The sequence below is a fragment of the Pelophylax lessonae genome (genome assembly GCF_965119305.1).
Source record: "Pelophylax lessonae genome assembly, chromosome: 4".
In the NCBI taxonomy this organism is placed as follows: domain Eukaryota; kingdom Metazoa; phylum Chordata; class Amphibia; order Anura; family Ranidae; genus Pelophylax; species Pelophylax lessonae.
The window spans coordinates 650052938-650125026 of record NC_138771.1 but is presented as its reverse complement, the minus strand read 5'-3'; the positions used below and the strand labels follow the sequence as shown (position 1 = coordinate 650125026).

The following is a 72089-nucleotide window of genomic DNA, read 5'->3' as shown; positions in this document are numbered from 1 at the left end:
TGTGTGTTCCACACTCCTGACCCCTGCACTCTGTGTGTTTTGTACCCCTGACCCGTGCAATTATGCACTCCTGACCCCATGCACTATGTGAATTCTGCAGTCCTGACCCCTGCACTCTGTTGTGTTCCACACTCCTGATCCCTGCCTCTTATTCCAAACAGTCAGTCTGTGACCAATCATTTTAGTGCATGTTAAAATGGGGGGGGGGATTCATTTTGTGGGTGTGGCAACAAAAACAAGATATGATTTTTGCGAGTGTTGTTCAAAGTGGGCGTGGTCAGTAGGGTGTGTCCAGATATCATTTGGAAGTCGGGGGATATATTTCATTTGTGTCCAATTTCAGCTTTTGCCTGGAGTTCCTCTTTAAACAGATCTCGCAAGATCTTTTCCTGAAGTGGAAATGTGATGACATCACAGGGAGGTATTTTACCCGCCAGCGTTATGAGAAGACGAAAAAAATCTTCAGGCTAAAAGCAAGAAACAAAAAAAAAAAGACGTTTTATGGGGGTAATAAAAAAAATACGCAAGTTTTATTGCCGTAATAATTAGTAATCAGAATGATCCTTTTCATTAAGTGCAACAAGATGGCGAAGCGCGCACCTCTGTGCTCGGAGGCGCATAGCTGGCCGCCTCCTGTGGGGGGGTCGTGGAAGATCTGCGATTTGGGAGTTGTTCCATAGAATAGATTCGTCATAGGTCATTCCTCAGCATGTCTATACAAGGCCTGGAGAATGTCAGGACCGGCTGCCAGCAACTAAAAGGAAACTTTACTTTTATCTGCAAAACCGCAGAACGAGTCCAAAATTCCTCCTGTGACTGCGTACCATCCGACTGTCAATAGTCCCTGCTTTCCAGGACTACAGCCAGAGTGCCTCCATGATGATATCTGCATGGAGTCTGCATGTGGCCCCTGCATTCATACTAAGATTGTCACCTGGCTGGTAATAATGGGACCCAGAGGCGTAACTAGAACCTTCAGGGCCCCAGTGCAAGAAACCATGAAGGGCCCCCTGGCCGGGGCATTTACCTTCAAGCCTGGGGCTCTTCCCACTGATCCTGGGGCCCTTTACTCTCGTTGCGGGAACCTTTCACAAGTTCTGCAGTGGGCCCCCTTTCCTGCCATCTTGGGGGCTCCCCACGGTGGTGGAATGCCAGGGCCCGGTCACAAGTGTGACCTTTGCGATCCTGGAAATTCACCCACTGGTGTCAGTAGTTGTTATTTTTTGGTATTTTAATTGTATTATTTTTTATCATTTTATTTTATTTTTTTACAATGTCACTGACTATGACTCTGTCCATTCAGAAAAGGAAGGAGCAGGTAAATTACATATTTACCGACCCGTTCCTGGTTCTCTATTGTGACACAGCCCGTGCAGCAACCAGCAGGAGAGGGAAGGGAGCACAGTGGGGGGGGGGGGGGGGGGCAGCACAAAAAGGGGGGGGGGACCAGGGGAGCACACAGGGGCCCAGAGACAGCAGAAGACAAGTGATTTGGATAGGAGGAGTGACGGGGGGCAGCATACAGAGGAACCAATCTTCTCCATTTTCCTCCTGCAGCTACAGGAGGAAAAAGGAGGACAGTGATTTCTCTACATGCTGCCCCCCGTCACCCCTCCTATGCAGGTATACAGGGGAGCTGCACAGGCCCCCTGGAGCATGGGGCCCGGTTGAAATTGCAACACCTGTAGTTACGCCTCTGATGGGACCTGTTGCCATTGCAAGATACAGGAAAGAGATCATGACGACGGTAAATTTTTGCTGGATGGACACTTTAAGAGTATCTTTCGCACCAGGTGTGGAAGAATAGTGCCCCATCATTACTGTCAGTGGGAGAAATGATGCCCCATTGTAAATATCAGTTGGTAGAATAGTGTCTCGTTCCAATGGGAGAAATAGGGCCCATCATTGGTATCAGTGGGAGGAATAGTGCCCCATCATTGGTATCAGTGGGAGGAATTGAATGCCATCCTTCATAGTGCCCTATCATTGGTGTCAGTGGAAGAATAGTACCCCATCATTGGTATCATAAGGAGGAATAGTGCCCCATTATTAGTGTCAGTGGGAGAAATGATGCCCCATTGTTAATATCAGTTGGTAAAATAGTGGCTCGTATCAGTGTGAGAAATAGTGCCCCATCATTGGTGTCAGTAAAAGGAATAGTACCCTATCATTGGTATCAGTGGGAGGAATAGTGCCCCATCATTGGTGTCAGTGGGAGGAATAGTGCCCCATCATTGGTGTCAGTGCAAGGAATAGTGCCCCATCATTGGTGTCAGTAGAGGGAATAGTGCCCCATCATTGGTGTCAGTGAAAGGGATAGTGCCCCATCATTGGTGTCAGTAGAAGGAATAGTGCCCCATCATTGGTATCAGTAGGAGGAATAGTGCCCCATCATTGGTGTCAGTGGGAGGAATAGTGCCCCATCATTGGTGTCAGTGGGAGGAATAGTGCCCCATCATTGGTGTCAGTGGGAGGAATAGTGTCCCATCATTGGTGTCAGTGGGAGGAATAGTACCCCATCATTGGTATCAGTGGGAGGAATAGTACCCCATCATTGGTGTCAGTGGGAGGAATAGTGTCCCATCATTAGTATCAGTGGGAGGAATAGTGCCCCATCACTGGTGTCAGTGGGAGGAATTGTACCCCATCATTGGTATAAGTGGGAGGAATAGTGCCCCATCATTGGTGTCAGTGGAACAAATAGTGCCCGATCATTAGTGTCAGTGGGAGGAATAGTGCCCCATCATTGGTATCAGTGGAAGGAATAGTGCCCCATCATTGGTGTCAGTGGGAGGAATAGTGCCCCATCATTGTTGTCAGTGCGAGGAATAGTGCCCCATCATTGGTGTCAGTAGGAGGAATAGTGCCCCATCATTGGTGTCAGTGGAACAAATAGTGCCCGATCATTAGTGTCAGTGGGAGGAATAGTGCCCCATCACTGGTGTCAGTGGGAGAAATAGTGCCCCATCATTGGTGTCAGTGGAACAAATAGTGCCCGATCATTAGTGTCAGTGGGAGGAATAGTGCCCCATCACTGGTGTCAGTGGGAGAAATAGTGCCCCATCATTGGTGTCAGTGGAACAAATAGTGCCCGATCATTAGTGTCAGTGGGAGGAATAGTGCCCCATCACTGGTGTCAGTGGGAGAAATAGTGCCCCATCATTGGTGTCAGTGGAACAAATAGTGCCCGATCATTAGTGTCAGTGGGAGGAATAGTGCCCCATCACTGGTGTCAGTGGGAGAAATAGTGCCCCATCATTGGTGTCAGTGGAACAAATAGTGCCCGATCATTAGTGTCAGTGGGATCACTGGTGTCAGTGGGAGAAATGATGCCCCATTGTTGGTGTCCGTTGGCAGAATAGTGTCTTGTATCAATGGGAAGAATAGTGCCCCAAAGGACCAGATAAAGGCAAGCAAAGGGCCCCAGTCTGCAGACCACTGCTGTAGAATTATTGCTGTCACAGAGGCATGTGCGGCGATACCTAATATCTGTGGGAACAATCGTCACACTCGATGTGCGCATTTATGTTTACATGTGCGTGTAAATGTGGTGTGCACTGGGGGCATCACACCCCTTACTTTTCTTTTTTTGTTAGAACTTTATTGAAATGTCACAATTTAAACATTTTTTGCTATTGTTTTAATTACATTTTTTGTTAACTTTACATTTTTATACTTTATTGCTATCACAAAGGGGGTTGATAAGCCTGATGCAAATGACAGGTTCTCTTTCTGGAGACATCAGGGGTCTATTAAACCTCTAATATCACCTCTGCATTCCTTTGAAGCTAGCGGAGCACAGACTGTGCACACATGTTACTGTACATGTGGAAGTGATCGGGAAGCCGCACATGTCTTACCTCGGTGCCGAAGGATAAGTCCACGTTTTGCAAATATGGAATACAGTAACATGCAGCAACACTGATCTTATAATCAATGTGCATTTAAAAATTTTTTGCATCGAAGGCTTCAGAGCATTGCATCCATGATCAGTGTGTCCTGAGTGCAATGCACAGGCTCTATCAACATTCGCTCTTAGTCTCAGCTCCTTATGGAGGAATACGGAAACCTGGATGGAGGACCACAAGGAGGGAGGGAGGAGGGGTTGTTGGCGTGGCGTTGTGCAGTCATGCTGTGGCAGGTAGGACATATAGTAATATACTATGATGGATACAGCACATAAGTGGGCAGAGCCACAGAACAGCACTGAATAAAAAATATATATCAATTCATATATATATATATATATACAGTATCTCACAAAAGTGAGTACACCCCTCACATTTTTGTAAATATTTTATTCTATCTTTTCATGTGACAACACTGATGAAATGACACTTTGCTACAATGTAAAGTAGTGAGTGTACAGCTTGTATAACAGTGTAAATTTGCTGTCCCCGCAAAATAACTCAACACACAGCCATTAATGTCTAAACCACTGGCAACAAAAGTGAGTACACCCCTAAGTGAACAGTAGAATAGTGTCTTGTATCATTAGGAGACATGGTGCCCCATCATTGGTATCAGTGGGAGGAATAGTGCCCATCATTGGTGTCAGTGGGAGGAATAGTGCCCCATCATTGGTGTCAGTGGGAGGAATAGTGTCCCATCATTGGTGTCAGTGGGAGGAATAGTGCCCATCATTGGTGTCAGTGGGAGGAATAGTGCCCCATCATTGGTATCAGTGGGAGGAATATTGCCCCATTTTTGGTGTCAGTGGAAGAATAGTGCCTCGTCATTGGTGTCAGTTGAAGGAATAGTGCCCCATCATTGGTGTCAGTGGAAGAATAGTGCCCCATCATTGGTGTCAGTAGGAGGAATAGTGCCCCATCATTGGTGTCAGTAGGAGGAATAGTGCCCCATCATTGGTGTCAGTAGGAGGAATAGTGCCCCATCATTGGTGTCAGTGGGAGGAATAGTGCCCCATCATTGGTGTTAGTGGGAGGAATAGTGCCCCATCATTGGTGTCAGTGGGAGGAATAGTGCCCCATCATTGGTATCAGTGGGAGGAATAGTGCCCCATCATTGGTATCAGTGGAAGGAATAGTGCCCCATCATCGGTGTTAGTGGGAGGAATAGTGCCCCATCATTGGTGTCAGTGGAAGAATAGTGCCCCATCATTGGTGTCAGTAGGAGGATTAGTGCCCCATCATTGGTGTCAGTGGGAGGAATAGTGCCCCATCATTGGTGTCAGTGGAAGGAATAGTGCCCCATCATTGGTGTCAGTGGAAGAATAGTGCCCCATCATTGGTATCATAAGGAGGATTAGTGCCCCATCATTGGTGTCAGTGGGAGGAATAGTGCCCCATCATTGGTGTCAGTGGAAGAATAGTGCCCCATCATTGGTGTCAGTGGAAGAATAGTGCCCCATCATTGGTGTCAGTTGAAGGAATAGTGCCCCATCATTGGTGTCAGTGGAAGAATAGTGCCCCATCATTGGTGTCAGTAGGAGGAATAGTGCCCCATCATTGGTGTCAGTAGGAGGAATAGTGCCCCATCATTGGTGTCAGTGGGAGGAATAGTGCCCCATCATTGGTGTCAATGGAAGGAATAGTGCCCCATCATTGGTGTCAGTGGGAGGAATAGTGTCCCATCATTGGTGTCAGTGGAAGGAATAGTGCTCCATCATTGGTATCATAAGGAGGAATAGTGGCCCATTATTGGTGTCAGTGGGAGAAATGATGCCCCATTGCTAAAAACAGTTGGTGTAAATTTGCTGTCCCCTCAAAATAACTCCACACACAGCCATTAATGTCTAAACAGCTGGCAACAATAGTGAGTACACCCCAAAGTGAAATTGTCCAAAATCGGCCCAATTAGCCATTTTCCCTCCCCGGTGTCATGTGACTCCTTAGTTACAAGGTCTCAGGTGTGAATGGGGAGCAGGTGTGTTGTAAATTTGGTGTTATCGCTCTCACTCTCTCATACTGGTCACTGGAAGTTCAACATGGCACCTCATGGCAAAGAACTCTCTGAGAATCTGAAAAAAAAGAATTGTTGCTCTATATAAAGATGGCCTAGGCTATAAGAAGATTGCCAAGACCCTGAAACTGAGCTGCATCATTTTGGACAAGACCATACAGCGGTTTAACAGGACAGGTTCCACTCAGAACAGGCCTCGCCATGGTCGACCAAAGAAGTTGGGTTCACATGCTCAGCGTCATATCCAGAGGTTGTCTTTGGGAAATAGATGTATGAGTGCTGCCAGCATTGCTGCAGAGGTTGAAGAGGTGGGGGGTCAGCCTGTCAGTGCTCAGACCATACGCCGCACACTGCATGAAATTGGTCTGCATGGCTGTCATCCCAGAAGGAAGCCTCTTCTAAAGATGATGCACAAGAAAGCCCAAAAACAGTTTGCTGAAGACAAGCAGACTAAGGACATGAATTATTATTATTATTAATATTATCAGCAGCTGATAATCATCAGTATCCTCTGCTATTCACCCTTTTATACACTATTATTACCACTAATATTATTACTGGAAATAATATTATTGTTTGTTAATAAGAGGGCTTATTAGGAACAGGAACTCAACCATCACAACCCAAACACCAAACACACACACACCCACCCTCAAAGCTTCATCAAATAGTGGCTGTGGTCCTAAAAGGGCACAAAATACCAGGAGTGCATTACATACAGAGTGCAGAGTTCAGGGGTTTGCTGCATACATACATACTGGAACCATGTCCTTGCTAAAGAAGCTGAGGGTAAAGGTGATGGACTGGCCAAGCATGTCTCCAGACCTAAACCCTATTGAGCATCTGTGGGGCATCCTCAAACAGAAGGTGGAGGAGCGCAAGGTCTCTAACATCCATCAGCTCTGTGATGTCATCATGGAGGAGTGGAAGAGGACTCCAGTGACAACCTGTGAAACTCTGGTGAGCTCCATGCTCAAGAGGGTTAAGGCAGTGCTGGACAATAATGGTGGCAACACAAAATTTTGACACTTTGGGCCCAATTTGGACATTTTCACTTAGGGGTGTACTCACTTTTGTTGCCAGTGGTTTAGACATTAATGGCTGTGTGTTGAGTTATTTTGAGGGGACAGTAAATTTACACTGTTATACAAGCTGTACACTCACTACTTTACATTGTAGCAAAGTGTCATTTCTTCAGTGTTGTCACATGAAAAGATAGAATAAAATATTTACTAAAATGTGAGGGGCGTACTCACTTTTGTGAGATATTGTGTACAGTGGTGTATTTAGGTTTTGTGCTGCCCTAGACCTGACTAAATTTGTGCACCCCCTAATTTAAATATGACCCACCCCTTCCTGTTTATGACCCACCCTGTCCTCTGTAAACCACAGACCACAACCACAGTCTATCAGTGCAGCCTCATCAGTTCCCATAAGTTCAGCCTCATCAGTGCCCATCAGTGCAGCCTCATCAGTGCAGCATATCAGTGCTGCCTTATCAGTGCAGCCTCATTAGTGCCCATCAGTGCAGTTTATCATTACCCACCATTGCTGCCTCATCAGTGGCCATCAGAGCAGCATATTAGTGCCCATCAGTGCAGCATATGAGTGCCCATCAGTGCCTAGGGGTAGAGGAGAGTAGGCGGAGCATTTGGCTCCAGTGCCACACTTATTAGCATTGGCGGCCGTCGGGCCAGTTGTATTAAGTGTGGTCGGCAGCCTGCGGTCTGTCTGAATGTCCTCCCCGACTGGTATTATTATACTGGTAGGTAGCAGTGTGACCGCTTTATGGGGGTACCAGACTGATTTGCCTCCTGGACCCTGCCCTCGGGCCCAATTCACCACATAAGACTGGAACTATACAAAACGTGCAGCGCAAGCCGGTGGGGACCCTTTTTGTGCCGGGAGGAGGCTGTTTTTTTTTTCATGCAGGGTGCAGCTTTTTGCTTCCCCCCCCCCCCTGCAAAGTGCTGCCCTAGGCCTGGGCCTTGTTGGCCTAGGCCAAGATACAGCACTGATTGTGTATATATATATATATATATATATATATACAGTGTATATATATATATATATATATATATATATATACAGTGTATATATATATATATATATATATATATATATATATATATATATATATATATACTGCATATATAAAGTATATGCTGAAGCACCCCGCAATTCAGGGGAAGGGGGTCGGGGTGGCTTTGAGGGCTTATATGTATGTGACCATCTTACACCTTAAATATGGGTGTAACATGAAACATGCTCCAATACCTGGATCCAAAAAAGGTTATATAGGGATTTGAAAGGAGGAGCAGAGGAGCTGGGCCAGCATAGGCAGTCATTTGACACTCCCTAAGAGGAGGAGGCCTCTGCCAGGAGGGAAGGGGCATTGACTTATATTTTCCAGTAAGCTCCAAGCTGCACGTCAATAACAAATAACTAAAGAAAAGGGGAAATGTTGCAAGTAAGCATCTATAGTCAGACATCTATTCACCCAGGCTTATAGCAACACCGGACTAATCCTTCTCCGCAATGATCCCAACACCAATATGATGATAAGTGCTTTGTGCCCCCGGGGGGGGGGGAAACAATAGAAATGTTATTATTAATAATATTATCAGCAGCTGATAATCTTCAGTATCCTCTACTATTCACCCTTTTATACACTATTATTACCACAAATATTATTACTGGAAATAATAATATTGTTTAATAATATTATTGTTACTAATTTTATTATTAATAATAATAATAATCATAATAATAATATTTGTTATCAGTTGATATCTGAAGTATCCTCTGCTAATCCACACACATTAATATATAATAATATAAAATATACACACACATATATATATATATATATATATATATATATATATAATATATATAGCAGTATTCTCTGCTATGCCACCCTCCCATACACTACACCCTTAGATGTATTATTATTATAATAATTATTATTAACTGCTATTTCACCAATAAACATATAATTAGAATCATCATTATTATAAATATTATTAATATTATTATTAGCTGCAGATTCCTTTGCTTTGCCACCCTTAGATACACAGTTATTATTATTATTGGTATTATTATTATTATTAACAGCTGTTATATGCAATATCAGCTGCAATTTCACCCTTATATATTATTATTATTATCATCATATACAGTATTTTTTATATATATTGTTATTATCATCAACTAATATCTGCAGTATCCTCTGCTTTGCCAACCTTATATAGTATATTTTTATTATTATCATCATCATCAGCTGCAGGGTCCTCTGCTATGCCACCCCTAGATACACTACACCCTTAGATACACTATTATCATCATCATCATTATTATTATTATTAACAGCTGTTATATCCAATATCCTCTGCAATGCCACCCATATATATATATATATATTTTTTTTTTTTTATTGTTATTATTATCAACTAATATCTGCAGTATTCTCTGCTATGCCATCCTTATATGGTATATTGGTATTATTAGTACACTAAGTCGGATGTTTGTAACCCAGGAACCGCCTGTTATATTATATATTATTACATATTTTTAGTTACATAATTATTGTTTTTATTATTATTTGTATTATCTGCTAATATCTGCAGTATCCTCTGCTATGCCACCCTTAGTGCCGGTTCACATATGTGCGGCTGCGGCGATCGCATGTAATTCTGAGCGCACTGCTCCTTCATTACATGCGATCTCCTGTGCGGATGCGAGTTTAGCCATACACTTTGTATGGCTGAATTCGCACTGTATCCGCACCAAAGACGCACAGGACCCTTTTTTTCAGCCGCATCAGGATCGGATCGCACAGTGGTTCACACTTCCGATCCTGTGCGAACTGTCAGATCGCACTGCGATATGCGATCAAACTGGGGGTGTCGTTAACATTTCATTGACACCCCCTGCGTATCGCATATGGCAGTGTGAACTGCCAGAGGTGCGGATGCGATGCGGGAACAGGCTGCGAATTCGCAGCCTTCCGGCATTGCACAAGTGTGACCCGGCACTTATATGGTATATTATTATAATTATATGTTTTTTGTTACATTATTATAATTATCTGCTAGTATATGCAGTATCCTCTTCTATGCCTTCCCTATATACACTATATACACTATTATTACTAATATGATTCTTGTTAATAGCATTATTGTTTGATATAGAATAATAATAATAATAATAGTGAATTTACAATATATATATATGAATATGTATATAAAGCTCTGTGTAATTTGTCAGTGCTGCTGTATATAAATAAATAATTAATATTATCAGCTAATATCTGGAGTATTCTTCGACTTGCCACGACTATGTACACTATTCTACTTTTTTTTTATTACTAATATTATTATTGTTAATAGTAATATTGTGTGTTATTATTATTTTTTTTTTAAATACTATTATTACTTTTACTCATTTAAATTACTTAATCCTTCTTAGCTTTTTCCAGCTGGTGACGGGGTCTATTTTAACATGCATTTAGAATGCGCGCCATTGCAGGCGCCTCTACCTATTCTAATGCTTATGGTTCATAATGCCTGTTCATGCACATATGAAAAATATCATGTTTTTGTTTTTTTTGTGTGTGTTTTTAACCTAGCCTTACGTAAACCTAGTAAACATCTAACAAGAAAGGGTTTCCACGCGGCAGATGTGTGCGTTCTTCAGCAGGAGCGTTCCCAGATGTGACCGGACCCGGGAATAACACATTTCACAATTATTATAGTGACTCTGATTTTCAGTAAAGCTGATTTTGATGATGATGAGATACAGAAGTGTGATGTTTACACACAGACCTACCCACACACACAACCTCCTCCGCCCCGTAAAATGATGAGTGTCATTCCTGGAATTCCAGGACCCCATGCAGAGTGCAGGACCCAACAAGAACTGACATTATGTCAAGAATGCAAAATCTCTATCAGGGCTTTCATCTCCAACCTTGTGTCCCCGAAAAATGACCTCCTCCCTCCCCTCATCACAGACCCCTGAGGGTCCCCCACCCTTCTGATATCTGTAGAAGATCAGGAATCCACCCCAGCCAAGATCTCCGTACAACCCGCAGCATGTGTTACTACTTGAATGGGCAATCTCCTTCTATTGTTGTGTCAGGGCTGACCTGACTACATAGAGACTGAGTGGACCGGTCACGTAGGACTTCGGATTATATGGTTTTTATTAAATCTAAAGAAGATTTATGAGCGATTGTACAATCAGGTTGATGCTGTGATCAGGTCCACATAAGCTCATGGCCATGTCATTGGTTGCTAGGATGCTGGCAGCTGGCCTACACAGCATCATTGGTTGCTAGAACTTCGGCATCCAGTCTGCAGCATTATTGGTTGCTAGGACTCCGGCATCCAGTCTGCAGCATTATTGGTTGCTAGGACTCCGGCATCCGGTCTGTGCAGCATCCTTGGTTGCTAGGACTCTGGCATCCAGTCTGTTCAGCATTCTTGGTTGCTAGTACTCCGGCATCCAGTCTATGCAGCATCAATCTAAAAGCCAGCTTGTGAAGCATTAATGGCTTTTAGGACACTGGCAGCTGGCCCACACAGCATTATTGGTTGCTAGGACACTGGCAGCCAGACTGCACATCATCATTGGTTGCTACAATGCTGGCAGCCGTTCTGCACAGCATCATTGGTTGCTAGGATGCTGGAAGCTGGCTTGCACAAGATAATTGATAACTAGGACAGTGGCAGCCAGCCCACACAGCATCATTGGTTTCTAGGGCGCTAGCAGACAGCTTACATAACACTATTGGTTGCTAGGATGCTGACAGCAAGCCTGCACAGCATTATGGTTGTTATGACGCTAGCAGCCAGCCTGCACAGTATCACTGGTTGCTACAACGCTGGCTGCCAGCCTGCACAGTATCACTGGTTGCTACAACGCTGGCTTCCAGCCTACACAGTATCACCAGTTGCTACAATGCTAGCAGCCGGCATGCACAGTATCAGTGGTTGCTAGGACGTTGGCAGCTGGCCTGCACAGTATCACTGGTTGCCACAAGGCTGGCAGCCAGCAGAGCAGCATCACTGGTTGCTAGGAAATTGGCGACCAGCCTGCACAGTATCACTAGTTGCTAGAATACTGACTGCCAGCCTGCATAGCATTATTGGTTGCTATGACGCTAGCAGCAAGCCTGCACAGCATCACTGGTTGCTACAATGCTGGCTGCCAGCCTGCACACTATCACTGGTTGCTACAATGCTAGCAGCCAGCCTGCATAGTATCAGTGGTTTCTACAACGCTGGCAGCCAGCAGAGCAGCATCATTGGTTGCCTGCCTGCACAGCATCACTAGTTGCTAGAACACTGGCTGCCAGCCTGCATAGCGATATTGGTTGCTATGCCGCTAGCAGCCGGCCTGCATAGTATCACTGATTGCTACAATGCTGGCAGTCAGCAGAGCAGCATCATTGGTTGCTAGGATGTTGGCAGCTGGCCTGCACAGTATCACTAGTTGCTTCAACGCTGGAGGCCAGCAGAGAAGCATCATTGGTTGCTAGGACGTTGGCTGCCAGCCTGCACAGCATTATTGGTTCCTATGGTGCTAGCAGCCAGCCTGCACAGTATCACTGGTTGCTACAATCCTAGCAGCCAGCCTGCATAGTATCATTGCTACAATGCTGGCCGACAGCAGAGCAGCATCATTGGTTGCTAGGACATTGGCAGCTGGCTTGCACAGTATCACTGGTTGCTACAGTGCTGGCAGCCAGCAGAGCAGCACCATTGGTTGCTAGAACGTTAGCAGCCGGCTTGCAGAGCATCACTAGTTGCTAGAACACTGGCTGCCAGCCTGCATAGCATTATTGGTTGCTATGATGTTAGCAGCCAGCCTGCACAGTATCACTGGTTGCTACAACGCTGGCAGCCAGCAGAGCAGCATCATTGGTTGCTAGGATAGTGGCAGCAGGCCAGAACAGCTGTTTTGCTCCTACACAGATTAAGTTCAGTAAGTGTTGTCAGCCCAGGACAGGATGACTGTAGGGATCACCAGGAGAAAAGAAAAGAAAGGCAAATAAATAAAATGAATGCAGCCACCACATCTAAGGACTGTAATATATTATATTTTCCTTCTTGCATTTAGATAGACTTTAACCATGTAACAGTATTGGTTGGCCAGATGGAAGATTTGGCTTCAGCTCGCTGGAAATGTTCTCTGACTATTACATAGGCCCATGTCTGATCTGAGGATGACACATTTCCTGCACACAGCACCATGCAGGAAATGAGAGGTCAGGCACTGCTGCTATACCCTAATAAAAAATGATACAGGTTAGAGAAGGGGCACGCCCTGTACCCGCAGACCTGACACATCCATGCAAGTCACCGGGACTGAGACCCAGCCCATAATAACCACTTTCCCTATCCGTCCCTCCTGTCTTCATATAAATGATCTATGAAGAACTACACCCAGTGTCTGCCCCAAGACTGGATCATTCAATGTACTATGCTGCACAGCTGACACTCTAATATACAGAGAGGATACAGTATATAGAGGGATGTGTGTCCTGCAGAGCTGACACTCTAATATACAGAGAGGATACAGATACAGTATATAGAGAGATGTGTGTCCTGCAGAGCTGACACTCTAATATACAGAGGGGATACAGTATATAGAGGGATGTGTGTCCTGCAGAGCTGACACTCTAATATACAGAGAGGATACTGATACAGTATATGGAGAGATGTGTGTCCTGCAGAGCTGACACTCTAATATACAGAGAGGATAAAGATACAGTATATAGAGAGATGTGTGTCCTGCAGAGCTGACACTCTAATATATAGAAAGGAGACAGTATATAGAGGGACGTGTGCCCTGCAGAGCTGACACTCTAATACACAGAGAGGATACAGATACAGTATATAGAGAGATGTGTGTCCTGCAGAGCTGACACTCTAATATATAGAAAGGATACAGTATATAGAGGGATGTGTGTCCTGCAGAGCTGACACTCTAATATACAGAGAGGATACAGATACAGTATATAGATAGATGTGTGTCCTGCAGAGCTGACACTCAAATACACAGGGAGGATACAGATACAGTATATAGAGAGATGCATGTCCGGCAGAGCTGACACTCTAATAGACAGAGATGATACAGATACAGTATATAGAGAGATGTGTGTCCTGCAGAGCTGACACTCTAATATACAGAGAGAGGTTACAGTTTATAGAGAGATGTGTGTCTTGCAGAGCTGACACTCTAATATACTGAGAGGGGACACAGGTACAGTATATAGAGAGAGGTGTGTCCTTCAGAGCTGACACTCTAATATACAGACACATATATAACAATGTATATTATGACAGGTCCCCATGGTTCTGTGGTGTGAATACAGGGTGGAAACTGTCAGCACAAAGGCGATAAGTTGTGAAAAGTGCTATGAGGGGGGGAAATGAGACCGCGGAGGTTCCGGTATACACCAGCGCAGAGCACCATATAAGGCTGGATGGTGGCTGGGGCCATAACGTCGCTTTTCAGGGGAAGGAAGTGACGGCTGGAGAAATACAGAAGTGTCAAAATTAGAGTTCTGTATATGTGTACTTCTTTTTTAGCCGAAGGGAAAAATGCAAGCGAATGAAACTTCTGCTGTGTGAAAGTTGACACAACCTATGTGCTACAAAGGCCACAGAAATGGATGGTGGAGAGTTGCCCCTCCTGGCTGTCTCTTCTATGTCTCTGGGTCTCTGATTGTGACATCTCTGAGCTGAAGTGCTGGGCCCATTGCAAAGGGGTCTCATCTGCTATGTCAAAGTCCTCATTTTATTTATATTATGAGAATAGATAGATAGATAGATAGATAGATAGATAGATAGATAGATAGATAGATAGATAGATAGATAGATAGATAGATAGATAGATAGATAGATAGATAGATAGATAGATAGATAGATAGATAGATAGATAGATAGGTAGGTAGATAGATAGATAGATAGATAGATAGATAGATAGATAGATAGATAGATAGATAGATAGATAGATAGATAGACAGATAGATAGATAGTCCTGTGGAGGGCAACTAAACTAATTAGGGGATTGGAGGACCTTAATTAATTATGAAGAACGTCTGCAATCGCTTGATTTATTCTCCCTGGAGAAGAGACGCCTGAGAGGGGACAGGATAGCAATTTATAAATACCTCAATGGTGATCTCAGCATAGAAAAACAGCTATTCAGTTGAAGGGATTGCATGAGGATTCGAGGGCATACAATGCGATTAGAGGAGAAGCGTTTTAACCTCAGGTAACGCAGGGGGTTCTTTACTGTTAGGGCTACAAGATTGTGGAATTCTCTACCACAAGAGGTGGTTTCTGCGGGTAGTATGGTGGCTTTCAAAAGACTCTTGGACTTACATCTCAAGGATCAGAACATTCAGGGGTATGAGAGATGATTACGGCCACACACACCTACACAGGTTGAACTGGATGGACAATTGTCTTTATTCAACCTCACCTACTATGTAACTATGTAAGATGCAAAATGAGGAGTGGGAAGAACATGCAAACATTGTTGTGGTGGGTGAACTGGCCATCTTCTTCGCCCATTCGCAGAACTCGTATACAACCCGAAGTTCATCCCTACGTAGGAAGAGCCTCCTCGAAGATTTTCACCGTTCCTTTCCGCTCTGATATGTTCCTTTGACATTTACGAGGTTATTACTTGTTCTATTATAGAAACCAATTTGTAGTTCACAATCCCTTTGCAATAAACCTTTGATGTGGTTTAAGGAAAAGACAACACTGATAGAACAGGCTGGGCAGGAGCCTAATGAAAGTGTCAGCTAAGCACAACAGAAAGAGAACAATATATGCACTATATGGCTATATACTATGGTAGGTGTGATGGTCAGGTGTCCACACACTTTTGGCCCTATAGGTAGGTGTGATGATCAGGTGCTCACATACTTTTGGTCCTATAGGTAGGTGTGATGGCCATGTGTCCACATAGTTTTGTCTACGTAGGTAGGTTTGATGAACAGGTCTGAACATACCTTTTGACCATATTGGTAAATGTGATGGTCAAGTGTCCATATACATTCGGCCATATACTAAGTGTGATGGTTGGGTGTCCACATAGTTTTGTCCATGTAGGTAGGTTTGATGGTCAGGTTCCCACATACTTTTGAAGGTATGCTTTTGGCCATATACTAGGTTTGATGATCAGATGTCCACATAGTTTTGGCCATATAGTCAGGTGTCCATATACAAGGTGTGATGGTCAGTTGTCCACATAGTTTTGGCCATATAGTTAGGTGTGATGGTCCAAGGTTCCTATACTTGGAGTAATAGTTAGGTGTCCATTTACTTTTGGCCATATATGTAGGTGTGATGGTCAGGTGTCCACATCCTTTTGGCCATATAGTAGGTGGGATGGTGGGTTGCCCACATATTTTTTGCCATTTAGCAAGTGTTATGTTCAGGGGTCCACATACTTTTGGCCATAAACAAGGTGTGATGGTCAGGTGTCCACATACTTTTGTCTATATAGGTAGGTGTGATGGTCAGGTGTCTACATACTTTTGGCCATATACTAGGTGTGATGGTCAGGTGTCCACATACTTTTGTCTATATAGGTAGGTGTGATGGTCAGGGGTCCACATACTTTTGGCCATAAACAAGGTGTGATGGTCAGGTGTCCACATACTTTTGTCTATATAGGTAGGTGTGATGGTCAGGGGTCCACATACTTTTGGCCATAAACAAGGTGTGATGGTCAGGTGTCCACATACTTTTGTCTATATAGGTAGGTGTGATGGTCAGGGGTCCACATACTTTTGGCCATATACTAGGTGTGATGGTCAGGTGTCCACATACTTCTGGCCATATAGTAGCTGTAATAGTCAGGTTTATTAAAACATTGAACATTGAATTTGCCCAAAAACAAACAAAACTGCTCCCTCGCCCGCATCCTCAGAACCCCAAACCTGCTATTGATCCAGAGGAGGGGTAGAAGTCCTTATGCAGGGTGATCTAATTGCTCCAACAGTGGGAATCTTTTCCTTCCTCATCTCTGAATGCAATAAAATCAGCCTTGGATCCACATTGTACAATGTAACTTCTAATCGTAAAGATTTGTTTCATTTGTATCGTGTGCCTTCCAACCTACCCTGTACTCATTCTCCTGGGGGAGGTATCTAGGGGGCCCCTTATTCTAAATGGGGGCTTCCAGATTATGAGAAGCCCTCCCCCTCGCAGACATCAACATCCCTTTTGCACACATGGTAAAAAGCACATTTTAGGCCTGAAGATTAGTTAAAATCCCCCAAATAATCATATACACTATATTGTCAAAAGTATTGGGACGCCTGCCTTTACACGGACATGAACTTTAATGGCATCCCAGTCTTAGTCTGTAGGGTTCAATATTGAGTTGGCCCACCCTTTGCAGCTATAACAGCTTCAACTCTTCTGGGAAGGCCGTCCACAAGGTTTAGGAGTGTATCTATGGGAATGTTTGACCATTCTTCCAGAAGAGCATTCGTGAGGTCAGGCACTGATGTTGGATGAGGAGGCCTGGCTTGCAGTCTCTGTTCTAATACATCCCAAAGGTGTTCTGTTGGGTTGAGGTCAGGACTCTGTGCAGGCCAGTCAAGTTCCTCCACCCCAAACTCATTCATCCATGTCTTTATAGACCTTGCTTTGTGCACTGGTGCGCAGTCATGTTGGAACAGGAAGGGGCCGTCCCCAAACTGTTCCCACAAAGTTGGGGGCATGAAATTGTCCAAAATGTCTTGGTATGCTGACACCTTAAGAGTTCCCTTCACTGGAACTAAGGGGCCAAGCCCAACCCTTGAAAAACAACCCCACACCATAATCCCCCCTCCACCAAATGATTTGGACCAGTGCACAAAGCAAGGTCCATAAAGACATGGATGAGCGAGGTTGGGGTGGAGAATCTTAACTGGCCTGCAAAGAGTCCTGACCTCAACCCGATAGAACACCTTTAGGATAAATTAGAGCGGAGACTGCGAGCTATGCCTTCTCGTCCAACATTTTGTGATGTTACAGCCTTATTCCAAAATGGATTAAATTCATTATTTTCCTCAAAATTCTACAAACAATCCCCCATAAAGACAATGTGAAAGAAAAAATCCCATGTACATAAGTATTCACAGCCTTTGTCATGATGCTCAAAAATGAGCTCAAGTGCATCCTGTTTCCACTGATCATCCTTGAGATATTTCTACAAATTGATTGGAGTCCACCTGTGATAAATGTTTATTGGACATGATTTGAAAAGACACACACCTGTCTATATAAGGTCCCACAGTTAACAGTGCATGTCAGAGCACAAACCAAGCCATGAAGATCAAGGAATTGTCTGTAGACCTCCAGGACAGGATTGTATGGAGGCACAGATCTGGGCAAGGGTTCAGAAAAATGTCTGCAGCTTCGAAGGTCCCAATGAGCACAATGACCTCCATCATCCGTAAATAGTTGAAGTTTGGAACCACCAGGACTCTTCCTAGAGCGGGCCTCCCAGCCAAACTGAGTGATCGGGGAGAAGGGCCTAAGTCAGGGAAGTGACCAAGAATTGATGGTCACTCTGGCAGAGCTCCAGCATTTCTCTGTGGAGAGAGGAGATCCTTCCAAAAGAACAACCATCTCTGCAGCACTCCACCTATCAGGCCTGTATGGTAGAGTGGCCAGACAGAAGCCACTCCTTAGTTAACCACTTCCCGCCCGCCCTATAGGCAAATGACGGCGGGAATGTGGTTGAGTTATCCTGACCGGACGTCATATGACGGCGGCAGGATAACAGAGCTCTGGGCGCCCCCCGGGGGCGCGCAGAGCGGCGATCGGTGATGCGAGGTGTCAGTCTGACACCCTGCATCTCCGATCTCGGTAAAGAGCCTCTGACGGAGGCTCTTTACCATGTGATCAGCCGTGTCCAATCACGGCTGGTCACATAGTAAATAGGAACAGCCGTTGATCGGCTTTCCTTAGTTCGTGCCTGACAGGCACGAGTAAAGGAGCGCCGATAGGCGGCTCCCCTGACAGGGGGGGGGTCGGCACTGGTAATCAGATCATTGATTACCAGTGCAGACCCTCGGGGGGGGGGGATGCCACTAGATCCACCAGGGATGCCCACTATGACCCCAGGGATGCCCACTATGACCCCAGGGATGCCCACTATGGCCACCAGGGATGGCAATCAGGGCTCAGGGAGCCCCCCATTGCCCACCCCATCAGTGCTGCCCACCAGTGCCCTCCCTATCAGTGCTGCCCACAAGTGCCCATCATTGCCATCCTTAAGTGTCGCCCACCAGTGCCCATTATTGCCCACCGGTGCCGCCTATCAGTGCCCATTAGTGCCCATCAGTGCCGCCCGTCAGTGCCGATCAGTGCCGCCCATCAGTGCCCATCAGTGCCCACCAGTGCCGCCTATCAGTGCCCATTAGTGCCCGTCAGTGCCACCTATCAGTGCCCGTCAGTGCCACCTATCAGTGCCCATCAATGCCGCCTATCAGTGCCCAGCAGTGCCGCCTATCAGTGCCCACCAATGCTGCATATCAGTGCTACCTATCAGTGCCACATATCAGTGCCTATCAGTGCCGCATATCAGTGCCGCCTATCAGTGCCGCCTATCAGTGCCACCCCATCAGTGCCACCCCATCAGTGCCACCCCATCAGTGCCTCCTCATCAGTACCTGTCAGTGCAGTCTCATCAGTGCTCATCAGTGCAGGAAAAAAATTATTTATTTACAAAATTGTATAACATAAACAAAAAAATTTTTTTTTTTTTTTAAACTTTTCGGTCTTTTTTTATTTGTTTAGCAAAAAGTAAAAATCGCACAGATGATCAAATACCACCGAAAGAAAGCTCTATTTGTGGGGGGAAAATGACATAAATTTGGTGTAGGTACAGTGTTGCATGACCGCGCAATTGTCATTCAAAATGCAACAGCGCTAAAAGGGGAAAATTGGCCTGGGCGGGAAGGGAGGGAAGTGCCCTGTATTGAAGTGGTTAAAGGCACATGACAGCCCACCTGGAGTTTTCCAAAAGGCACCTGAAGGACTCTCAGAATATGAGAAACAAAATTCTCTGGTCTGATAAAACAAAGATTGAACTCTTTGGCCTGAATGGCAAGTGTCATGTCTGGAGGAATCCAGGCAACAATCATCACCTGGCCAATACCATCCCTACAGTGAAGCATGGTGGTGGCAGCATCATGCTGTGGGGATGTTTCTCAATGGTAGGAACTGGGAGACTAGTCAGGATCGAGGGAAAGATGAATGCAGCAATGTACAGAGACATCCTTGATGAAAACCTGATCCAGAGAGCTCTGGACCTCAGACTGGGGTGAAGGTTCATCTTCCAACAGAACAACGACCCTAAGCACACAGCCAAGATAACAAAGGAGTGGCAACTCTGTGAATGTCCTTGAGTGGCCCAGCCAGAGGCTTGCACATTGATCATGTGTATGTATGCTTATCCTCTAGAGCAGTGGTCCTCAACCTTGGCCTACAGGGCCCACTAACAGGCCAGATTTTCAAGATAACTGAAATACATCCCAGGTGATATAATTTGCTGCTCAGTGATTGCAGTACTCTAGTCTGCATCTCCCCAAGGTAATACCTAAAATCTGGCCTGTTAGTGGGCCCTGTAGGCCAGGGTTGAGGACCACTGCTCTAGAGTTGTGTTTGCTGTTATGTATATCTATAAATATTTTAAAAAATCTAATTAAAGTGGACTGTATAAAGGTCCTTGTGCAATGATGTCCCTATATGAACCCCCTATTCCCTGAGGAAGTGGACATTGATTCAAGAAATGCGTAGCCTACAACCCTCTCTACCTCTTCTGTTGGATATTTGAACCTCTACCTATCTATCCATCTATTTATAATTTTAAATACAGTATCTTACAGAAGTGAGTACACCCCTCACATTTTTGTAAATATCTTATTCTATCTTTTCATGTGACAACACTGAAGAAATGACACTTTGCTACAATGTAAAGTAGTGAGTGTACAGCTTGTATAACAGTGTAAATTTGCTGTCCCCTCAAAATAACTCAACACACAGCCATTAATGTCTAAACTGCTGGCAACAAAAGTGAGTACACCCCTAAGTGAAAATGTCCAACTTGGGTCCAAAGTGTCAATATTTTGTGTGGCCACCATTATTTTCCAGTACTGCCTTAACCCTCTTGGGCATGGAATTCACCAGAGCTTCACAGGTTGCCACTGGAGTCCTCTTCCACTCCTCCATGATGACATTACGTAGATGGTGGATGTTAGAGACCTTGTGCTCCTCCACCTTCTGTTTGATGATATCCCACAGATTTTTGATAAGGTTTAGGTCTGGAGACATGCTTGGCCAGTCCATCACCTTTACTGTCAGATTCCTTAGCAAGGCAGTGGTCATCTTGCAGGAGTGTTTAGGGTCGTTAGCTACCCTGTGGCCCAGTCTCCGAAGAGAGGGGATCATGCTCTGCTTCAGTATGTCACAGTACATGTTGGCATTCATGGTCCCTTCAATGAACTGTAGCTTATTAGTGCCGGCAGCACTCATGCAGCCCCAGACCATGATACTCCCACCACCATGCTTGACTGTAGGCAAGACACACTTGTCTTTGTACTCCTCACCTGGGGACCGCCACACACACTTGACACCATCTGAACCAAATAAGTTTATCTTGGTCTCATCAGACCACAGGAGATGGTTCCAGTAATCCATGTCCTTAGTCTGCTTGTCTTCAGCAAACTGTTTGCGGGCTTTCTTGTGCATCATCTTTAGAAGAGGCTTCCTTCTGGGATGACAGCCATGCAGATCAATTTCATGCAGTGTGCGGCGTATGGTCTGAGCACTGACAGGCTGACCCCCTACGCCTTCAATCTCTGCAGCAATGCTGGCAGCAATCATACTTCTATTTCCCAAAGACAACCTCTGGATATGATGCTGAGCCGTGCATTCAACTTCTTTGGTCAACTATGGTGAGGCCTGTTCTGAGTGGAACCTGACCTGGTAAACCATTGTATGGTTATGGCCACCATGCTGCAGCTCAGTGTCAGGGTCTTGGCAATCTTCTTATAGTCTAGGCCCTCTTTATGTAGAGCAACAATTCTTTTTTCAGATCTTCAGGGAGTTCTTTGCCATGAGGTGGACATTTTGACTTAGAGGTTTACTTACTTTTATTGCCAGCGGTTTAGACATTAATGGCTGTGTGTTGAGTTATTTTGAGGGGACAGGAAATTTACACTGTTATACAAGCTGTACACTCACTACTTTACATTGTAGCAAAGTGTCATTTCTTCAGTGTTGTCACATGAAAAGATAGAATAAAATAATTACAAAAATGTGAGAGGACCTCCATAGACGTCCTCCCAGAACCCTACCCCTTTGGCATGCATTGGGCACGCTCTGTGACTGCAGTGTCCTTAGGACACAGCTGATCACAGATCTGGGTAAAGGGCCAATTGAAGTGGTCCTTTACCATGTGATCACCCTTGTTTAATCACAGCTGATCACATGTAAACAGACTGGCCAGTTATCAGCCATCCTTTCCTCCCACACTGTGTCTGTGTGAGGAAAGGATTGCTGATAACCAGCAAGCCTGTCAGAACACTGCTTACACTGATTATCATTGCAGCCCCATCAGTGCCAATCAGTGTCGTCTCATCACTGCAGCCACATCAGTGAAGCCTATCAGTGCATATTAGTGCAGCCTATCAGTGCCCATTGGTGCAGCCTATCAGTGCCCATCAGTGCAGCCACACCAGTTTTATTGGTGCAGCCTCATCAGTGCAGCCTAATAATGCCCATCATGCAGCCTATCAGTGCCCCACAGTGCAGCCTATCAGTGCCCCACATTGCAGCCTCATCAGTGCAGCTTATTAGTGCCCATTAGCGCAGCCTGTCAGTGCCCATCAATGCAGCCACATCAGTTTTATCGGTGTAGCCTCATCAGTGCAGCCACATCAGTGCATAACAGTGCATTTCAATGCAGTCTATTAAGGCACATTAAAGCATATCAGTGCACCTTTATCTGTACATATCATTGTAGCCTCTCAGTGCACATCCATGTATATCAGTACAGCCTATCAGTGCCCATTGGTGCAGCCTATCTGTGCAGCCACATCAGTGGAAAATAACAGTGCACATCCGTGCATATCAGTGCAGCCACATCAGTGCAGCCTAACAGTGCACATCCATGCATATCAGTGCAGCCCATCAGGGCGAATTAATGTATATCAGTGCAGCCTCGTCAGTGCATATCAGTGCACATCCATGCATGTCAGTGCAGCCTATCAGTGCCCATTGGTGCAGCCTATCAGTGCAGCCACAGCAGTGGAAAATAACAGTGCACATCCATGCATATCAGTGTAGCCACATCAGTGCAGCGTAACAGTGCACATCCGTGCATATCAGTGCAGCCCATCAGGGCGAATTAATGCATATCAGTGCAGCCTCGTCAGTGCATATCAGTGCATATCTCTATTAGTGCACATCCATGCATATCAGTGCCCATTGGTGCAGTCTATCAGTGCACATCAGTGCAGCCACATCAGTGCACATCCGTATATATCGGTGTAGCCACATCAGTGCAGCCTAACAGTGCACATCTGTGTATATCAGTGCAGCCCATCAGGGCACATTAATGCATATCAGTGCAGCCTCGTCAGTGCATATCAGTGCAGCCTATTAGTGCACATCCATGCATATCAGTGCAGCCTATCAGTGCCCATTGGTGCAGCCTATCAGTACACATCAGTGCAGCCACATCAGTGCACATCCCTGTATATCGGTGTAGCCACATCAGTGCAGCCTAACAGTGCACATCCGTGTATATCAGTGCAGCCCATCAGGGCACATTAATGCATGTCAGTGCAGCCTCATGAGTGCATATCAGTGCACATCCGTGAATATCAGTGCAGCCCACCAGGGCTCATTAATGCATATCAGTGCACATCAGTGCAGCCTATTAGTGCACATCCATGCATATCAGTGCAGCCTATCAGTGCCCATTGGTGCAGCCTATCAGTGCACATCAGTGCAGCCTAACAGTGCACATCTGTGTATATCAGTGCAGCCCATCAGGGCACATTAATGCATATCAGTGCAGCCTCATTAGTACATATCAGTGCAGATCCGTTCAGCCTATCAGTGCAGCCTCATCAGTGACCATTGGTTAATTTTCTGACTTTTTTCATTTGTTCAGCAAAACAAATAGAAAAAAAACCCCAGTGGTGATTAAATACCACCAAATGAAAGCTCTATCTGTCTCAAATATCAAATGATAGAAATGTCATTTGGGTACAGTGTTGCATGACTGAGTAATTGTCAATCAAAGTGCGACAGCACTGAAAATTGTCCTGGGCAGGAAGGGGGGTGGGGTGGAGAAGGATGTCTGCAGATTGGCCTCTATACTGTACTAATAAATAGAGAGAGGCTGAGCATGCGCAGAGCGGGGTGACACAGCCTGGTACTGGACGTTACACAGTATATAGGCCTTTATTTATATAGCTATACCAGTATACTGATCATTATATCCCATCTATGGGCCTGGCATCGTCCTATATACACCTACACTCTGCTTATACAAGGGACTCTACCCCTTGACGCCTTTTACCACCACGCATGCGCCAACCTTTTTTTTTTTTTTTTTTACGTCCGACGTACCCTTCCACGCCTGCGTCATCCACGCGCCACATCCGCCGGCATTTTTTTTTTCTTCCGCGCACGCGCACTTGCCTCTCGGCCGCGCCCTGCCCGACAGCACGCATTGCTCGGCTCGAGCCGTAGACACGCCCCCCTCCTCAACCCCCCCTCTGAAACCGCCTTTTCCTGTTCGCCGGTGTGTTGCAGACGGCGAACCCCGCCCACCCTTCCGTTCGCTCCCCTGTCGGAGGAGGCTCCGCCCCCGCACGCCCCTCCCCCGTGTCAGGGCGCGCTTTATAAAGGGCGGGGCCGGCGGGAGAGGATTCTGCGCGCGCACCCCTCCAAAGAGCACGAGGCGTCTCTCTCTCCCTTCTCCTCTCACACCCGCCCGAAGAACACCCGCAGCCGCCCCGCCAGCCATGTCTTGGATAGACTACGTCAACACCATGGTGGACGGCACCGTGTGCACGGACTGCGCCATCTACGCCCTGGCTCCTCCGCACGGCGTGTGGGCCGCCTACCCCGGAGGGGGCTTCGGTAGTATCTCGGTACGTGGGCGCCTCAGGGCGGGGCACCTCCCTTCTGTCACCGGGGGGTGTATAGACTGTATGTATAGGGTTACAAATGTGGCCCCCGCATGTACAAGGACCCCAGTGTATCTATGGGCTGTGCATGCCCCCCCCCAAAAAAAAGATTGGACCCTTCCTTTATATAGGCCCGCTATGGGAGGAATGGGGTGGTCCACTGTGTGCGGGGGAGGTAAAGACTTGGGACCCTTCCTGTAAGGGGCCACCATTATGTGGGGTGTGTATGTATAGGGTTACTTGTGTGGCCCCCGCATGTACAAGGACCCCAGTGCATTTATGGGCTGTGCATGCCCCCCCCCCAAAAAAAAAGATTGGACCCTTCCTTTATATAGGCCCACTATGGTAGGAATGGGGGCCAATGTGTGCGGGGGGTATAGATTGGGGGCCCTTCCTGTAAGGGGCCACCATTATATGGGGTGTGTATGTATAGGGGCCCCTGTGTGTGGTTACATTGGTGGCCCCTCATGTATGGGTTGGGGGCCAACTCCTATATGACACTATATTATATGGGGTGTGTATGTATAGGGGCCCCTCAATTTTAGGGGTGTATGGATTGGGGCCTTTCCTGTTAGGGGCCACCATTATATGGGGTATGTATAGGGGCCCCTCATGTATGGATTGGGGGCCACTTCCTGTATGAGGACACCATTATATGGGGTGTATGTATAGGGGCCCCTCCATCTTAGGGGTGTATGGATTGGGGCCCTTTCTGTATGAGGACACCATTATATGGGGTCTATGTATAGGGGCCCCTCCATCTTAGGGGTGTATGGATTGGGGCCCTTCCTGTATGAGGACACCTTTATATGGGGTGTATGTATAGGGGCCCCTCCATCTTGGGGGTGTATGGATTGGGGCCCTTCCTGTTAGGGGCCACCATTATATGAGGTGTATGTATAGGGGCCCCTCATGTATGGATTGGGGGCCACTTCCTGTATGAGGACACCATTATTTGGGGTGTAGTGTATGTATAGGGGCCCCTCATTTTTAGGGGAGTATGGATTGGGGCCCTTTCTGTATGAGGACACCATTATTTGGGGTGTATGTATAGGGGCCCATCATGTAGTTTTATGGATTGGGGCCCTTCCTGTATGAGGCCTCCATTATATGAGGTGTGTATGTATAGGGGCCCCTGTGTGGTTACGTTGGTGGCCCCTTAGGTGTATGGGTTGGGGCCCTTCCTGTATGGGGTGTGTATGTAGAGGGGGGGGCCCCCATGTGTGGTTACATTTATTTGTAGCCCATCATGTATAGGGGTGTATGGATTGGGGGCCCCTCATGTACATGGACCCCAGTGCATCTATGGGTTGTGCATGGGGGGGGGGCCCTGTGGTCCCCCCAAAAAAAGATTGGAACCTGTGTATGGAGGGGTGTTCACCTGTATAGGGGTGGGTGGATTGGGGGGCCTTTCCTGTATGGGGCCCCCATTATATGGGGTGTATGTATAGGGGCCCCTGTGTGTGGTTACATTTATTTGTAGCCCCTCATGTATGGATTGATGGCCCTTCCTGTATGGGGCCCCCATTATATGGGGTGTATGTATAGGGGCCCCTGTGTGGTTACGTTTATTTGTCTTCAAACTATGGCCCTCCAGCTGTTCAGGAACTACAATTCCCATCATGCCTAGTCCTGACTGTGAATGGCAGAGTTTTGCAATGCCTCATGGGATGTGTAGTTCTGCAACAGCTGGAGAGCCGTAGTTTGAGGATCCCTGCTGTAGAGGGTTTCTTCTGTAGTGTATGTAATGGGGGGGTCCAAATGTGTCATTCTGCCCCACATGTCCTCTATACTGTCCTGCCACACCCATATACAGGACTGACCTGTCACCTCTCTACATATCACCCCCTCCCCCTCCCTACATCCCATCTGTGTATAAGGAGCGGACTCCCACCCCCCCCCCCATCAATACTACATTCCTCACCCTCCATAGTCCTATATAGTGTATGAGATTACACCGTCCGCTCACTGCCCCTTCACACATTCCTGTGGCTCTAAATGTCTTCTGGCCCCTTGATAGGGGGGGGGGGTAAGGAGTGCCCCCCTGTTCTCCCCCTGCCTGGGGCTTGTAGGGACTCCGCCCCCCTCTAGGCTCACATATCACCTATATTTCCTGTGTAGTTCATGTGGACGGCGGCCTGGCCTGCCACACCCCTATGGGGCTCTCTGTATGGCTCACAGGCAGTGTACACATTCCTATAGTGTCCGGTCATAGCAATTCTCCTCTATACTCTGCATCTCCTATATCATCTCTTCACTAATCACCTCTAGACACCAAATGTCCCATATAGGGTGCTGGGCAGTCACCTCATCCCTACATTGTAGGGCCCCTATACAATATACTATTCCCCCTGCTCTACATTCTCCCCTGTACATTATATAGCCCTTGCCCTACATTGGATGGTCCCCAACATGCTATTGTCTATATAATATACTCTTCATCTTACCTACATTGTGGTACACTATACTACCCACTACTTCCCTCTAGCCCTACATTGTGTGATCCCCTATACACTATACCCCCCCTTCAGCCCTACATTGTGTGATCCCCTATATGCTATACTCCTCTGATCTACATTGTGTGATCCACTATACACTATACTTCCTCTGATCTACATTGTGTGATCCCCTGTACACTATACTAGCCCCCCCTTCAGCCCTACATTGTCCGGTCCCCTGTGCACTATACTTCTCTAGCCCTACATTGTGGTCCCCTATACGCTATACTCTCCCATCCTACACTGGTCCCCTATACGCTATACTTCCTCCTTTAGGCCTACATTGTGGTCCCCTATATGCTATACTTCCCTCTATTGTGTGGTCCCCCATGCACTATACACCCCCCCATGCTCTATACTTCTCCTCTAACCCTGCATTGCGTGGTCCCTATACACCCCTCTAGCACTAATTGTGTGGTCCCCTATATGCTATACTTCCCTCTATTGTGGTCCCCTATACACTATACTCCCCCCCCCCCCCCCCCCATGCCCTATACTTCTCCTCTAACCCTGCATTGCGTGGTCCCTATACACCCCTCTAGCCCTAATTGTGTGGTCCCCTATACGCTATACTTCCTCTGATCTACATTGTGTGGACCCCTATATGCTATACCCCCCTCCCCGCCCTACACTTGTCCCCTATATGCTATACTTCCTCCTCTGGGCCTACATTGTGGTCCCCTATGCTATACTTCCCTCTATTGTGTGGTCCCCATACACTATACCCCCCCCATGCCCTATACTTCTCCTCTAGCCCTGCATTGCGTGGTCCCTATACACCCCTCTAGCACTAATTGTGTGGTCCCCTATATGCTATACTTCCCTCTGCCCTACATTGTGGTCCCCGATATGCCCCTCTAACCTACATTTGTGTGGTCCCTTTTACACTATACTCCAAGCCCCCCAGCTTTACATTGTGTAGTCCTCTATACACTATACCCCCACTAGCCCTGCATTGTGTGGCCCCCTATGCATTATACTCCCCCCCCCCCCCCCCCCCCACATTGTATGGTCTCCTTTGGCTTCTGCCCAGTTTATTACATGTTACCTCTTATACATTGCATATTCCATAGTACAGTTCCCTATAGTCTCATATCTCTCACTATTTCCTATGCAGGTTCTGTTGTGTCCCCTATGCTATATATCTATAATGTATATAGTTTAGGATTCTGCCCTATAGATGACACATGGGTATGTTCATGTTGTATGGCACCTCATATTTACAGGAACTTGTCTTCTATTGTAAATGTCTATAGGTGTCCCTGTAGTTCTGTCCACTAGGATTACATGTCTTTTCTATTCTATAATGCACCAGGTCCATAAAGTTCTTTAGTTTGCCTATATAGCATTGCCCATGCATTCCCTATTCTCAGATTGATAAGTAAAGCCTTCCAATGGCATGCCGGTAGGTGGTTTGCAGAATCTCCAAGCCGGTCCTAGAATCTTTCAGGTCGGTGTCTCCCTCTATCCAGTCTAAATGATTGGGTGGGCCGACCATTGGAGGAGCTGCAGGTATGGGGCGTGTTTGGTTCCCATACGTGGGTAATGTGTACTCTGCTGCCACTGCAGGGGCATGCATAGGAGTCCTTAAGTAATAGTGGTTGGCGCCCCCTACTTGGGAGTTTTGGTAAAGATATCAATGGCCTGTAGGCACGAAGGTATCAATGGCCCGTAGGCACACCAAATAAAAGATGAGCTCAACATCTGAAACCTGAGCAGTGTTTAAGGTACTGGGGACAGCGGGGTGTAAAATCAGCTTTATTGTAAGCTTTTACCCCTTTAGGCCTCGTACACTGGGCATGGAGCTGTGGCATGCAGGTGCACAGGCCAGCTCTGATGCCGGCCCCTAAAGTTGCTGCAGTTGGAGGGTGCCCGGTGCAGTATGTGCCCAGGAATGAATGTTTAACATAGACTGCATGTATTGCAGGCAGTTGTCCCTGGGCACATCTGGCTTGGTGTGCCATCCAGCTGCTGGCATTGGGACTGAACAGACCACCAGTACCTTATACCAGCACCCAGATTCATGATTGGGGGGCTAAACTCTCAGCATGCATGAGGCCTTTAATGGTCCTATGTGACCCCCCCCTATACACTTGGTTCACCTGTATGGATTGCACCAGGTTCAATAGGTTTCCTGTAAAGGGGCCCTGCCTAAGGCTGGTCATACATTATACAATTTTCTGTAAAATTTTCTTGAATTTTACCTTCAACTATGTAGTACAAAGGCCTAACTAATTGGATTCAAGTGGAAGTGTTTAGCTTTGGACCTCATATTGTGTGTTTTGTGGAAAACATGTATGGCCAGCCTTACTGATTGTCCACTGCAGTCTTCGAGCAAATCCCCCCCCCCCCCCCCACCCCAAATTGTATTATGTCCCTCCTTATACACCAAGTCCCTGTATTCTACCCAGTGCCATTGGCTTATATCCTGGCCTTTTTCCTATAGTGCCTCATCCATCTTGTTGCATCCCATACTGCATATTGATTCATGACCCCCGCCCCCCCCATAAACTGCCTATATCGCATACTTATGGGGTTTGTTCCATAGCACCACCACTGGATAGTCCTGTGCCCATGTTTGGTGTCCTGTCAGTGTATAGCACATTGGTTCTCCATTGCTCCTGTATCTGGCCTCCCATACTGCCATGTCTATGTGCCAGTTGAATGGTGAGTGCATTTGAACTCTTCCCTTAGTTTTGGCCTCATAGTGCATAGTTTATTGCTGTAACAATATCTAATACAGGGATCCTCAAACTATGGCCCTCCAGGTGCTGTACTACACATCCCATGAGGCATTGTAAAACTCTAACATTCAGACATGATTAGGCATGATGGGAATTGTAGTTCCCCAACTAGAGGGCCATAGTTTGAAGACCCCCTGATCTAATAGATACCTGTCATATATTGGATTGAGTCCTGATTCCTACTGTATTAACAATGTATTGCATTTGTGCTGTCTACCCTCAAGTTGTAAAGCGCTGAATAAACTGTCGGCGCTATATAAATACTATATAATATATTTCAGTAGCCTGTACAGCTGATTACCCAAAATAGGGAAACTATCCTTTCATGCTTGCAAAATATACAGGTTCATCTCCTGTATAAAATGTTTCTAATTGGTGTATAGGATACAGTAAGTCAGAGCCCACGTCTTTTCGTGGCTGGAGGGACGCTCAGCATCCTCAGGCTCTTTCCTCCCCAGCCTGACTGTCCCTTACCCACCCCTGTTCATTCATTGGATTTGTTTTCCATCATATGTGGGCAATACACATGCAAATGTAGCCTCTTCCTAGGAATACCCATCCAGCAAGGCTCTGATATTTGCAAAACTCCTCCTGTGGGCCGGCCCCCTGCTTTCTACTGCACTCTGCCAGTCTCTCCCCATCTGCCTGCAATGCATTGAGAAGTACAGAGACCCTTGTAAAAAGTTAAACCAAGCTATGGGGGTCTTGCTTTCATGTACAATGTTTAAGAGCCGGTTCACACTACCACGACTTGGTTGCCTGACAAGTGGCGCTCCATGCTGTGCCATGGAACCGTTCTAGTCGGAGTGACTTGCATTGACTTCTATTATGAGAAGTCGTTTGCCAGCTGAGATGTCGTGCTGCACGGGTGACTTTGAGTCGCCTTGATGTGAACCAGCTCTTAAGGCGCTTTTCCACTGCATGGAACTGAACGGTTCGGCTCGCTTTTCCACTGCATGGTACGGTGTTGGAACGGTTCGGTACGGCGGTGCTTTTCCACTACATGGAACCGAATGGTACAACTCGCTTAAACAGTACCACCTCTCTTGTGGTTCCAAGAGGGCTGTACCTATACCATATCCCACAATCCTTTGCATGCAGCCTTGACTGTTTGTCATTACTGGTCACTGATTGGTCAGAGAATTGTTGTTATCCCACCCACTTATTACTTTAGTGGAAAATCAAACCGTACCAAACCATGCAGTAGAAAACCGAGCCAAGTGGAGCCGAGCCGATACTTGCAGTAGAAAAGTGCCATTATTGTGCATATACAGCTTACATTGATCATTGCATTCTCCAATCCAGAGATTGTAACTCAGTTAACCAACTTCCTCTGTTACATGCTGTCTTTAATGTCCCGTGTCTTATAACCTAAAGTACATGCTTCTTGGTGGCTTGGTTTACGCTTCCACTTGTGAGACCTCAGGTTGCTTGACACGTAAAATTCAATGTTTGTCAACGATGCCTGTCTTAGCATTAAAGTCACTGCAACTTTAGAAAAGGTTCCTCTACTACTTGGCTTCTATTAATGTAGTACTCGCCTGCCAACAATTTTCAGGTTGTGGCAGTGTGGCCTGACACTAAGCCCCCATTCACACCAGTGCAACTTGTCATGCAATTGACAATCAAACCCCATTGCTGGCAGTGGCACTGTTCATGTTGCAGCTATATTGAAAAGTTCTTGCTCTACTTTTTAGACCCCGTTCACACTGGGGCGATCCGACTTGCCGGGGCGACCTCACAGGTCACGGTGCGCAGCTTGCACCGCGACCTCGGAGCGGCCGGCACGGACTTCACAACATTGAAGTCAATGCAGGTCGCCCCAAAGAAGCTCCGGACCCTTTTTCTAAGTCGGAGAGACTTGTGTCGCTCCTATTAGAACGGTCCGCAGCTTCTCTATGGCAGGCGACCAGGTCGCCTGACAGGTCGCCCCAGTGTGAACGGGGTCTTGCTTTTATTTATTCATTTTCTTTTGCATAGACTTCTCTTAAACAGTTGCAAAAAAAATCTGTCCGTGTGGCTTTTGAAGTAGTGCAAAATTCAAAGCTCCACCGGGCTGTCATCTATCTCTTTGTATGTTACTGCATTTTGAGTCTCAACAGATTCTTGGCCCTACAGAGGTGGAATAGGTTCTCCTCTGCATTGTGTAACCTGCAGCTTTGGGTTGTGCAGCCAGCAAATCTTCCTGAAACTTTAGTTCCTTCTACAGTTAGCAGGAGATTGCCCAACCCTACCCTAGTTCCTGTGTACTTTGTATTGCCTCTACTTTATAATGATCATATTTCTGTGGTTAGCATAGACCCAGGCACGTACGTTGCTCTATACTGTTCATTTGCTGCATGTTCTGTATAACCCCCCCCCCACATGTGATCTTGCAGCATGGTGAGGTGGCAGTTTCCTACTCTGTGCATTGTCTCAGTTTGCCCTGCATGTACAAAGCCTCAGTCTAGGCTTGAGTCATAATTTAGTCACATGGCTGACCAGGACATTTTAGTAATAACTTGCGGACCCCTCTCACTGGCTGCTGAGCTACTATCTTCTGGAAACTTCCTGAGCAGAAAGATTAATCTGCATGTCGCATTCTTGTGAAGTTTTTTGTTAAACCACTTCCTCTTGCAGTGTGCTGTGTATTCTGAGCCCTGCGTTCTCTAGAGCCTTGACTTCACTGGGTACTGAGAAGTGCAGTGGAGTTTAATGGCGTGCACTTTGGTAGGAATAAAAAGTTCCTGAACAATAAACTTCAGTGACACAGCCCTGCGGCTGTACTCAGGGCGGGGCAGGGAGGACGGAGATGACTGCTGCACATGGCTTATGGTGCAATCTTTCCATACAGTAATTAGAGCTTTTGTGTCCATCCTTTCCTTAGTCTAGGATTCTCTTCTGTACATTCTAGAATTTCAAGCTTTTATTTACTCTTCGGTGTGGGTGAAATGAGGCTCAGAACAGCTGGATAAGCTTTACCTACTAACAGCTTAGTGTTGTAAATTGGTTCAGAATGTGACACTGGGAAGCCAGGTCACCACTGTATAAATGACTCCTTTTCTGACTTAAAGGTTGTAAACCTCAGGAAAAAATTAAAAAGAAAAGGCAAAGGCATAATGAGCTAGTATGCATCACATACAAGCTCATTATGAAATACTTACCTTAGAACAGGGGTGTCCAAACTACGGCCCTCCAGCTGTTCAGGAACTACAATTCCCATGAGGCATTGTAAATCTGACATTCACAGACATAACTAGGCATGATGGGAATTGTAGTTCTTGAACTGGAGGGTCATAGTTTGGACATAGCTGCCTTAGAACGAAGCCCCCGCAATACTGCCCGCTTGCCTGTAATGCAGCATACATTTTCGGCCATCCTGGTTGATGTCCTCCGGCCATCTGATAGCCTGGAAGTGCAATAACGTCACTCCCACGCATGCGCACGGCAGCCGCCGTTCATGGCACAGGGCTCTGAAGGAGCGGCACAGGTGGCCGTTCAGAGCGCATGCGCCGTGACGTCATCAGCTGCATGCAATGTAAATCTCCTAGGTCAGCTGCATGCAATGTAAATCTCCTAGGTCAGCTGCATGCAATGTAAATCTCCTAGGTCAGCTGCATGCAATGTAAATCTCCTAGGTCAGCTGCATGCAATGTAAATCTCCTAAACGGTGCAAGTTTAGGAGATATTTACAGTACCTATAGGCTTACCAGTTTTTAAGGGGGGGGTTACAACCTCTTTAAAACTTTGCTGGCAGTACAAGTCTCTTTGGTATTTCCCATTGGCTAGTGACATGTTCTGTTTTGCATGGCAAAGTTGCATGTATGAAAGTGACTAGGTGTCCCTGGAGCTACACCAAGTTAAGACCTCTGTATCCTAGCGAGTTGCAGTTTCAGCCTGGACCCTTCCAGGCCATGCCCCTAACGCATGTCACTTCACCCACCAGAGCCTAATCGGGGGGGGGGGGGGGGGGAGGCATGAGTGGCTCACACATCCTTGTTTCACAAAGATGCATTGTGGAGTAACTTGCAATAAGGGGAATGTGTGAAAATGGAGTAGATATGCATGGCAACCACTTGACTTCCAGCCTTATTTTCTGAGTGACTGAATACTAAGCACAGCTTCTCCAGTTTTAGTATTCTTCTCCGTGCCTGTTAAATTTACCTTTGCCATCCACCTATCACATGGGGCAAGCCCTTGACACTCATGTGCCCTCGTATGCATAAACAGCTACAGCTACATCTCCTATCAAATTTTAAATGCATTCTGGCTGTCTGCAATTTTTACTTGCCTGAATCATGAATTTCTGGAGGTGACCATTGCTTGTGTGGGCATCTGAAGCTGGTGCCCATATATTTTGTGCAGCTGGCTACCCAGCATCTCCTATTCTCATGCATGCACTGTATTGTGCAGTGCGCAAAAGCAGACTGCCCCGCTGACTCCTGGGATTGAAACCAATATCCCAGGAGTCAACAGGACATTTTGATGTAGCTTGCCACAGCAGAGTAGACAGGAAGGGATGGCAATATCCAGTAAATACCAAGGTGTTGGCAATTGAATCTAACCTGTGGAAATGTGGCCCTTGCACCTTTGTGATGCTAATGTCCATGGTGCCGCTGCCTTTGTATGCCAAGGTCATGCACAATGATCATGTGACCACTGGTTTAAGGATACCGCCTCCTATCTAGAACCCCTTATAGTGCCAGCAGGATGCAGTGGTAAGAGGTTGTGTTTAATGACGCATGGACTGCAACCCGCAGCAGGAACCCAGTTGTAGAACAGAAATGTAGTGTAAACAAGTCATTGACCCTGAGAGTAAATATCCCAGCAGAGTATGTAAGACTGTAGACAGTATGCACTAAGCTACACAATAGCTTCCCTTGCAATCCCTCAAACTAAAGTTTGTTCATGTGTTGTACAAACAGGTTCTGATGTGGTCAGGTTTCCCAGGGCATGCATGACTTCATACACTTCATGCCTTGATTTCCTTCCTATACAGTGAAATTGAAGGTTTTTTAGGTCCCTTGCATGACCCTGGCCAAAATTTTGAATAGCAGTGCCCTCATGTGTCATGGATGGATTTGTTTCCTGGCAAATATATTTCCCTGAGGCAGCTGCCACCTGGAGCATTGCTCACTTCCAGAAGCACAAACGACTTCTCCCATTGTGGACTTGCTGTCTTTCTATGACAATCCTTGGATTGTTCAGTGGTAACTGCCATCTGTTGGCTTAAGACTGATTGGCTGTTATAGTCAGTTTTTTTGCTATGGCTGCATGCTGTCCTAAGAACTGGCCCACTTTTCTATGACATTGAAATTTAAAAAACTGTAGTGTTAAATGTTGGTGAGCTTCTTTAGTTTGCTCCCCGTTGGTCAATATGACCATATAACTAAAGATGGCATTAGGAAACTGGGTTAAGGAACTCTTAACTAAACCAATTTCTCTGCATGAAGTACAAATTCTATTAAGGGGGCAACAAAGTGGCCATGAAACCAAATCCTCCAATGGTCTGGCTAGAAGTCTCTAGTGTTGACCCTAAAGTTGACTTGAGACATGGGTGCCATTTTTTTCCCCCTAGGCTTGGTTCACACTACATCCTGACTTAGGGGGGCGACCTGTGAAGTTGCATGCAGCGCGACCTGCACGGACTTCATACAATGTCTATGCAAGTCGCCCTGAAGTAGTACAGGACCCTTTTTCTAAGTTGGAGCGACTTGTGTCGCTCCTATTAGAACGGTTCCTCAACCCTGGTCCTCGGGGCCCACCAACAGGCCAGGTTTGCAAGATAACTGAAATTCATCCCAGGTGATATAATGTGCTGCTCAGTGATTGCAGTACTCTAGTCTGCATCTCCCCAAGGTAATACTTAAAATCTGGCCTGTTAGTGGGCCCTGAGGACCGGAGTTGATGACCACTGCTGTACTACACTATGGGGCGTGACTTTTCAGGCTGACCAAGTCATCTGACAAGTCGTACCATTGTGAATGGACACTAATGGTTTCTTTGGACTTGGCAGAGATGACATCACCACCCTGCCTCTCCACATCCATTCAGCAATCTGTTCCAATCCCAGAAAGTGATTCTGTGAATGGTGCTTATGCCAAGTGAGTGACCTCTGTATTCACTATGCAGATGCTTTGCATGGGACCTGGAAGACTGCAGTAATCACTAATATTGCTACCAGGAGTTCTCAATTTCCACATGCATACTTCATTCCAAGCTGGACCAATGTAACTATGCTATAAAAACCACACCTGGGTTTCGGCCTTAAAGATGGGGTCCCTTGGACAAAGTGTTTTTTGCCCCCCAATGCTCACATGAAAAATCTTACCCTACCCCTTCCTACTTGGCAGTATTTGATGCCCACAGCCTTGAGGCTGTTGGCATACAAAGTCCTTAAAGCGGTAGTAAATTCAAAGAAAAAAAAAAACCATGCAAGACAAAGGAATGAGCTAGTATGCGTCGCATACTAGCTCATTATGAAACGCCTTAGAACGAAGCCTGGACACCAATGGGGGAGCTGACATGATCCCTCGGCGTCTCTTCCAGGTTCCGTGGCTCCGGCAACTGCGATTGGCCGGAGCCGCGATGACGTCACTCCCTCGCATGCACATGGGAGTCATTTTCCGGCAATTCCCGGCAAGGAACTCTGAAGGTCCGCCGGACCTTCAGAGCGCATGCACCGCACACGCCAGCAGCTGCATGCAAAGCAAATCTCCTAAACCGTGCAGGTTTAGCAGATATTAATTGTACCTACAGGTAAGCTTTATTATAGGCTTACCTGTAGTTAAAGTCAAAAAGCAGTACTACCGCTTTAATCTTCTGGATATGACTGTGCAATATGCCCTATGGGGCCTATGGGGCTTATCTCCTGGCCAGGAGATGGATAAACTAACTTGGTAGAAGTCTATGGGACTGTGCTGGTGCAGCCAGGAGATAGCTCTTGTGTACTTCATAAAATCCAATAACCATCTGTGGTGGGGGAGGGTGGGATGGTTTAGGGGGGGGGGGGGCGTGGATGGACAAAGGGCACTTAAGTTCATAAGCCGTAGTAATGGGGGCTCTGTGGTCATTGGATTCCCTGCTTCACTAGCATAGTGCAGGCCAAAGTGCATGTCTCAGACTTATGGGAATTCTACGTCACTTGTACATTACTGCATAGGCAGCTGTGGGGTAGTAATACTATAGAATGTAAAACCACATCTCATGCTTTGCCTAAGCATGTAAAAGGAACATTTCCCTCCTTGCATAGCACCATCTACTTTCATTCTGTCCTTTGCCACTGTTAACTGGTGAGTGAAGAAAACTCTGTATGGAGGGTCTGTGACTATGCTGGGAATCTGTCCTTGGCACTGAAGCTTTGTGTTGCTGCATGGCTTTGCTTTTGGCCTCATGGCACAGCGGCAGGAGGGGTGCAACTGGGATAGGGAAAGTGAACCCCTTAACCTTCATAGGTAAGTCATGGGTTTATTTTTAAAGGGGTCTGCAAAATCTAAACATGCTAACCTGTAGTCTGATCTGTGTTTAGAACCTCTCTAAACCTTCCAAAACTTGGTAAAACTATCTTTAGAGACTTGTAATACTCCTGAAGTTTCAGAACCCTCTATCATTGCCTGCTACTCTAGTTTACATCATAGTGAGCAGTGAGTGTTTGCTCTTGGTGACTGTGCCAAATCTGTGTACCTTTTTATCCAATGGTTTGCACTGGCCTAGCAGCTGGTCGGAAATGCCCACCAGTTATCAAAGTGGTTGTAAATTCTCAGTTTTCACCTTCATTCCATGCATGAAGGTAAACCTGTGTGCAGCAGCCCCTCCTAATACTTGAGCCCCCATCTGAATTCAGTGATGTGCACAAGAGCAATAGCTCTCCAGGTCTTTTCCTCATTGGCTCCTACTGTCAAACAGTGAACCAATGAGGGTGGGGCCAGGCCACATTCAATTTGTGGATAGAGCAGCAGCTTGGGAGTGAGCCTGCTGGAGGGGCCAGGAGCACAGGGAAGGGGCTTTAGCAGAGGATGGGGCTTCTCTGCTAAACCACTGCAGAGCAGGTAGGGTATAACGCATTTGAAGGCAGTTTTTGTCCCCAAAAATCAATCACTTGAAGCAGTACAGATACAGCCATTGTTGGATGCATAACCTCTGCTGGTATGTACCAAACTTGGCACAGACTTTAAAAGAATGTGGCTTTACTAAGTAGAGGTGGGCTCAGGTGTTTGGGATCCTAGTCCCAACCCAGCTGCCCAAACCCACCAGGAAGTAAACACCGCTAATCATAGGTAGTGAGACATTTCCCCGTCGGAAGCTGCACAGATCAAGAAATGTCTCTTAGTGATTAGATTAGTGATGTGCTGTGTCCATTTCCTAGTGGGATCAGGTAGGTTGGTACTAGGATCCTGAACTCATCTCTATTGGAGGAAGTACATGGAGGTAACTGCAGGCCTTGTCTGCAGATGGTTTCAATAGAAGCCATTTTGAACATAAAATTTCTGACATGACCATAGATCCAGGTATTGTAGACATTGTGAGGGTCTAAATGCTACAGTTGCACTTTTAAAAAATCTTTCCACTGAAAGGGTTAACTCCTATGTTGAACTGAGCAATGTCAAGTCCCTGGTTCAATCCTAATACAGATTTTAGGGGTGACTTGGCTAATCAGACCACTCATGTATTGGATTTATCGCAGGGGTGTCCAAACTATGGCCTTCCAGCTATTCAGGAACTACAATTCCCATCATGCCTAGTTATGTCTGTGAATGTCAGATAATTATAATGCCTCATGGGATGTGTAGTTCTGCAACAGCTGGAGGGCCGTAGTTTGGACACCCCCGGATTAATGAGTGCAGTGACCCCTTTTTTAGATCCGCTTCAACTATACTGACTCTCATGCGGTTTAGCTATGGTATGGCCTCAATACTTTGAGTCACCAGCCTGGAACAGGAACTCATACTTTGCCTTATGTCAACAATCTGATGCATCCAGCATTTGATGGAACCTTGGAAGTCAGGTTTTACATGGTAGACTACCTTCCCCCCCCCCCCCCCCCCCCCGATTTAAAGGTATCCTGCCCTCCATGCAAGAGAATCTGGCAGCTGTGACCTTTATGTTTACATTCTTTAGCCAAGCCTGCCCATTGGAGGTCCTAGACCTTCTATTGTGCCAAGTCTAAGGACCTGGGCAGGCAAAGCATTTCAGCCATGAACTCAAGGCCACAGGTGAGGGATATATAAATTGGGTGGAGTATTATGGCACTTTTCCACTGCGAGTACCGGCTCGGCTTTGCTTTTCACTGCTGGTACCGCATGGTACGGTGTAGGAACCATGCGGTACCGGTAAAGGTACGGTGTAGGAACGGTTCGGTACGGTAAAGGTTTGCTTTTCCACTAAAGTAGTACTAAAGTTAAGTGGGTGGGATAACAATGGGGTGGGTGGGATTCTCTGACCAATCAGTGGCTAGTAGTGACTGCATGCAAAGGATTGTGGGATATGGTACCTGTTGGAACCACAATCGAGTAGGTACTGTTTTTTCAGAGCCGTTCGGTTCCATGCAGTGGAAAAGCGCCGCCGTACCGACACCATACCATGCGGTACCAGCAGTGGAAAAGCACATAAGCGTGCCGAACCGTTCTGTTCCATGCAGTAGAAAAGCGCCATAAGCAAGCAGCACAAAGATACTTTAGGTTCAGGATCTAACTATACATTAGACTAGTACAGTTGTCTGTCTGGCAATTCATATATTGCATTCTGACATTTCATCAGTTGGTGGCTCCAGTTTGCTGTGGATTCCACCTAAACGCTAAAATACAATCATGGGACCAGAGATGGATCTTTGTGGAGTGAGTCGGTTGCCAACTGGTTACTTGGACCATCCAGACTGTGCCTGGAGATCACAATTAGCTGAACTAACTCTGTAGAATATCATTAAAGTTGCTTTGTGGTCATAGCTGTCTAATTCCTGCATTAGACTACTAAAACGTTGCGTGTCATTGTATTGGGATTTGATAAACTGTTAGGAGTGCTATAAGTGTTTCAGGTACGAATAGTGGTATCTGGTGTAAAACATGCAAATGTAGACACTGCCTTCTATCTGCCTTGCAAATGATTTATACTTCAGAATGCCTTCTCATCGCTAGTTACAACAAACATGTAAACACCTAAATGGCAATAAACAGGACTGCAGTACCTGGGCCTCTATTGAGCACTTGTAGCAGTACAACTTGGTTGCCCTTTCCCTTTTACAGGAAGCCTGTTCATCACATGACTGTTTTGGTCACATTGACTGCCCAAGCAAAGGTCACATTTAGGGGTCCATCCACATGGCTCAGTTGCATTACCCTAGCAGTTCCCACGTTAACAAGGATTGTCTTGAGGTGCCACAATGCAGGTTTCATTGGCAAGTCTTGCATGAAGTCTTCAAAAATCAACTAGCATGTGGATAAGCAGGCTCAACCATCAAAGGTTACATCAGATCTGAGGTAGCAACATAGTACAGAAAAGGGGGTGGATGATAGGAGTCCAGCAGCATTGGGTGAGCCTCAGAATGCTAATTGGATCAAAGGTAGATGGTAAATGAACCTCCATGTGTCCCATGATGCTAACAAACTTCTGCTATCAGCGATTGGTCGGTTCTCTGTACCACTCGGTTGTGACATGGTGGCCAACCTTCTATAGATCAAGGCCTGGCCTGCAGAAATGTAGGCCATTTCTGTTATGGGGGATCCTCATGGTTTGGAAAGGGGAGCCACTTCTGGAGGCTACTGCCTGTCATTTTTGGTTGCATGGACTTTAAGTTTTCCCATTTGACCAGCAGCCATTGCTTTGTCCTGTTGCAGCTGGCACCATGTGGTGACAGTGCTTGGATTTAATTTGGCCGCTAGACCTGAGCACTCCTTTTTGGAGGCCATTCTTGAAGCTCTTGGAATGAATCACTTAAGGCTCCATTCACACCTGGGCGTTGAGTTTTTCAGCTCCAAAAATGCTCAAAAAAAGTTCCCAAACGCCCAACAAGTAAAACCCCATTCATTTAAATGGCCCCTGTTCACATCTGAGCGTTTTGCAAAACGCCTGTAGCTGAAAGTACATGAGCTTCTTTTGGGGCGGATTACCAGCGTTTTTGATGTCAATGCCTGCCTCAAAAAACACCTGAAAATCGCAGTAAAACGCTAGTCAATTGTGAATGCAGCCTAAGTCTCCTAGAAGGATTGGAATAGGTCAGGATTTCCCTACATTTCCTGAGACATGGGAGGGGCAAGTAGAAATATCCTAAAGGGAAATCCCTCTGTTCTCCCCGTTCTATTGAACTCCCCTTTTCTCCTGTTTAGAATTGGAAAGATTTGATCACTGCTTTCCAGTGACTAGTGGTCGGGACAAAGTGACCTCTTCTGTACAAGGATACAAATGGGTTATAATTTATCTAGCTTGGGTCACACTTTATATAGAGATCTACTTGGACTGTCTGGTCTGGAAACTCTTAATGCAGAGACCAGAGTAGACAAGGTCAACTGTTAGTAGAAATGACCTTTAAGCTGGACTCCAGCCTTCCCTTATTCTTGCACGGTTCTTCGGCTCTTCTCCTGTACGGACATGGCTTACTCTGATTTCACTGCATACTGACCTCTAAGAAGCTGGGTAGAGCCACCTAATTACCTTGCTGGGTGACAGTCTAGTCCTTTCCTCCCCCGGCCTGACATTCTCTGGCCCACCCCTCATTTTAAAGCAGGGTTCCACTCATTTTTGTGTTAAGTCCTTTAACTGGTTGCCGGCTGCCCACCGCAGTTATGTGGCACAGCCGCTCCCTGGTAAATCGCCGTAGGTGTATGTTGCTCGCATACATGCGGCTAGGGGGCGAGCGTGCTCCCACCCCACTCACCAGCGGGGGAAGCAGATGCATGGGGCAGGCGGCTCTGACTGCAGCCTGACACCAGCCATCATTCCCTGCTGAGGATGGCCGCCTGACACCAGCCATCATTCCCTTCTGAGGATGGCCGCCTGACACCAGCCATCATTCCCTGCTGAGGATGGCCGCCTGACACCAGCCATCATTCCCTGCTGAGGATGGCCGCCTGACACCAGCCATCATTCCCTTCTGAGGATGGCCGCCTGACACCAGCCATCATTCCCTGCTGAGGATGGCCGCCTGTTGTAAACACAGCCGACCGTTCTTCTCCCTGCAATGATCAGAGCCCCTGTGATCCTTCTATATAGGATCACAGGTCTCTATGGTCATTTCAGAAGCCACACCCCCCCACAGTTGGAATCACTCCTCTAGGCTCACATTTAACCCCTTGATCACCCATAGTGTTAACCCCTTCCCTGCCAGTGTCATTATTACAAGAACAGTGCATATTTTTAGCACTGATTACTGTAGTAATGTCACTGGTCTCCCCATAAGAGTCAGTCAGGGTATGGTACTGAGGTGGTTGATGTACAGCAGAACCCTTCCAGCCCCCCTCCACCAGCCATGATCTGCTTTGCATAGAGGCCCAGTGAGGACATCACTGGGTCTTAGGTTTTTAAATGACAACCTTGTATTCACACTGGTGTGATTTGACTGGTTCAAGTTGCACCCTATTTCTGCCTATGGAACTGTTCAAATTAGTGCAACTCTGCTTGCACCACCTTTTTTGTATAGGTTCTGGTGCTAGATTTGGCAATCGTGTGACTTGCATGAAATTGCACAGATGCAAGCGGTACATTAAATCTCACTGACTGGTACGTTTGTTCTGGTGCGATTTGGCATGTTTCATGTGACTTGCATGAAATTGCACAGATGCAAGCTGCACATGAAATCTCACTGACTGGCAGGCTTGAAATTGCACTGAAGTAGGGATTCCAAAGCAGTGTTCAGTGTGAACTGGGGCTGCAAGGAGCAGAGAAATCCTCAGATTATAACTGAATTCTCAGACTGTGCAGAGCTGGCAGAGGAGAGGCTGAGGTATGTGTAATGTCGCTGTACTCTGCCCCTCCTACAAGCTGTGCCCCATCTGTAAACACTCCAGATGTCTGACACACGGCACCTCTACCTCTCTGCCTATTCCTCATCCTGGCTCTACTTCCTGTTGGGAACAAAATGGAGGAGTTCCCCCTCCCTGTAGGGAGGAGTGAAGGGCATGACTAAAACTGATTTTTCAGCCGAAAAAGGAAACTTCTCCGGGTCTGTTGTACAGAGACCATTGTCTGCCTAGGATGACTGTGCAGCAGCGGCTGTTGTGTCTACAGACCAGAGCTGACTTTCTCTGCAAGAATGCCGTATCCGTCCTATAGCTGGACACAGTATATAAAAGCAATTAGCGGCACCACCCTGTGCCTGGAGGACTGCAGAGTCTGTGTAATCTCATTGCTTTGTGATGCAAGGCTCGCTCTGAATTTACCGGCTTTACCTAAAAAGGATAAGTGAGGGCTTGGAGGGGAGAAAAGAGGAACTGCCTTTTTTTTTTTTTCTTAGAATAGAATTTGATAGCTTATAGGAAGTGTTTGTATACTAAACCATTTCTGTTCCTCCTTCCTGGAACCTTGGCCTGTGAAATCCCCCTAAAAGCACAGAGCAGACGGGTGTCAGGGTGGAGAAATTATTCCAGGAGCCCACATTCACAACCTTCTAAAACAAAGTGCTTTAGCAAATGACTTTAACCTGTGGTGACCCCCCCCTTGTGTCTGTGCCACTGATCACCTTTCAGCCACTGTTAATTTTTTTTACATCTGGCTGCAAACTTCTCCCTGGATAGTGGAAGTGGCCTGTTCGTGTGTAGGAATGGCTGCTTGTAACAGGGTGGTGATGCCAGCTTGGTCAGGGCAATCGCCCCATAAGTGCCTTAATGGGCTTTATAGTTAAGGGCTCAGTCACACTAGCGATTGGAGGCAGTGAACCCCCCCCCATGGCTGAGCTGTGGTTTTACCGCCACTCTTTAGCTGCAGGCAGCACCCTCTGGCTGGCAGGAGTTGTCTTGTATATTATACTCTGTGCTCTTCACTTTTTTTTTTTTCTTTGGCAGGAATTGCCTGTGGTGTTTGATGGGCACTACTGCCTGCTGATGTGATCTTTTTTTAAATTTTAGAGTTCCACCCAGAAAGTGAGCATTCGCATATGCTTCCCCCACTCTGGTGCCATATTTGGCACCTTTCAGGGGGAACGGGTACCTGTGACAGGTACCCTCCCCCCAATTCTGGGAAACGGCAACATGGCTTTGTCAGAAATTCAGCCCCCCCTCCTTCCTCCACTGCCAGGCTAATTGGGAAAGTGCAGCACGCTTTGAATGAGCAGTAGGGCAACAGCTGTGACGTCAAAGGCTTCACTGCCGGGTTCCCTTAACCCTGAATGGCAACAGCAGCACCTGAGTGCCAATACATAAATTGGCTTTGGGTGCTGACATCGCAGGAACCATGGACAGGTAAGACAGCAGCTACAATATTTGCTGCTGACTTTTTTAAGAATTATCATGGGGGGGCACTGCAATTGTGCAATGCACACAATTGCTTTGTGCTAAGGTCCAAGGGGTGAAAGTGGGTGGTAAGGAGGCAATAGAACACCTCACAGCCTCAACACCCCCTCTGAAAAGCAGTTGCTGTTCAGACCACTATTTGGAAGAGCAGCAGCCCCTGATGCACAAGCCTGTAGGGCTTGCTCTAATGTAGGGATCCTCAAACTACGGCCCTCCAGCTGTTTAGGAACTACACATCCCATGAGGCATTGTAAAACTCTGACAGTTACAGACATGACTAGGCATGATGGGAATTGTAGTTCCTGAACAACTGGAGGGCCGTAGTTTGAAGACCCCTGCTCTAATGTATAGCAGCTTTTGCCCCCCCTCAGCAATTGATTGCTTTTCAGAGGGTGTTGACAGTGAGTAGGCATTGTATTGGTGCCTCACTGCCCACTTAACTCTAAAGACTGAACCACTCTCCTGAAACGCATTGCACATGGTTGCAAGACAACGCAATACATCAGTGCAGCTTTGGAATTGTGACTTTAAAGCTGCATGTCGATGCGATTTGCACTGCCAATTTCATTGTTACTTGGTTTAACAAGTCTGTGCAAGTCACAATGAAATCAGTAAAGTAGTGCAGTAACTTTTTTCATTGCTGCAACATGGCATTGGGGTACAACTTGTCAAGTCACATGATTGTGACCAGGGCTGAAGGGTTGTTTTGGCAATGCCAAATGCAACGTAGTTTGACTCTAGCTGTGGCATGTGTACACCCCTGAGTGATTGCAACCCTTTTAGGTGAGCAGTAAAATCAGGATGCAAACTCCTGCTTTTGCAAATGATCACTTAATAGCTGCAGGTTTACTTGGAAGTTAGACTTTGCCTTAACCCAGTGGTTCTTAACTCTGGTCCTCAGGACCCACTAACAGGCCAAATTGGTATTACCTTGGGGGAGATGCAGACTAGAATACTGTAATCACCGAGCAGCAAATGATAGATTTCAGTTAGCTTGCAAACCTGGCCTGTTAGTGGGTCCTGAGGGCTGGAGTTGAGAACCACTGCCTTAACCTTAACACAAGAACAGTGATCTTAGTCTACTTGGGTGGAACTTCATTCCCTATAACTGTGCACTCCTCCCTCCAATATAGTTACGATGTTTGTTCAGCCCGACCGCTATTCTTACCTAGGCGGGATTGAAGAGTTCCTTACGTCTTGGCATCATGGGATGCCACGTCTCATGAGGCTGCAGGATTGGAGTCACAGCAGCTATTGGTGGATGGATGACTGAATCCAGAGGGGGTAGCAGTCTTCCATGATAGCAGCTTGGGGTCCAGTCTGTGGCACATGAGCATCATATAGGACAGGGGTCTTCAAACTATGGCCCTCAAGTTGTTCCGGAACTACACTTCCCATCATGCCTAGTCATGTCTGTTAATGTCAGTTTTACAATGCCTCATGGGATGTGTAGTTCCGCAACAGCTGGAGGGCTGTAGTTTGAGGATCCCTGATATAGGACAATACTGAATTTGCTGGCAGGAGTATGTGGATAGAGGACAATCCATAACTGGTAAGGAGGCTTCAGAGGTTGGCAAAGGTCTGGCAATCCTGTGGTCATTGCTTTGACAATTGATGGGACTAGAGACAAGTGGGGAAATCCAAAAATTCTCATGGGGGAATGTTTCAATGGCCAAATATTCAGTGACCAGGACTCCTCCCTGATGGTGCACAGAATGAGGGAAACTGACAGGTTTTGCATTCAATGGCCAAATAGTCACTCCAGCTTCAATGCAGCACTCTTTGAGGTATGTTACCAAAGTATGCTTTTGCATAGTTGCATCAGTCCAAGCCAGACCAATACAAATGTGTATTCAATACCTGGCTGATTCATGTGGAAGAGCATCGCTGTAGTAGACACCACTACTAAGGTGGTGCTTGGCATGGAAACCATTCAGGAAATGATTACAAGGCCTCTGATTGGATGAGTCATTGCCCCAGCCCTCCATGCAGTGAGTGCTCCATCAGCAAATGCAATGTGGTTCTTGTGAAGCAGGGCAGCTGCTCAGCAGGGATCCAGAAGACTGTAGTGGAGGCTACTACCTACCTAGAATTCTGCTTTAGCCCCCATAACACCAGTGACTTGTCATACAGTTTGACAGGTCCAAGTCGCACCCTATTGTCAGTGGAACTATAATGTGCAACTCCGACCTTCCTGTGCCACACTGGCTTCCTGCACTATTGATCTCGGGTGCAACTTGCATGGACATCTATGCATGAAGTCACTCTGACCTGCAGCTTTCAAGTGGAGTCACACCATTTCAAGGTCAGATTCATTTGAATGCTAAACTTGGTCATTTGCTCTAACTTGGTCAACCACTGGCCTGTAAGTTGCAAGCCAAATCCTGATGGTACTATGAAGCTGATCCTTGGTTCAGAGCTGTGTGCTCTTCACTGAGCACCTGGTTGGGTTCTTGGCATTGCACTTGGTTTGGCTCAGCTGAGTTTTGGTAGTTGTGAGCTGACATGTACAAAAAAATGACTTCACTTAAAATATGCCTTCCAGGCAGCAAGCCTTGACAATTCTATACAAGTATAACTGCACACCTGTGTAAGACTTGGTATTTCTTGACTCAGGCCAGCCCCCCTCTATGGGTCGAGTAGGTCACCTGGTATTCATGGAGAATGTGCGAAACAAGTCCTGGCGGGGAGTAAGGAAGGCGTTCATACAGGTCTTATCTGTAATTGGGATCTGCAGGAATCCACTTAAACTGACCCAGCAAGTATGTTCTCCATCCCTCATGTCTGTTTCTGAGGGGGGTTGCTGACCTATGGCTTCCTTACTCTTAAGGCCTAAAGTGGGATTCCTTGTCTGCAATTGGCCTCTCCTGATTAGATGTGAACCCATAGTGGTCAGCAGTGGGCCTCTGCATTTCTGGTAGATGAGGCGAGGCATTGATTGTAGTTAAAGCAAAACTTCCTCACTACTCGTATTGCATACATATGTTTCTAGGGTCTTCTGGCAGGTTACATGGTGTCCTGGTAGGACTGCCATGCTGTGTGGCCTTAGTACTGCAGTGAGCAATAGACACCCACACTGCAGTATTGTACTAGGAGTTTGGGCTGAGTGACAGCCTGGCCTTGTGAAGAAAGTTTAATTGAAGCAAGCCAGTTCTGGAGATATGGAGCACTTGGCCTTTATTTTAATTTATGCCTTTCCTGAGAAACGCTGGTATACGTCTACATACCATCAAGCTTTCTCTTGCGTCCTCTGACAGTCACCGCCCCTCAGTCTTCACCAATGGGTATTGACCTCTTATCCACAGGAGTAAGCTAAAGTTGTTAAACACAACTTTGCATAGACACACCTACAGGGGGCTGTCCCTCTGGTCCAATACCCCCAGCTAGCCTCATTCCCAATTTAGTGTCTTTTGCCTAGATAGGAGTAGGCAGGCTTCCCTGAGCTGGGGCTACAGTCTCAGCCTTTTCTGTTTTATTACATTTTATTTTCTGCTTTTTTTTGTTTTTTTTTCTTTGCACTAGTAGCTTTTTACTTGTTCCTGCGCTTAGTCAGACTTCGGAAGACTACAGCATTGCAGAGCTGGGAATCGGGACTGGTTGTCTGGACCAGTGTTTCTCAACTCCGGTCCTCAGGGCACACTAACAGGCCAGGTTTGCAAGAAAACTGAAATGCATCACAGGTGATAAAATTTGCTGCTCAGTGATTGCAGTACTCTAGTCTGCATCTCCCTAAGGTAATACTTAAAATATGGCCTGTTAGTGTGCCCTGAGGACCAGAGTTGAGAAACTGGTCTGGACCACCACAAGACCCAAAACGGGGGCTGCAGGCATGGTACAGGAGAATCTTCTGTACCATGCCCACAGCACTGCATCTTCTGAGGAGGAGTCTCATTTACTTTTTCTAAAGAGGCACCTTGCATTTGAAATGGCGCCAACACGTTACCACGCTTGTGCTGTCTGCCCGGGAATAGCCAAGCGTGTACAGGCTTTCCTGAGTGGTGGTGGCGGCGCATGTGCACTGACCAGTGAAAAGGGAAGTGAGACTAACTCGAGTACAAGCTTAGAGGGGGGCTTTTTCAGCATATACGGTAAGTGTATTTTCAGTCGACAACTGTACTAATTAAATAAATCCTATGATCTGGTATTTGTACCAAAGGAAACTGATATGAACTGTTGTGGTGGACTCTCACTCTGTACTTGCGGCGCTTGTTTCAAAGTGGTATTTTTCATTTGATTTTCAGATGGTGTACAGGCCATTACAACCACCGCAAGGGTTGGTTTACTTCCCCCTGGAGTTGGCTTTAATGTAAATCCAGGACTATGGTGCATGCTTGAATCCTTGGTGGTCTGCAAACTTTGCATTTTTCTTCTGTAGTGTTGTACTACATTTTAAATGGGAGTCGAGCTTTGACAGGTTCCCACTTGTATAGCCTAGGCCAGTGTTTCTCCTCTTTTCAGTCGTCACCCTTTAAAATGTATGGATAGTCTTGACTCTTGAGGCACCCCCTTCTAAATGTAAAACTACATGCATACCCACTTTATGTACTCGTGAGTACGGACACTTAACGTTTATGGGGAATCTAGGTTAGCTTGACATGGACTGCTTCCGAACCATAAGTGACAGGGACACCACTTGGGGAGGACCCAGGACTACAAAATCTTCTTTTGGGGTTGGCCAGCTTGCCTATGTAATTTAGCATGTCGTAGTCCTGGGTCCCCCTTAACGTGCTCCCAAAGTTTGGTGTCCCTGTCACTTATGGTTTGGGAGCAATGCCATGTCAATTTGACCAAGATTTCCCATAGATGTCAATGTTAAAACAAGGAGCAGTGCCATGTTAAGCTGACCAAGATTTCCCATACAGCTACTGTTTGCGTACCTTGAAGTGGGGGGGAAAAGTATTCACTTGTAAACTTTCGTTTACATGGCGCTTTTCCACTGCATGGAACCGAACGGTTCGGCTCGCTTTTGTGCTTTTCCATTGCATGGTACGGTGTAGGAATGGTTCTGTACGGCGGCGCTTTTCCACTGCATGGAACGGTACGGCTCTCAAACAGTACCACCTCGCTTGTGGTTCCAAGAGGTACCATATCCCACAATCCTTTGCATGCAGTCACTACTAGCCACTGATTGGTCAGAATCCCACCCACTTAACTTTAGTACTACTTTAGTGGAAAAGCAAACCAATACTGAACCGTACCATGCGGTACCAGCAGTGGAAAAGCAAACCCGGGCCGAGTAGACCCGAGCCGGTACTTGCAGTGGAAAAGTGCCAATACATGCCCTGGTCCCAGTGGGGTTTGCCTGTATTCTAATAGCTTTACATAATGAATCAACATTCAAACATGGACACCCAAATGTTGGAGGTGACTTATTCTTCCAAAGCAAATAAACTTTGAACACTGGTACTGACTAGTATTCAAATGTGTTCTTCTCACTCCGTTTTTCTCAGTTAATCTGACCCTAGTGCTGATGGAAGGGCAGCTGAGGGTCATACAAGGATGCTGTGTAGGCAACCATCCTTGACTGATGTCATTGGTTAGGATGCTGGTGGCTGGAACATTGCAATGGTGCACAATAAAAATCTGTGGCTTTGTGTAACGAGGACATGCTTGTATACAGTTCTTCTGCAAATTTGTAGGCATTTTGCCAAGGCATGCTGAAGATCTCAAGGCTCCCTTTGCACCCTGGCCATACAAGGCTGGCCTAGGCAATCTGAGTGGAAGTTCTCCCTGCAGTCTTCTGGGACATGTCACAGGTCCCAAGACTGCCAAGACCATTCAGGAGGCTCAGTAAGAACCTGGCTAGGCAGCAGGCTCACAGCTGGGTGCCCACAGTTGAAATGCCAAGGACAGGAGAGGGAGAAACTTGTTTAGGTTACCACATCGCTGGATCCTGGGATAAGCGAGTGTTGGCCATATATGGTTTGCATCTAGCTGGTTGCACCAAAGTTGGTATTGAGCATGTGAGCCACTGGCAATCACTGTTCTGGCAGGGATGGTGCCCCCTGCTAGAACACATTATTTCTGCAGGAGGGTGTTCTTCAGTGAGACTGAAGCAAGTTTTCATTTGTGCCAACTATGGTTCCAAAACAATTGCATCTATGGCCTGCTTGAGGCCTGTGAAGTTGCCATAGCCTCTGCTGAAAATGATCAGCTATGGGCCAAGGCTGTCCGGTTTCCATAGTTTTACAGCTCTGGAGTTTTTAATGGGGTTCCCTTGGCTTATATTACTAAACCAGTGCAGTGGAGGTGGACAGGGCTGTGACATCTTGGGTAGGCCTTGCTTTTGTGACTATAGACGGGTATAGTCATGTCCCTGCCGGCCTGTCCTGCTACTGAGAAGCTGCTTTATTAGCAATTTCTAAGGAGCCCCAAGGTAAGACTCCTAGTTCCAGGTTTATCTGATCACCACTGCAGGGTTTTGATCTGCAGATCACTGAATCTGCACTTGTTTGCAGAAAGGGCCTCTGCCTTATCTTGCAGGGAGCAGCTTGCAGGAAGCCCTGTAGGGGCCGTCCGCATGTTCCACATTCCTGAGACCTGACAGGACAGGCAACTTTCCTAGAGGCTCCATTGTACAAGGAAGCCGCATATTAACCCACATAAACCTGAAAGCCTTAATGTTAGCTTGCTGTGCTGAAGAAAAGGGCCAGCACTCGCTGGAGTGCAATATTATGTACATCTAGGCCTGCATAACTGGACCTGGTTTGGCCTTGCTGGTAAAATTTGTATCACGCTTTGTGGTTGTGCAAGCAGCAAATTTCCATTCACACTGCTTCAGGAAGCGAATTGGTTTTCAGCTCAAACTCAGCAACTCCTTAGATGGTCATGCCTCGTACTTCACACTTCAGGGGATGTGACGGTTTCTGTGGGTAGAATGATCACACCAGAGCATTGTTACTGCTTCTTGGTGTTAGAATGGTCACATGCAAGCTGACTGCTGCAACATCCAGTGCAAAGCACAGTGGGGTCTTAATGCAACTAATCTCCAAATTGAAATTGCTGCTGCTCATGGCTCAATGGGTGTCTGTGCCTGAGCAGGGTGTCTGTGCCTGAGCAGGGTGTCTGTGCCTGAGCAGGGTGTCTGTGCCTGAGCAGGGTGTCTGTGCCTGAGCAGGGTGTCTGTGCCTGAGCAGGGTGTCTGTGCCTGAGCAGGGTGTCTGTGCCTGAGCAGGGTGTCTGTGCCTGAGCAGGGTGTCTGTGCCTGAGCAGGGTGTCTGTGCCTGAGCAGGGTGTCTGTGCCTGAGCAGGGTGTCTGTGCCTGAGCAGGGTGTCTGTGCCTGAGCAGGGTGTCTGTGCCTGAGCAGGGTGTCTGTGCCTGAGCAGGGTGTCTGTGCCTGAGCAGGGTGTCTGTGCCTGAGCAGGGTGTCTGTGCCTGAGCAGGGTGTCTGTGCCTGAGCAGGGTGTCTGTGCCTGAGCAGGGTGTCTGTGCCTGAGCAGGGTGTCTGTGCCTGAGCAGGGTGTCTGTGCCTGAGCAGGGTGTCTGTGCCTGAGCAGGGTGTCTGTGCCTGAGCAGGGTGTCTGTGCCTGAGCAGGGTGTCTGTGCCTGAGCAGGGTGTCTGTGCCTGAGCAGGGTGTCTGTGCCTGAGCAGGGTGTCTGCGCCTGAGCAGGGTGTCTGCGCCTGAGCAGGGTGTCTGCGCCTGAGCAGGGTGTCTGCGCCTGAGCAGGGTGTCTGCGCCTGAGCAGGGTGTCTGCGCCTGAGCAGGGTGTCTGCGCCTGAGCAGGGTTCTATTTGTTGCGTGCACATTGCAAGTCAGCTTTGGTTTGCTGGTGACTGTTGGATAGTCTCCAGGGCTTTTTCCTAAGGCCTTGTTCACACTTGTATAGGAGGGCTTTTGGCAAGCTTCAGAATTTTTTTTTGGAGCTCTTGAATGCTGGCAGTTAAGCTTTTTTTGGCCGTCTGTTCTGCACACCCATGACTAGTGTTCAACCAACAGCAAGCTAAAGCCCACTGTAATGCCCCGTACACACATGCAGATTGTCGGCCAAAAAGATTCGGCTGACGACCGATCGGCTGATTTTCGGCTTGTTAGTATGATGCTTCCGACAGCGCACTTTCGGCCGAAAAGAATCTGTCGTGCAGGCATTAAAATTTTTGTATGCAGACACCAGAACGGCTGATTGTTCGCCAGTCAGTACAGATTTCGGCCGACAGACCGCTGATTTGCAAGACTGGGCATGCTCAGAAAAGAAACACAGGGAAAGTTAACCATCACATGACATCACTTCTGTAGTCGGCGGACAAAATTCGTGTGCAGTCTTTTGCACTTTTCAACACACGACAGCCCGGGGACAAAAGACGGCCGATCATTCGGCCGACGATCTGCACGTGTACAAGGCATTAGCTGACATCGCTCCATATGGTCACTGTCCACCCAGAAGCCTGGACCAGCACCTGGCTCAGCCTCGGTGATCCACTGAAAGCCTGAGCCGGCCAGTTCTGCCCCTCCACAGCCCAGCGCTCCAGTGAGCACTAGAGGGGCAAAGCAAAGACTGACAGTCACTGCTCAGAGCAGAGCGGGGGAACTGAGTGATCAGCAGTGTTTGCTCAGTTCTCACTGCAGAGCCAATGGAACAGATGCAGCATCATATTGATGCATCCACTTAGGCTCGTATAATGTTTTTTTAAATCCTGAAACTTATTTGCTAGAAAATTACTTCATACCCCCTGAACTTCTCATAAACCCCCTGAACAATCTCTCAATGTACAGTAAGATGGCAGTTGTGTTCCTACATTTTTCAGTAACTGCACACACTAGGCCCAATATTTTGGGTAAGTTTTGGGAGATCATCCTGAGAAGCAGTGGGTAACCCCTTGGGTTGTAAGACTTGAAGTGGGAATGTCTTGAGGTGTATCTGACCAGTTTGAAATGTGCACCTTATTTTATGAAAATTAACATAGGCCTGGTGGAGCATGAAATGCATTGACTGGTATGTTAGAAAGTGTACTTGAGTGTATGTACCCCGGCTGCAATGGATGATATACAAGTATTCCCAAACTACGGCCCTGCAGCAGCTGCAGAACTACACATCTTGTAAAACTCTGACATTCAGACATGACTAGGTATGATGGGAATTGTAGCTCCTCAACTGGAGGGCTGTAGTTTGGGAATCCCTGTACTAAAATACAGAGCTTATTGAATCCTATGTTTAACTCCCTTGACACGACATCCTATAACTCATGACCAGAAACAGGAATCCTCAATGTAGCACAGTATTTCCTTGTATAGTGTGGTGTGCTTTTTGCTTTGAAGGACTGAAATTGTTTACAAGACATGACATTAAGAGGAGTTGAAAACTAGTGCAGCTGCACTTCTAATGACTGAGAAGCTGCAGTATTACAGGCTTGGGGTTCAGGTGACACTTGAGGTTCAGTTTTACTGTAAATGACTGTTGCTAAATTGCACAAACAATCTAGAATGCCTTGCCCACTGTCTGCTGCACCAAATAGCCCTGCGGTGTTGTGGCTTGGTCCATCAGCAGCCCCTACACCAGAGGGAACCAGGAATCTAACTAACACAGGAGCTCTGCACCGCTTTATCTTCATGTCAGAGATGGGTGTCATGGACAGCACAGCTTAGCTTTTTGGGGTTCACTGTAATCTCCTGGTCAGTTAACCACATGGCAAAATACCTATATGGGATTAGTTTGCTGTCAGTTGTATGTTGTGCCCAAACTGAAAATTCTGGATGCACTTGGCCAAAATGGAAATGTTGCACAAATATATACAGTGAATTGGTCAGCCATTAGGTTTTTGAGCTTTTCTTGTGCTAAAGATGGTATCTTTGCACTGGCCCATTGCACTTACTTTGTGGCAAACTTGCTGCTTTTTAAAGTTAAAGTGGAGTTCCAGCTGTTGTGTTAAGTCATCAGCTACACTCACCTGTCAAGCGATCCTGGAGCCTCGGCTCTCTCCCCCCTCGCTTGTGGCTTCACAGCCGGTTGCACATGTTGCGCTGCACATCCTTAGTGGCTGGGCAATCTTCTGGGACCTGTGAAATGTTCCAGAAGATGGGAGGGTAACCTTCACTTGCGCTGCCTAGGTGGCCCAAGCAGAAGTAGGAGCAGGTTCCCCCTCCAAAGACATGCAAAATGTGCCATGTCAGGGGGTGAGGAGCACTTGACATTCCACCCAGAAGTGGAACTTCTGCTTTAAAAAAAAAAAAAAAAAACCTCCCCATGCATTAACATGTGTTTTTTTTTTTTTTTTTTTGGGGTGGCTTGAGTCTTGTGACCAATGAGAAGCCCAGTAAAAGCAATTTTTTTCTCTATTGGTAAAATTCTGAAACTGCTGTTTGGGCCGCCAACATTTCGGTGCATCTCAAACTGCTTAAATTACAATAATTGAATCGCTATTGAAGCTTAAGAGTTATTTCAGGTGCTCTTATAATAACTTGCTTGCTTTGCTGCTTGTCCTGAGAACTGCAACACCTTCCAGGGTAGTTCCTGTCCCTTGCATAGAGCCTGCATGCTACCACTGGATGGATCTTTTCTCTTGTCCATAGCCCTGGCAGCAATCCACTCGCATCTCTTCACTTCTGATTGCTAGTAGCTGCAGCCTGTGCAGTTCCTTGTACACTACATGTGAAGCACCCAAGGGTGTGTATGGGTAAGGAGTCATGTGGACCTGATGGCAGGGAGTGGCAGACTCTTAAACATTTAGGCACGTGTGGTCATGATTGTTGCTTAGAATGCATTTAGCTGAGTGGTGATATATATATATATATATATATATATATATATATATATATATATATATATATATATATATATATATATATATATATATATATATATATAATTTTTTTTTTTCTCTAAAATATTGGGAGGGGAGTAGAGCAGGAGGTTAGAAGTGAAATGAATCTGGTGGGTATATTTCTGACTGGCCACTTCTGGTCAAGATCTCAGGAACGCAGAATATCCTAACCAACTGCAGTCTTGTTTTGGAGACCCTTGCTGTAGCAAAGGGCTTATTGCCCTTTCAACTTGATGGGATGGCCAACTATAGACTAGAGTCGAAAATGCCCTGGCATCAGTGGGCATAAACCATTTCATAGGCTTGGTCAGTAGCAGTAAACAAATTACATAATTGAGGTCAGTGGAAGGATTGGTGCTCCAATGGCTAGATTGTGCACTAAACCAGTATTCCAGCTTATGAGGAGCAGGCTTGGATGTAATGAGCAGCACCTGTGCAATATGAACTCATGCTAGGAAGGACCCTCTGTAGATGTTTGAAAGCGGGATGGATGCATCTGTTCACCCAGGTTCATTACTGGACAAATAGTCGATATAGAAGGCTCAAAGTAATACTTTGCACTTCCATATGTATGGAATATTTGTCAAGTATTTAAGCCTTGTATATGAAATTTGTCTGGTCCCCACCAGTGTTGTTGGTCTTTCATGCACTGCTGGGAATATGCCAATGTACAGTCTGTGGATTGACCAATTATCGGCAATGCTGATATATCGGGGGGGCCAATATGCACTTTCCCCGATTTTTATCAGAATCGGCCCTGGAGGTTACTGATATAGCTGATATTTCCGATATTTCGGGAAAGTGCTGTACCGGAGTGATGCCTGCAGCTAGAGGCATCAAGCCGGTAACTGTCCATAGCCGATGGTCAGCTGTCTTGTAATGATGACCGATGCGGCTGAGAAGCCACACCACACGGCTGTCATTACAAGGAGCCGGAGGGGACATCCCGCAGCTTGCCCGGGTCTCCCATCCCACTGGAGATCCGGGCAACCAGCCTGCACGGCTGCGGAAGACCCCATCAAAGCCACATTTGGCTCTGATCTGGGTTTTTACATGGAGAACAAAGACCTGAAGTTTGGTGCAGAGTACCCGGAAGTGATGTCATGACATCACTTCCGGGTACTCTGCACCAAAGTCAAAAAAATTACAGCATTCAAAACAGCCAAACTTGGGTTTTTTTTTTTTTTTAATGCTTTTAAGTGTAAAGGAGGGGTTTGGGGCCTTTTAGACCACCAGATCTCTCAACAGTACATGTCAAGAGAAAATTAAATGTACCATATTCAATGGCCAAAATATTGGTATCGGCTTTATCAGTCGATCACTAGTACACTTCACATCTAGGGTTTTTGCACCCATGCATTGGTTTATGTAAGCATAGATTATACCGATTTGCAACCTTATGGGCAGTGGTCTCTCCTGGGTGTGCTAATGCCATAGGGCCGTAGAAATGGGTATTTGTATGAAGTTCAGGTTTTTAAGTAAGACTTGGTGATGTCCGATCCCTAAACTTTCTTCTTTTCTCTTTTCAGTCACAAGAATTGGCTGCCATCATTGCCAAAGATCGAAGCCAATTATTTATTAATGGCATAGTGATTGGAGGGGTGAAATGCAGTGTGCTCAGGGACCTCTGGTTTGACGAATCACAACAGTGCCTAGATGCAAGGACAAAAAGCTCAGACGGAGGAACAACATTTAACATACACATTGTCAAAACATGTCAAGGTAAGTTTCCCTGTGAAGTTTGTTTTGCCATTGCCTGGTGTGTATGGTCAAGTCTAATGTCGCTTCTTCTCTTCCACAGCAATCTTCCTCCTCAAAGGAGGGAACGGCATTCACGGTGGACAGTTGACCCAGAAATGTCATGAAACCATAAAGTACCTGAGGAGTGTAAGCTATTGATGCTGCTGCCTCTTCAGTTGCCTGTTCCAGCTGCCAACTTTGGACCAACCACCTGATTCGTCACCCACCAACCCCCCCCTTTCTGCCCCTCAATTTTTTTTTATCGTTTTGTTTTTTTTCTGCCCCAAACACCATAATGAACAGAATTTTTTCCAAGAAAAAAAAATTTATATCTGATTTAAGAATAAAAAAAATATGCTCTACTATGACTTGTGGTGGTATTTTTATACATGTGGTGTTCTGTTTGAGTGGCCTCAGTGGGTTGTCGCAGCTAACAGTGGTTAGGTGGTAATTACTGCCTCCTTGGTGTATGAACATGCAATTAAAGATTAACAAATTGCTCTTAATGCTATCAATACCAGCTTGTCTAGTTTCTGACCTTGATCAGTTACTTAACAGGACAAACCAGCCTGGTTACTACATGTACTGCACCAAAAAACAACCTTGTACAAAACTATACAGTGGTTTGAGATCTAAAACTTACTCTTCTGAACCGTAACACAAAGGATCAAATGAATTGCCTAGAAATAAAATGAATGTTGCCCATTACGGCTATTGAAAATGCTAAATTGCTGGCTCTAGCCCTGCATAGAAGGGTTATGCATTAGGTAAGATCAGAATTGCTTATGTAAACTGGTCTGGCATCCATATAACTAGCATTTTAGCAGTAGCAAGTGCATTTTCAGTGGAGGCTTAATTGAAGGACTAAAGCTAGGTGATTTTACTGATCTTTTGGCCACATACAATTTTAATATGATCCTTATGTCCACTTTGTAACTAGGTGGAGTCTGGGCCTGCAGCTATATGGCCAGTTCAGTATGTAGCTGCAGCTCAGACCTTCAGAAATTTGGCCAGCCCTGGAGTAAGGCAGGAATACACTTTAAGGTCATTTCGCACTTTTATAAACTTAAAAATCCCACTACAAATATTGGTATCTAAAGCCAGTCTGGTTGGAAAGTATTGAAACCTGATTGCTTTGTTGCAGGGATCAAACCTCCTTGCATGAAATGTATGAATATCATCCCAACAGTCAAAATACACCTGATCTAGCGCAGGTTTTTCAACTGGGCTTCCTCTGGTCTACCAGTTATAGCAAGGAGGTGCTGGGTAGATTTCCCCACTCAGCCAAACCCTTCTATCTAAAATGCTTTCCCCTGGATGCAGTGCAGCAAAGCAAACATCCTTGAACAGTGAGTGGTGGTTCCTGTAGGGCAGTGGTCCTCAACCCTGGTCCTCGGGGCCCACCAACAGGCCAGGTTTGCAAGATAACTGAAATTCATCCCAGGTGATATAATTTGCTGCTCAGTGATTGCAGTACTCTAGTCTGCATCTCCCCAAGGTAATACTTAAAATCTGGACTGTTAGTGGGCCCTGAGGACCACTGCTGTAGGGTACACACATGGGGAACATAACCAGTTGCCCACCGCAACTGGGCAGCTCGGCTTCACAAAATCACATGTATATACGTGATTTGGGAACGCAGCCTCGGCGGCGCTCGTGCGCCGCCAGAACCGCACTCCTGTGCTTTGACGCGGCGATACCTGCTGGCCTCCCGCGATCGTCAGGGAAATTGATAGAAGACCCCTGCTTATGTAAACAAAGCAGGCGGACGAGTCTTCTGTCACACAGGCAGAGATCAGGAGTTTCAGCTAAGCTGATACCCTGATCTCTGTGCCCATCACAGAACCTTCCCCCCCCCAATGTCGGTAAACATTTAGGCATACATTAACCCCTTTGATCAAGCCCAGTGTTAACCCATTCCCTGCCAGTGTCATACAGTAACTGCATATTTAGCACTGATTACTGTATTGGTGTCACTGGTTCCCAAAAATGTCAGAGGGCCAATCAGTCCGCTGCTGCAATGTCGTGCAGTCCTGCTAAAAATTGCAGATAGCCACCATTACTAAATTCCAAAAATCTATCCCGTATTAACTGTTGCGCAAACCAATTATAAATACCCTTGAGTTTTTGGGGTTTTTTTTACCAAAAATATGTAGCAGAATACAGATTGGCCTAAACTTGTAAAACAATTTTTTTTATAGCAGAAAGTAAATTTTCAAGATTGTTGCTCTCGTTTATAGCGCAAAATCTAAACCACAGGTGATCAAATGCCACCAAAAGCTTTGTGGGGAAGAAGACATGCACTGTATTTGGATACAGCGTTGCATGACTGCAATTTTTCGTTAAAGTGCCAAATCGTAAAAAAAAATGGCCTGGTCATTAAAGGGGTAAAACCTTCTGTGCTGAAGTGGTTAATGTTAATGGCACTCCTAGTAATAACCTTCAGCATAGTGTTTGCAGCCACCACACCTGTAATGTATCACGTGGTTGAGAAGTCACACCTGCTGTACTTTGTGTTAGGGCTCTTTCACACGGGCGGTCCGATCAGATCCGCCTGTCAGTTTTTTTTAGGCGGATCTGATCGGATCCTCCATGTAGCTCTATGGGGCAGCGGAGGTCACCTCCGCTGACACCCGCTGCCATCCGCATCCAATCCTGTGCTGAAATCTGGACGGATGGAAACCCTATTTTTCCATCCGTTCAGTAATCGGAGCGGATCTGATGAGAGCGGACAAGCGGTCCGCTCTCCTCCGATCCCCCATAGAGGGCAGCGGGTGCTGAGACACCTCCCTCTCCGCTCTGCAAGCGGAGACGGAGCTGTCATCCGCCCGGCTCAGCGGGGATTGCGGATCGATCCCCGCTGAGCAACACGGATCCGCCTGCAGAGGCGGACCGTGTGAAAGAGCCCTTAAGCAGCTGATTTCATAAGCAGCTGATTTCATGAACAGGCTGTAAGTGTGTGCTCTGGTGTAAACTGGCCCATTGGGGTATGGTTTAGGGCCAGTTAACACCATAAAAACAGTCCGGCTGCTTTTCTGCATACATGTGTTTCAGTGCAATTTCACCTTAAATAGGGACATTTGTGTTCAGTGCATTTTCCTGCACTCCAGTACAGAAAAACATGCAGCACTTTTGTTCTTTAAAAATGACTGCAGTGGTGTGAACTATGCCATTAAAACCATTATAATCCATGCATTTATGCAAAAAATGAAGTGGTGTGAACTGACACTTACCAAAACAAAGTGCAGCTGTGTATGGCAGCTAATCTGCTTAACATTGGCTTGTTCATTTTAAGTGTTGACAACCTGGATGCTGATTGCACCAGATTTTGCTCTCCAGTTAGTAAATCAACCACTAATCTCAGCAGGCTTGTTTCAAGCCCAGCCACTTGTATGTGACCTCACATGGGATGGATGAGGGCTGTCAGGTTAGGGCATACCAGCCTTGGGTACAGCAGTACATTCTCTGCATTGAGAGAGTATGACTTCTGTACTTTGCTCCAACAACCAAATTCAGGTTTGATATATTATAGCACCAACAGTTTACCCAGTGCTTTGCAACTTGAGGGTAGACTGTACAAATACAATACACTTTATACAGTAGGAATGAGAGGGCACTGAGAGATGGAGAAAAGCTTGTAGTATCATTAGCAAGCTCTTGCTGTGATCACTTTTGGAGCTCTTTCACACTGAGGTGCTTTGACTGCCCATAAAACGCTGAGCGCTTTTCAGAAGTTGATGATATGCTTGCTTTTTTTTTTTTTGCACAAGACTCAAACTGCTTTAAAGAACTATTTTTAGGCGCTTTCCATTCATTGCAATGGAGATGATGCTTGCAGTATTTTTACCGCACTGCTAACAGTGCCCCAGTGTGAAAGTGTTCATTGTAATGGGAATAGGTTTTTGGGTTTTCAGGTGCTTTTCTTAGTGCATCAGTGGGAAAGGGCTATTTCTAGAAAGCAATGTTCTATGAGCTGGCAAGTATTTCAGGGCTTTGCTTACATTTTTTTTTTTTTATGAAGGGTCCCTCCAAGCACTTACTAATACTTGTACTGGGGGATGAGGGACCATGAAGCCTTCGTAATAGTTGTACTGGGGGGACGAGGGCCCATGAAGCCTTCGTAATAGTTGTACTGGGGGATGAGGGCCCATGAAGCCTTCGTAATACATTTACTGGGGGGACGAGGGCCCATGAAGCCTTCGTAATACATGTAGTGGGGATGAGGGCCCATGAAGCCTTCGTAATACATGTACTGGGGGATGAGGGACCATGAAGCCTTAGTAATACTGGGGATGAGGGACCATGAAGCCTTAGTAATACTGGGGGATGAGGGCCTATGAAGCCTTAGTAATACTGGGGGATGAGGGCCTATGAAGCCTTAGTAATACATGTACTGGGGGATGAGGGCCTATGAAGCCTTAGTAATACATGTACTGGGGGATGAGGGCCCATGAAGCCTTAGTAATACTGGGGGATGAGGGCCTATGAAGCCTTAGTAATACTTGTACTGGGGGATGAGGGCCTATGAAGTCTTAGTAATACTTGTACTGGGGGATGAGGGCCTATGAAGTCTTAGTAATACATGTACTGGGGGATGAGGGCCTATGAAGCCTTAGTAATACATGTACTGGGGGATGAGGGCCCATGAAGCCTTAGTAATACTTGTACTGGGGGATGAGGGCCCATGAAGCCTTAGTAATACTTGTACTGGGGGATGAGGGCCCATGAAGCCTTAGTAATACTTGTACTGGGGGATGAGGGCCCATGAAGCCTTAGTAATACATGTACTGGGGGATGAGGGCCCATGAAGCCTTAGTAATACATGTACTGGGGGATGAGGGCCCATGAAGCCTTAGTAATACTTGTACTGGGGGATGAGGGACCATGGAGCCTTAGTAATACTTGTACTGGGGGATGAGGGCCCATGGAGCCTTAGTAATACATGTACTGGGGGATGAGGGCCTATGGAGCCTTAGTAATACTTGTACTGGGGGATGAGGGCCTATGGAGCCTTAGTAATACTTGTACTGGGGGATGAGGGACCATGAAGCCTTAGTAATACATGTACTGGGGGATGAGGGCCTATGGAGCCTTAGTAATACTTGTACTGGGGGATGAGGGACCATGAAGCCTTAGTAATACTTGTACTGGGGGATGAGGGCCCATGGAGCCTTAGTAATACATGTACTGGGGGATGAGGGCCCATGGAGCCTTAGTAATACATTTACATCCAAAAACAAATATAATCCTATTTAATCTCTGGCTGGTCACCCGCCGCAGATATACTGCGGCAAGATGGCTTGGCTGTTCAAATCGCCATACCCATTCGTCGCTCCTCGTGGAGTGCGTGCAGCAATTCACAAGAGGTAAAGTTGATCTGTGGGGCCGGTGGCCACGATGGCTGCCGGGCACCCGCGCTCACTCCCCGTGCAGACAGAACGACGGTCTGCCATCATAAACACAGCAGACTGTTCTGTCAGCAATCAACTCATTTTATTTGGGTGCACGACCACGCAATTGTCCGTTAAAGTAATGCAGTGTCAAATCGCAAAATAGGGCCAGGTCAGGAAGGGGGCAAATCCTTCCGGTCTTAAAGTGGTTAAATGTGTACCTAGGGGAGTGATTCTAACTGTATGGGGGTTGGGCTCATGGAATTACCATAGAGACATGTGATCCTATATAGAAGGATCACAGGCGCCCTGTTATCATTCAAGAGAGAACGGTCAGCTGTGTTTACAACAAATGACCGTTCTTCTCTCTCAGCGGGGAGCAATCGCGGGTGTCAGGCGGAGTCCCTGCTGCCGAGTGGGGGCGGGAGCACAGGAGGGGCCAGCCCGCTGCAGTATATATGCGGTGGGCGGTCCGGAACTGGTTAATAGTGCAACAAATGATTGCAGAGGTATTCAAATACCACCAAAAGAAAGCTCTGTTTGGGGAGGGGGGGGGGGGCATCAATTTTATTTGGGTACAGTGTTGCACTACCGTGCAATTGTCAGTTAAAGCGGATTTCCGGCCTCAAATACCTTTTTAACTAAAAATAGCCCAATAATACTAATCCATCGCCCTTTACAGAACCGCTATTCTCATACTTACAAGGTGTACAGTATTGGATTTTAGTCAAAATCTCACTTTTAAAAACGCTGTCTGGGCGCGGCCATCTTGGATGTGGGCATCTGAAGCCGCAGTGTAATCTGCTGTGTCCTTCTTCCTGATTCCAGGGAGTGTTCTGGGAGTTCTTCCTGATTCCAGCCTCCTGGGAGTGATGACAAACAGCTCCCAGGATGCAATGCAAAGGCGGAAGTGATGTCGGTGGCCGCGGCCACAGAGGGGGGAGAAGGAGGAAGTACAATCAAAAATGCCCTGAAAATAAGGTAAGGGACCCCCCCAAAAAATTGAAAATGCCCAATTGTTGATCAGCATAAGGAGCGCTCCAGGAATCACTAAAGTTGCAAAATAGGCCGGAAATCGGCTTTAACCGCTTGCTGACCGCCTATTTACGGCGGCGGTCAGCCCCTCACAGGCAAAGTGACGTAGGACTACATCACTCGCCTGTAAGGCTCAAGGGGGCGCGCGCGCGCTGCCGGGGGTGCACTCCCGCCCCCGCTCGTTCCCTAAGCAGTCCGGGCGAGTGACCGGCGGACCCAATGTCCGCCGGTCACTCGCGATCTCCCCGTGGAGAGGGAGAAAGGCAGGCGGCTGATGTAAACAAAGCCGCCTGTCATTCTTCCCTGTGTAAGAACAGTCCTGCTATGTAGGATCATATGTCTCTGTTGTTACACCACTAGCCACACCCCTTTACAGTTAGAAGCACGCCCCTAGGGACACACTTAACCCCTTGATCACTAATAAAGTTAACCCCTTCCCTGCCAGTGTCATTTTTACAGTAACAGTGCATATGTATAGCACTGATTACTGTAGTAATGTCACTGGTAACCCTAAAAGTGTCAAAAATGTCAGTCAAGGGTCCGATCTGTCCGCCGCAATGTCGCAGTCCCGCAAAAAAAAACGCAGATCGCCGCCATTACTCGTTAGAAAAAAAACCACCAAAAATGACAGAAATCTTTCTCTTAGTTAGTAAACGCAATAACTTTTGCGCAAACCAATCAAAATCAGCTTATTGCAATTTTTTTTAACAAACATATGTAGCATAAAACAAATTGGCCAAAAATGTTAAACAAAATTTGATTTTTACATTTTTTTTGGGGAATTTTGGGAAATCTTGGTCAGCTTGACATGGCACTGCTCCCAAACCATAAGTGACAAGGACACCAAACTTGGGGAGCACCGAGAGGGGACCCAGGACTATGACATGGTAGATTACCCAGGCAAGCTGGCAGACCACAAAATAGGATATGTTGTAGTCCTGGGTCCCTTCTCAATGCTCCCTAAGTTTGGTATCCCTGTCACTTATGGTTTGGGAGTAGTGCCATGTCAAGACGCCAATGTTAAAAATTGGGAGTAGTGCAATGCCAAGCTGACCAAGATTTCCCATAGACGCCAATGTTAAAAATTGGGAGTAGTGCAATGCCAAGCTGACCAAGCTGTCCGTACTCGCAAGTGTACATAAAACGGGGTATGCCTGTATTTTGTTCTGGTACCAGTGCATGCCGGCATACATCATGTGATAGGCAGGGATACTCCCACATGTATGCTGCCATGTTGGTGCTAAGAAAGCAAGTTTTGGGTTTTGCTTTGATGGGGGTTTTTTTTTTTTTTTTAAAACCACTTCTGGACCGAAAGATTTTCCCCCTTAATGACCAAACCATATTTTGCGATTCGGCACTGCCTTACTTTTTTTTAGTCCCAAATTTGGTTTAGGGTCCCCGCCATATATCCCCCAATAAAGCTTTAATCTCCTGATCACCCCCGTTAACCCTTTTACTCCCTGTCACAGTGCACACTATATACAGTATACAGACAATTTACTGATCACTGTATTAATGTCACTTGTGACTTCAGTTAGTGTGAGAGACAGTTAGTGGTAGTTAGAGGCAGTCCCAGATAGGTTTAGGGTACCCGCCCTATATCTATATAAATAGTCTAGTGCGCTAAAATACAAATAAATGTGTAAAAACACAATAGGTGCAATAAATTAACATATATTAGGATTGATTTCAAAATCAACAAAATTGTACCGAGATAGAAGGAAACGCATCAGATAGGAGGCGCGCCGTCACTGACTACATCAGCGGGCCGCACTGCAGGCGGCCACGGTCCACCAGGGTTCCTGCCAAGAACTATTTTTTCAGCTAAATGTAAGTGCGATCTTGTTCTTTCATAATAAAGTATAATGCACTATTGGCTCTTTTTCTCATTTCTGGGTAATTGTCTGTGGAAACTTCTAAATTCTATTACGGAGGAATACAGGAGCCTGTATACATTCCTGGAATATCCCGAATAGCACGGTGCTGTTGGTGGCTAAAGAGATCCCTTGGGGGTTATCTACATGCATCCCCTTTTTATTCATCTGGTAAGAGGCTAGATAAACTCTTATCCACACTACGAGGTGAATTAAAGTTGACCACGCAGACTATTCACTTTGGGAGGTTCACTGCACCTTATTTTATCCATCTGGTAAGGGGAATACCTAATTAGGTGTTGGGATTCACCTGCACAGTTGCATAAGTTTCGAATTTCACCAGCACACAAGTTTGGACCATAACTTCACTCAAGCACTGGTGTGATTGTCACACTGAAATTTTTGTTGACTTTATTGGGACACGTATTAATTTTGTTGATTTTGGAATCGATCCTAATATATGTTAATTTATTGCACCTATTGTGTTTTTACACATTTATTTGTATTTTAGCGCACTAGACTATTTATATATTTACGCTTTATCCACCAGGGTATTTGGATCTTTAGTTGCAGCTTTAATTTAATTCAATATCACATTTATTTTACCCGCCATATATCCCCTTTTAAAGATTAAACCCCCTGATCACCCCCTTTTAACCCCCTGTCACAGTGTCACTATTATAGTGTACAGATCTTTTTTTCTGATCACTGTATTAGTGTCAGAGGTGACATCAGTTAGCGTTAACGTTAGTTAGCGTCAATCCAGGATAGCGTCAGATTACCCGCCACATATTTAGTAAAAATATTAACCCTTTAAAAATGTAACCCTTTGATTGCCAGTGACACACACTAAACACCTTACTAGTATAGTGTCTGAGCTGATCAAAATCTTTGGTCTGTTTAGAACTATACTTGAGTCCCCAATATGATGAAGTGAGTTGCCATCTAGATAAAGGAGGGCCTGTGGATGTGGTGTATCTGGATAAAGGAAGGCCTGTAGATGTGGTGTATCTAGATAAAGGAAGGCCTGTGGATGTGGTGTATCTGGATAAAGGAAAGCCTGTGGATGTGGTGTATCTGGATAAAGGAAAGCCTGTAGATGTGGTGTATCTGGATAAAGGAAGGCCTGTGTATGTGGTGTATCTGGATAAAGGAAGGCCTGTAGATGTGGTGTATCTAGATAAAGGAAAGCCTGTGGATGTGGTGTATCTGGATAAAGGAAGGCATGTAGATGTGGTGTATATGGATAAAGGAAGGCCTGTGGATGTGGTGTATCTGGATAAAGGAAGACCTGTAGATGTGGTGTATCTGGATAAAGGAAAGCCTGTAGATGTGGTGTATCTGGATAAAGGAAGGCCTGTGTATGTGGTGTATCTGGATAAAGGAAGGCCTGTAGATGTGGTGTATCTAGATAAAAGAAAGCCTGTGGATGTGGTGTATCTGGATAAAGGAAGGCCTGTGGATGTGGTGTATCTGGATAAAGGAAGGCCTGTGGATGTGGTGTATCTGGATAAAGGAAGGCCTGTGGATGTGGTGTATCTGGATAAAGGAAAGCCTGTAGATGTGGTGTATCTAGATAAAGGAAGGCCTGTAGATGTGGTGTATCTAGATAAAGGAAAGCCTGTAGATGTGGTGTATCTGGATAAAGGAAGGCCTGTGGATGTGGTGTATCTGGATAAAGGAGGGCCTGTGGATGTGGTGTATCTGGATAAAGGAAGGCCTGTAGATGTGTTGTATCCTCCCACCCCTAACAAGCATATCTAAACCTAAGAACAATAAAATCATGTACAGTCCTTAGATGTGCTGGCTTCATTAGTTTTCTTTTTTCAGAGTGTCCCCTCCCCCCTCTACTTGGTGATCCTGCCAGGAGCACACATGGACTTGCTTACAATAATGACAGCCCTTGCCACCCTCTGTCAGGTTGCTTACACTAGCCCTTGCTACCCCTCTGAAAATTTTCATGGTGGATTCCTTTTCAGAGGGCATTTAACAGGTGGCAGGGAAGCAATATGTCACCTCCTCATCGCCTGCTTTAACCCTGTAAGGCCTACACCACTGCACCACCCCTGGGCTGCCCCATTCACTTAAGTGAAGGTATAATTTTGCCATGAAGCAATGCAATGCAGTCACATTTTGTGTAGAACCCCCCTGCCTGTGATTTTGGGTTAGAAGGGAGGCTAGGAGGGCAGTAAAACTGCAGTTCAACTGTCTATTTTTACAACCCTCCCCCCAATTGCAAGTGAAAATGGGGCTGACGTGTTCAGTGTGTGGTACTGACCGTAGAATGTGATCCATTCAAGTGAAGGGGTCGGTCACAACTGCCCTGCAACACCGCCCCGCCCGCCTTCCAGCTTCCTGTCAAACACCCTCTGAAAAGCAATCCACTGCCGATTATTTTTTAGAGGGGGCAGCAAGGCTGCTGCAAGTCTAAGCGAGCCTTACTGTAGACACGTTTGTCACAAACCAAGGACATTGTTCAGAAGAACCTTATACAAACTGTGAAGCATGGTGGTGGAAATGATATGTTTCAAGTCCGCTTCAAGGACCTGAGCAGCTCACAGTCCTTGAGTGAACTTTACATTCTACATCATATTAACGTCTGCTTCATGAGAACGTGCGATCTGTCCAAAAGCTGAAATTGAACCGTATATGGATCTTTCAACTTGACAATGATCTGAAGCTTACCAGCAAATCCACCAAGGAATGGCCCAAAAATAAGAAATGGGGGGGGGGGGGGGGGGTTATGGGCTGCCCTAGTCAAAGCCCCAATTTGGTTCCCATTGATATTTACGTAGTAGGTGGAATTTAAAACTGGCAGGTCATCCAAAGAAACCCACTGAACATCTTACAAATGAAGGAATTTTTACGTGGAGGAACAGTCACAAATTTTTACCAAGTCCATATTAGAGACGGGTGGGTACAAAACACCTACACGGAGTCATTTCTGCTACCGGGGGGCCAATATCTGCTTCTGATAGGGTGTACTTACTTTTTCCACCATTACATCTACTGATATTTTTTTTTTTAGTAAATGATTGAAAAGGTAAATTGTTTGGATGAAGATCCAACATATACAGTAGGTTTCAGGCAAGTGTGAAGAAATGCTGAAGAATTAAAGTCAGGTGTATGAATAACCGATTATACCAAGCAGGTGCTAATGATCATCAATCTTATATGTACTGTAGGTTGAAATACAATCATTAACTGCAACAGAAACAGCATTCAAACTGGGTGAGGAACAGCCAACCCGAGCACAGCAACAAGACACAGGATACTACCTCAGCAAGCTCTCTCCCAGGCAAAGATGCCTCAAGGCAAAGTCTCAAAGCAGACTGGGGTTTCAACATGTGCTGTTCAAGCCCTTCTAACCAGTTCCTGACCGGCCTATTGTACGACAGCCAGGTGGGAAAGCTCTTATTCTTGGAGGACGTCCTATGACGTCCTCCCGTTATTGTGGCGCATGCGCACCCCCAGGGGCGTGCAGCACGGCAATCAGTGGTTGAGCTGTGTCCCTCGGACACAGCATATCACTGATCAGGGTAAAGAGCCAATGGCATTGGCTCTTTACCATGTGATCAGCTGAGTCCCATCACAGCTGATCACATCTAAACAAATGCCAGTTATTGGCATTTCCTTTCCTCAGCACTGTGATTGTCTGAGGAAAGGAGCGCCGATAACCAACTTTCCTGTGACAGGATAGCGCCACCTATCAGTGCCTATCAGTGTAGCCCCATCAGTGCTGCCTATTAGTGCCCATCAGTGCCGCGTTATCAGTTCCTCTTCATCCGTGCCCATCAGTGCACATTAGTGTAAAAGAAAAATTACTTATTTGCTAAATTTTATAACAGAAACAAAAGGTTTTTTCCGCTTGATAAAACAAATCCCAGTGGTGAATAAATACCACCAAAAAGAAAACTCTATCTGTTTTTAAAAAAATTATAAATATTTAATTTGGGTACGGAGTTGCATGACCGTGCAATTTTCATTTAGAGTGTGATGGCTCTGAAAGCTGACAGTTGGCCAGGTCTATAAGGGGGGTAAAAGTGTCCGGTAGGCAAGTGGTTTAAGAAGTACAAAGAAATGCTCACTTCTCTTTGACATCAGAAGATGTCCAGCAGTGCAATCAGCACAGAACCAATGGAAACCAGTGGGACCCAGGTACTCCCATCTACTGTCTGGAGAAGTGGCCTTCATGGAAGAATTGTGGCCAAAAACCATACTTCCGATGTGGAAACAAGGCTAAGCGACTCAACTATGCAGGAAAACGCAGGAACTGGGGTGCAGAAAAATGGCAACAGGTGCTCTGGACTGATGAGTCAAAATGTGAAATATTTGGCTGTAGCAGGAGGCAGTTTGTTGGCGAACGGCTGGAGAGTGGTACAATAATGAGTGCTTGCATGAAACTGTGAAGCATGGTGGAGGTTCCTTGGAAATTTGCGGCTGCATTTCTGCAAATTGAATTAAAGATTTGGTCAGGATCAATGGTGTCCTCAATGCTAAGAAATACAGGTAGAGATGTATCCATCATGGCATACCATCGGGGAGGCGTGTGATTGACCCCAAATGTATTCTGCAGCAGGACAACGACCTCAAACATACAGTCATTATAAACTATCTGCAGCATAAAGAAGAAGAAGGAGTTCTGGAAATTATGGTTTGGCCCCCACAGAACCCTGATCTCTTCTTCATGGAGTCTGTCTTGGATTTCATGAAGAGACAGAAGGATTTGAGGCAGCCGACATCCACAGAAGATTTGTATTTAGTTCCCCGAGATGTTTGGAACAACCTACTTGCCGAGTTCCTTCACAAACTGCATGCAAGCCTACTTAGAAGAATTGATGTTGGTTTTAAGGCCAAATATGGATTTGATTTGGATTTCTCTTCTGTTAATTTACTTTCCATTTTGTTAGTTGATAAAGAATAAACTATTAACATTTCTATTTCTGAAAGCATTCTTCATTTACAGCATTTTTTCACACCTGCCTAAAAAGTAAAAGTTTTCAGGAGAGGGTACTTACTTTTTCCCATGTCTATACCAAAAGTATTGGGACGCCTGCCTTTACACGCACATGAACTTTAATGGCATCCCCCTCTTAGTCCGCAGGGTTCAATATTAAGTTGGCCCACCCTTTGCAGCTATAACAGCTTCAACTCCTCTGGGAAGGCTGTCCACAAGGTTTAGGAGTGTGTTTATGGAAATGTTTGACCATTCTTCCAGAAGCGTCTTGGTGAGGGCAGGCACTGATGTTGGAGGAAAAGGCCTGGCTCACATTCTCTGCTCCAACTCAGGACCCTGTGCAGGCCAGTTAAGGTCCTTATATATATATATATATATACACAGTGCTTTGCGAAAGTATTCGGCCTCTTGAACTTTTTGACCTTTTGCCACATTTCAGGCTTCAAACACAGATATAAAACTGTAATTTTTTGTGAATAATCAACAAGTGGGACACAATCATGAAGTGGAACGAAATTTATTGGATATTTCAAACTTTTTTAACAAATAAAAAACTGAAAAATTGGGCGTGCAAAATTATTCAGCCCCCTTAAGTTAATACTTTGTAGCCCCACCTTTTGCTGCGATTACAGCTGTAAGTCGCTTGGGGTATGTCTCTATCAGTTTTGCACATCGAGAGACTGAAATTTTTGCCCATTCCTCCTTGCAAAACAGCTCGAGCTCAGTGAGGTTGGATGGAGAGCGTTTTTAAACAGCAGTTTTCAGTTCTTTCCACAGATTCTCGATTGGATTCAGGTCTGGACTTTGACTTGGCCATTCTAACACCTGGATATGTTTATTTGTGAACCATTCCATTGTAGATTTTGCTTTATGTTTTGGATCATTGTCTTGTTGGAAGACAAATCTCCGTCCCAGTCTCAGGTCTTTTGCGGACTCCATCAGGTTTTCTTCCAGAATGGTCCTGTATTTGGCTCCATCCATCTTCCCATCAATTTTAACCATCTTCCCTGTCCCTGCTGAAGAAAAGTAGGCCCAAACCATGATGCTGCCACCACCATGTTTGACAGTGGGGATGGTGTGTTCAGGGTGATGAGCTGTGTTGCTTTTACGCCAAACATAACGTTTTGCATTGTTGCCAAAAAGTTTGATTTTGGTTTCATCTGACCAGAGCACCTTCTTCCACATGTTTGGTGTCTCCCAAGTGGCTTGTGGCAAACTTTAAACGACACTTTTTATGGATATCTTTAAGAAATGGCTTTCTTCTTGACACTCTTCCATAAAGGCCAGATTTGTGCAGTATACGACTGATTGTTGTCCTATGGACAGAGTCTCCCACCTCAGCTGTAGATCTCTGCAGCTCATCCAGAGTGATCATGGGCCTCTTGGCTGCATCTCTGATCAGTCTTCTCCTTGTATTAGCTGAAAGTTTAGAGGGACGGCCAGGACTTCGTAGATTTGCAGTGGTCTGATACTAATTCCATTTCAATATTATCGCTTGCACAGTGCTCCTTGGGAGGTTTAAAGCTT

General features: G+C 46.2%; 1 protein-coding gene across 1 annotated transcript; it reads left to right on the top strand.

The window, feature by feature from the left end:
* Window positions 1–24892: 24892 nt before the first annotated feature.
* PFN1 (profilin 1) lies at window positions 24893–57674 on the top strand. Its single transcript, XM_082253336.1, has 3 exons — window positions 24893–25117; window positions 57096–57288; window positions 57368–57674. The coding sequence occupies exons 1-3, from the start codon at window positions 24989–24991 to the stop codon at window positions 57463–57465; spliced, it is 420 nt and encodes a 139-aa protein (XP_082109462.1). The 5' UTR covers window positions 24893–24988; the 3' UTR covers window positions 57466–57674.
* The last annotated feature ends 14415 nt before the right edge of the window (window positions 57675–72089 follow it).

Excerpts from the sequence above, each read along its gene's own strand:
- PFN1 (XM_082253336.1), top strand. The coding sequence starts at position 24,989 with ATGTCTTGGATAGACTACGTCAACACCATGGTGGACGGCACCGTGTGC. Across the intron at positions 25,118-57,095 it reads GGGGCTTCGGTAGTATCTCG|TCACAAGAATTGGCTGCCAT; the intron begins GTACGTGGGCGC and ends TTCTCTTTTCAG. Across the intron at positions 57,289-57,367 it reads CATTGTCAAAACATGTCAAG|CAATCTTCCTCCTCAAAGGA; the intron begins GTAAGTTTCCCT and ends TCTCTTCCACAG.